The sequence below is a fragment of the Acomys minous genome (genome assembly GCF_964271855.1).
Source record: "Acomys minous genome assembly, chromosome: 11".
NCBI classification, from domain to species: Eukaryota; Metazoa; Chordata; class Mammalia; order Rodentia; family Muridae; genus Acomys; species Acomys minous.
Window position 1 is genome coordinate 85,460,817 of NC_140492.1, and position 72,089 is coordinate 85,532,905.

The 72,089-nt window shown below is 42.2% G+C and overlaps 1 long non-coding RNA gene across 1 annotated transcript; it reads left to right on the forward strand.

The window, feature by feature from the left end:
- Nucleotides 1–9,004: 9,004 nt before the first annotated feature.
- LOC311609509 lies at nucleotides 9,005–29,117 on the forward strand. Its single transcript, XR_014783414.1, has 4 exons — nucleotides 9,005–11,204; nucleotides 22,550–22,677; nucleotides 24,490–24,543; nucleotides 28,061–29,117. It is a non-coding gene; the product is annotated as an uncharacterized lncRNA (long non-coding RNA).
- Nucleotides 29,118–72,089: the final 42,972 nt, after the last annotated feature.

Below are 72,089 nucleotides of genomic sequence, written 5' to 3' on the forward strand. Positions count from 1 at the left end.
TTTATTTTTATTTTTATTTTATTTTATTTTCCTTTCTTTTCTTCTTTTCTTTTCTTTTCTTTTTTTTTTTTTTTTTTAAGCCAGTGAGCATAGCAAAGTATTTGCCTGGATTTCTGTTCTGTTGAGGTGGCTGGGTGGACTCTCACTGTGCGACTCTGGCTGACATAGAACTCCCTGTGTAGCCAAGGCTGAACTCAAATCCCACCTGTTTCTGCATCCTCGGTGCTGGGACTAAAGGTGTGCACTACCTACCCTGCTTGGGTTTCTTCTTAAAGGCATGAAAGCATCAATAATCAGATTTTATTAACAGCATCTCAGGGAATCACTTGGCCCCTGTCAAGCCCTTTGACTTCAGTGCAAATAAAGATGTGTGCCAAGGCTTCTACACTGCTGGTCAGCTTTGTCCAATCTACTCACAGGTTCTGCCCTAGTTAATTAACTGAAGCTTTGTTTTTGTTTTTGTTTTTTTTAAATGGACAGCCATGAGTTTCAGGGTCTACAAGTATCTATCCTCACCAGAGCTTCCACCTAGGGGTGCCAGAAATGTGTTCACTGACTAGCTCTCTCTACTTGTAAGAAATTCCATTTCCTGTGCCTCAGGGTTAAAGTTGACAGGAATGTAGAAATCATGGTAATATACTCCTGTAATCCTACCACTGTGGGGGGCTGGGGGGAGGGAGAGCGGGGGCGGGGGGAGGTGGAAATCAAGAGTTCAAGACTTCCTGTATTATATGGCAGAGAAGGAGCTGCTCTTACATTAGTGTGAAACTTGTGGGGGAAGTGGGAAGCATTGCACTCAATGCCTAGAGCTTAATGGACAAATATATTGCTTAGTTTATGACCCAGACACCTTCCCGATGATTTCTTTAAATGCAATGCAATGAAAATAAAGTCAAAGCAGTTTTTCCTAGCAGCGGGAGTGTAGAAGCAGGGGAACTCTGTGTTATGCACGGTTTTATGGTTCTTTAAAAATAATTCCTAAATGAAAAATTTACAGTGTGTTTTGGAGATTGGGGAGATGATATGTGAGGGAGAAGTCCCCTAGAGTAGATGACCAGCTGGAAATTGTCACTCCCTTAGGCTCACAGGGGTCTCAGATCTGGCCTTTGCTCGAGACTTTCTCTTGGCCCCGGGGGCCATTGGTGGAGAAGAGTGAAAACCCAGGCATTCTAGCTCCTACAGTCTCCTAGAATCTCAACCCAAATCTCAGGTCCCCACCCACTTAGGGCGGGGCATCCTAAGTATGTCGCGGTTCCTCCCTGGGAAGCAACACTCTTAGCTTCTCCTCTGAGCAACCCAGACAAGAGCTGGCAGTCAGAGAAAAGGAGTGCAGCTGGGGGAAGTGGAAAGATCCGCCCGCCTCTGGCTGTCGAGACTTTTCTCGGACATTTCCTCTGCCTATTTTTCTGCCTGTCTCTGTCTCTGTCTGTCTCTCTGTCTCTGTCTCTGTCTCTGTCTCTGTCTCTCTGCCCCCCCCCTCTCTCTCTCTCTCTCTCTCTCTCTCTCTCTCTCTCTCTGCCCCCCTCCCCTCCTCCCCTCTCCTCTCCCCATCCTAGCTCCACCTCTCGCTGCTCCCTCCCTCCCTCTGGTTATGAAAGTCCTGTTCTCAAAGACCATGTGAAGCGCATGACATCCTCTCCCTCAATCAAAATTTTGGGAACAAGAATCTAAGCCAACTGCAGGTTTGGCTCGCAAATCGCGCTAGAAAGCCGGCAAAGAAAGTATTCTGCTCTGCTCGGATTATCCTCCGTTTAAGGTGGAATAAGAGCGAAGGGGAAAACTGAATGCACGTTTTGCTTTCCTCAGGCTTCAGTGAAGGACACTCTCTCCCATCTTGATGCTAAAATTTTGCAGTTTGAGACATTTTGGGAATTCTGGGATGGGCGTGGGGGGTGTGAGTAAAAGTCCTGAGAAAATAGAGTGCGAGGCTTTTCAGGTTCGTTTTTTTTTTCTATATATAGAATAACTTAAATAGTTCAAATGTATTTTCCTGAATCTCCTCGCACGTGAAATCTAACTCAAGCCCCCCAAAAGAAAGGTAAAAAACTAATAGCTGAGAGCCAGAATAAGGCAGTGTGCCACCCTGCAAATCCAGGTACAATTGCCAGCACCTGACTGGGAGTAGCCTACACCCTTTCCTGGCCGCAGTCTCACCAAAGGTTTGGTGGTCCCACAACTACCACAGCTCTCCAGGGAACTTCATCACTTCTATTCACAGATGAAGGACCTCCGAAGAATAGGCTGGATGGACAGACGAGCGGTTGTCTTGTTTTGAGCCTTTTGGGGAGTTAAATATACAAGCATTTCCAAATATTTCTAGGTGGGGGCATTTGGAGTTGGAGGACAACGATTTAAGAAGGCAGCCCCCTTAACCGGCAATGCCGCGTCCCCCACGTGTTGCAGATTGAGAGATAAACGCTGTGACCTTTACTTTGACACAGGCCACCAGCACACGGGATAGTGGTCCGGACCAGAGTGCCACTGCGAACAAATGCTCATAGCTGACTGCTTGGGTCTGGGTCGTTGTGGTAGGTACCACCTAGAGAGCCGGAAGTGCTGTTGGCACTAGTAGTGTGTTCCAGTCTGAAGAAGGGTTCTTTGAGGTCGCCTGAGTTGGGCCTGCTCTTGCCACATTCTACCACATACAGAAAGAAGCACTCACTTAGTCTTGAGTAAAGGGAGTAGAAAAGGCAGCCTGGCAGGCAGGATAAATCCTCAAGGTCTTGAGAGCACAAACCCTACGGACTCCATTTTACAAGCTAGCGAGGAGGACTTGGGCAGAGCTGCCTCTCTCTCTAGCCCGTTCCTCCCCCCAAGTCTTAGGTGTGTTGTCGCCAATCTAGCCAGACCCACCCTATGTGCCCCAACTGGTGCCAAGGGTGACTCAATCTTTTTTCTTCTCTGGGCACAGAGGTTAAAATAGGAGGCAGGGACACACTACAATCTATTCCTGCTTGGGAGCCTTGTGTTTTTTGTTATCATTGATTCTGAAGTCTCCTCTGATGCCACATGGTATTTTTGGGGGTACTGATGGCCCTATTACGGACAGAAAGGTACACGAGTGTATTTTAAAATCGAGTTGTTTATTGGTTAGTTTACTGATGGAATTATTATTTATTTTTTAAGTAATTCAGTTTAATCTGTTAACACTGTGTTTTGTTGTGACATAGATTTAACGGCGGGGTTTTCATGCGGTGTTTCCCTTCAACACTCTCAGTCCTTCTCTGGTTCGCAAAGAAAAGCAGCTCTTCAAATATCCGGTGTCTGTGGGCCCATCTTTTATCCCTCCTTTCTCAGTTTTGCCCTCACTGAGATGCGACACCCAGTCCCTAAAGTAAGCTATAATCTAGACTTTCGCTGACGCTCCCATCCTACCGGCCTAATCTCCGGAGGAGTTCCGGGACCCTTCTCTATCCCTTTTGTTGAAGGTGTTGCAACCTGGTGGGGCCCGAGTTCTGCTCCTCTGGCCTATAGTAGTCAGTCAAAGCAAAAAGAAGTTCGGAGAAAAATCAATGCGGTCCAGCCTCGTCCAGCCCCCGCCTTACTCTCCGTTCTCTAGCAATCAAACTGGCTACTCTCCACCAAGGATTTTTCCCGGGCTCATGGCTGTTCCCAAGAAGGGCCCCAAACAAGAATCGGGCCATAGATTTGAGCGTAGCCGGGACAATTGTGCTGCAGACCCTCTTAGTCCGCGAGGTGTGAAAACGTTCCCAAGCAACGTGAGCCGCCGCCTTCTAGGACGAAGAAAGTCTTTGGACCTTGTTTTATTTAACGTGGACTTAGTTGCCCACAAGACTTCCCAGGCTCCTAGTGTTTTAAAATGACCGCTAACTCAAACTTCAGCCTGAGGAAGGAGAATGTCCCAGAAAGAAAAACTGGAGCTCCGTTGAGGGGAGGGGGGCCTCAACTGCAAGACCTCAGTGAGGTCAGAACATCATTCTTGCTTGGGACCTTTGAGCTCTAGGGCTGGAAGACTTTGGCTTCTCTACCAGGGGCGAGGGGTGGGGGGTGGGAGTGAAAATCACCTCCAGGATCCTACTGCAGTCTGAAGAAAGCCAAAGTGAAAAGTTTTCTTTCTTTTTCTTTTTTCTTTCTTTTTTTTTTTTAAACAAGAATTCGTTCTGAATTATCAAGGTTCATGGTTTGCTTTTAACTTGTGCGGTGCCAAGACAATCATTTTCAAAATAATCAAGGGCACTAATTGTCTAACTGACGAAATACATGGATGGAGAAACAGATCATTGTTGAAGCTATTTTTAAGCTGAGAGTCTGTTTTGTGTTTCATTTGCTCCCATCTCGTCCAGCCTTGCTTGACCGAGGGATGCAAAGTTAGGAAAAAAACAAAGCAAAGCAAAACAAAAAAAACAAACAAACAAACAAACAAACAAAAAAACCCATCGTTTCTTTTGCTCTCCTCTTGGTGCAGTTAAGCTTTCGGGACTACTTGGAGCTTTGAAAGCTGTTTTTTCCTAGGTTCAGAAACCAAAGTTTTTAATAGTCACTTTTCAAACCCTTTCTGCATTACATACTTTCTATCGTTTGCCTTAAAGAACGCTGAAGACTGGTGAGAAGAGAGAGAGAGAGAGAGAGAGAGAGAGAGAGAGAGAGAGAGAGAGAGAGAGAGAGAGAATATGAATGCGCTCACTCTGTATATGTGTGTACTGTATTCAATTGGTTCAGATGCTTCAGAAGAGCTAAGGCCCTTGCTGTACATCTCTTGCCGACACCTCGTTGCCCTTAAATCGTGCATTTGCCTTGCCCGCTGACATTAGATTGGGAGAAATTTCCGAGCAGCAGCTCAGTTTCTCTTTTACCTAGCCTAGCGCGCCTACTCAGTCGTGCTGCATATCCCCTCTTGTCCACTAGAGGTCACTGGCCCCTCGCGGCTCGCCTCTCGACCTGCTGCCTCCTGCTCCTGGAGCTCAAATTAGCCTCGCGTTAATTAACACCCGAGTCCATCAAGGCGGGTTCCTCCGTACAGTACACGCGGCAGGGCTTAAATAGACAAGTCACATCCAGCCAAAGCAAACCTCCCCAAACCCAACACTTCCAGCATGTCCAAACTGGGAGACAGGCGCCAGAGTAACCCGGGCCAAGGTATAGTGCCATCATCCCGCTTTAACTTCTGTTGGGTGGGGCTTGCTAAATTGTTCTTCGTGAACACAGGTTCTGCGGGGCCGCCGCGGGCTTTATTCCTCGTTCTCTCAGGCGGGGCTGCGTGCTTTCTGGCCCTGCCAGAAATTTCTTAGGGAGAATTTCTCCTGCACCCGTCGCTATGCAAGAAGAGGGTTGCTGGTCTGCACTCTTCTAGGCTCACACGAATGGACAGGCAGGGTATTTATTAAAGGACATAGAGCACAAGGGTATCCCCCAGAGGTCTTCGAACTATACACGACAGCGTTTCTCGCGCCTTTTACCACAGAACGGGGAAGGGGGGGTCGAAGAGCGGGTAATGATCAAGGCTATCCACGACGAACAGAGCCTGGTTTCAGTGTGTGCATGAGAGGGCCCGAGGTGTCCTGGGAAGTTCTCTGACTCAAGCCGCAGTCCGCATTGTTACTTTTTTGAGCTGAGCAGGAAATCTGAGGTGTAGCTTTCATTTTACCTTATTTTCAACGAAAGCCCCCCGAAGAATTTCGTCCTGTGAACTGGGGAGACTGAGCCTCAGCGAAACTGGCTCCAGGCCTCAACGAAATTCTTAAGAACCGCAGGAAACGAAACCCTCGGTCCGTATCTGTAAACCGCCATAACAAGCTCCTTTGGCATGGTGCGCTAGTACGTGGGCCACGTCAAGTGTTCTTAATTTCTTTGGGGGAGGATATTGGAAATTTTAATTCAGATCTAAAGATTTACTTCACGTGAGGTCTTTTGCGGGAGGGGGGGTTGGTAGAAGGAGTGGGAAGGCGGGATGTGAACTTCCCAGTAGCTTGGGGTTGGCAGTTCTTTATCTGGTTCCCCAAAGACCTGGACATTCGACTTTGTGGGAGAATGGGATCCTTCGCGTTCACTGAACTACCTTCCCCTCATACGGCTAAGGCACTGGCGAAAGAAGCGAAGCACATTTGTAGTGCTTCACTTGGGCTGGTTAATAATAGTCGGCATGTTAATGAAGCATTGTCTGCCTTCTGGGGAAAGGGGAGCCCCAGTCCGGGCTACTAACTACATCTGTGTGCTAGGCCGCGAGCACCAACAAAGTGCTCATCAATAGTATGGGGTTTGGAAAAGGCTGATTAGGAGTTAAGGAAGAAGTCCCCGGCGCAGAAGAAGAGTCCACTATTCTTGAGGTGGGCGGGGGGGGGGGGCGCGATTCCAAAGCTCCTTGAAGCTGGAACACCAAACACCGAGGCACTTCGGATGCTAAGTGAATTTCAAGGCTTTGAAACACCATTTTGTGTTTCATAATCCTAATGTTGGAGAGAGGGGGGGTCCTTGAAACATCCCTCTCCAGGAACCAGCCCAACCTCAGTCAGAAAAGAGCAAAAGAGAGCACACCTATAGCCCCTTTGACTGAACTTTGTTCAGTCGCCGCTTGCTTTGGGCGGCGGTGCTGCCAAGCCGGGGTCTCAGCACACGCGGTGCAACCCGACCCGACTCCAGTGTGGGCACAGGTGTCAGCCGGAGCTGGAATTATGTAATATATTTAGCGGCCTGGGCTCCTACCAAAGAGAATTAGGGAGGGCGAGGCTTTCTCTTTTCTTTTCCTTTTGACTACATCTGGTGTCAGGTGTGCCGGATCTGTGGCAAGCAGGTGTGATTTGAAGGAAAAGGACAAGCGAAATGGCGACCAGGGTCAAAGGGCTTTGGAAAGCTGCCAGAAAACCTGGCATCTCCTTCGCAGAGGCTCACTCCTGAGGACTGCACAGGTGCCCTGGATTCCAAGCAGATGAGGCAAGGGAGGGAGCTGCACTCGCTCTTGTTAGAAGCTGTAGGGATTTCATCCTGATGTGTTTTGGTAATTTACTGACCCCCTCATGAGCATGACTGAGTGAGTGTGAAGACAGATGCAAAGTCATATATGTGTATATATGTATATATACATATATATATATCATAGTGAGTGACAGGGAACCCCTCCTTTAAGAGTAATGATAACTTTTGATAAGTGGGGTAGAGGGAAGTTTCTAAATTGAAACTCAAGAGTGCATTCAGGACATTTTCTAAGTGATGAGGCCAAGGGAACACTCCCTGAGTGGAATTCATTTCACCAATTTTGGTTACTGTAGTAGAGCATTTCCAACAGCGCCAACCTGCGTTACATTGAGCAGACAGGTAAGACTTGAGGAATAATGTCCTTGTACAACAATTGTCGATGTCCTTGCTAATGCCACACTGTTGCCATTCTGAAATTGGACAGCCACAGATATCTGAAGTCCTTATATCACACAAGGGATTATTTGAGCCTTAAAGAATCACATGCTGAATCTGGGGAGTGGCCTTAATTTTTTTTATGATAAAACAAAGTGGCTTTTAAGTGATGAGTACGGAGGCAAAATTTGAACTTCCCCACTGATTTCTGAAAGGAATAGTCATTCAAGGTGACCAAAGAGTAAGGTTAAAAAAAAAACAAACCTAACACTAATATAACTGTAGCAGAAGATTCATATAGCACCAGGCACAGAGTCGGGTATACAGTGGCCATTCACAGAGGAGCTGTTAGAAAGACTTGTGTCCCCATCACACACATGAAGTCTCATCTCTGTAGCCCAGAGCCCACTTACAGGACTTCTGCCTACAAAACAAACAAACAAAAAACAAAACAAAAAACAAAACAAAAAGGGGGCTCACTCTATATATTGATACTGACATGAACCCATGCCCTTGATCCCTGTGGTAATTCTAGCAAGAACTAACTGCAGTGACTGCCTGCAAACAAAGTGTTTACAGGTCTGTGAGAGATAAGCAGGAAAAAAAAAATGCTAACATTGGTGTGGGGGGTGGTAAGAGTTCAACTGGCCTCATTAATATGCCATAATCAATATTGTTTGGTGATGACTAGTCTACTCTTCCTGGCTGTTTCCAACACCATTGATTTTTACCTGAGTGGTGGAAAGAATCACTCCATGACCACTGTTTGTGCGCCCCCCCCCCAGCACCCCACCCTTGCATGAGCTTCTACATGAATCTCAATGGCAGGTCTTCTAGGCCAGCTAAATATCCTGTAGCGACTTGAGTTGTCTGTTTGATGACAGAAATGAGAGGGAGATCCTCTTCTCCTACCCTTCCTCCTCTTCCTCCTAGAATCAGGTCAGATTTCCAAGTCTCTCAAGGAAGCCACACTTCCTAGTGTCCAGCGGCAAAATGCCAGACATAGTGTCTGCTTTACTGGTTTCCTCAGGAAGATTTCCACACCTTACTGACAAGGCAGGCTGTGTATCTTGGAGATGTCAGTGGCTACCTAGTTTCTAATTTAAGACTTCTGGTCTCATTTTGTAAGCCAAACTCAGAGTGTAGATAAATTAAAAGGAAAAAAAAAAAAAAACCCTGGAGGGCAATTCATGAAGTCGTCTGTCTCAAGTATAAAGCGAAGTTGTGCAGCCTGCTTAAACCCAGCCAAGGAGATCTCTGGGCTTTCTGTGTGTTTCAGACACCTGTGATCCAAAAATTGTGATTGTCACAGTCCTCTGACCATGTCTCATAATTTCAAACAAAGACAGCCATGCAGCCACAATTAGTATCCAACAAGCAAGAGTGCTTAATTATTGCGCAACTGTTAAATGCTGAAAAATAATAAAAGTTCTATTCTACTGTGGTCTGAGTGCTGCCCTCATTAAAAACAAAACAAAACAAAACATTCACTTCCAAATGTGTGAGAGATACCTCGAGGCTGAGAACTTTTACCCGCAAACACTGGGTCCCTACCAGTGCAGTTTTCTGAATCTCTGCTGTAGCTTTGGGCACCAGTGTGGTCAAGATGCTTCTTCTTGGCCCAGTGATACAACTGGTGCAGGCTGGGCTCCAGCTTTGTGCTTTTCATGTGGCTTCTTATTGCTACCCTCCAAAAGAATCTAGAGAATCCCAATCAGGTTGGTGAAATGTGGCTCCCACTTACTATAGTTCATAGCCAGCTCATTCTGCTAAGGGGAAATGTTGCTTTTATTTGCCTTCAACTAACATAATTTCTCAAAGAGCAACTTGGTCTTCCATTATTCTTCCAGCTCACGGGTAGGCATAAGTTCGCCACATTTTATTATTGTTATCCTGAAGTAAGGCTTGGCAGGCAATGGAGTCATTACACCAGATGCTGAACAACCTAACGTCCAGGAAGTTCTTTCTGCATTGGTTCTCTGCATAACCACACAGCAAGGGTAGCCTCCCAACTAAGTACGCAAAAACGCAAACCGGGTAGTGCTCTGAACCATTTGGTAGTCCCGCTGCACTAGGAGAAAGGAGATGGTTACCGTGACACCATTGCTGTTATCGATGTTAAAAAGCTTTGGGAGAATATAATTGCTAATAAAAAGGCTTCTTCTCCACGCCCTTCAAGGGTCCCCCCCCCCCCGCCATGACATTTTATGACGCTCCATTCAGATGAATGTAAGGAGAATTAGGTGGAACCTAGCGGCCTACTGTATAAAGTCGCATCTAGAGATCATCATGCGAATGAAGACGGGGAAACTCACTATATTTAGGCATGGTTGTCTTAGAAAACGCATTCACGTGTTTAGATATCGATGTTTAAACTTTTTCTCCTCATGAATGCGTCACGATTTTTCAAACCGACCATGTGCCCCTCCGTGGTACTCCCGTGTCTGCGCATTAAAGGCGGCCATGAAATCATTGTATGGAGCTGGTTTAATGCGTTTAACAGGGAACTAATGGGTTGTCTGTGTCGGGAAGCATGGTCCCATTTCTAATCCCGTCACGTACGGAAGCGGTTTTGTGCGAATCTGTGGCTTCACCTTATCCATCCTGGACGCTCCCACATGAGAAAATCCTTCCAAATGCTTCCAGCTTCCGACGGTTGCCAAAATGGTCTGCTTTCTGTGCCACTGTTTGTTTTTCATTTCAGCCTAAGTTCCTCATACTTAACAATAATAAATGATTGCTGTAATGTAAAACCTCAGTTGAAATGATCCGGTGAGCTCCTGCCTTGTCTTTGCTTTGAAATGCAATGTCAAATACTTGCTATGTTTAGTTTCTCCAAGCTGCAAAAGACCAAAGCTACTTTTGTGCTGGATTTTACTTTCTTTCTTGTCTAGAACATGCGCGCGCACACACACACGCACACAAACACATACGCTCTGTGTGAGCACAAACACACACTTACGCGCGCACACGAACGCAGAGGGAGAGAGAGAGACAGAGACAGAGACACAGAGAGAGACAGAGAGAGACAGAGACAGAGAAACTCCGTAAGAAAGAAAATGAAGAAGCAGGGATGTCCAGTAAAGAAAAAGAGGCAGGGATGCCTGGCGAGGCATGCTCCGGGAGACTCGCTCGGGGGCTCTGGCTTAACCCGGGTACTGGGAAAGGGGCACTCGGGGTGGAACAGGACCCAATGGACCAAAGCTTCTCTGACCAGGGTGAAAGGGCGAGGATGCCCTGAGGGTCCCCGCACTTCTTTGACACAAAACAGGATGGCTAGGCTCCCATACCGAAGTAAAAGTTCCCGACTGCTTGAAGGCTGTAGATAGCCACCTTGCCCTGAGCGAGGACGCTGGCTGGTGAAGCGGCCTCTAGGGCTGGCTGGACTGAGTGGAAGCCCTCGCAGGGGGTCGTGCTGCGCTAGCTTTTGTACCGCCCCGCCTAGGCCAGTCGGGAGCTGACGCACCAGCTCCCCAGAGACGCTGGGGGCGTCGCACTGCAGCTGGGTGGGGAGCAATTTATTCCTGGCGGTCACATCCCACCCCATCTTCTGTTACTCCACCCTACCCCTCCCATCCCTCCACCTCTTCCGCCTCCTCTTCTACCAACGCCCGCACTATCTTCTGGTTCTTCTCTTCGCCCTCCATTCTCCCTCTCTCCCTTTCTTTTCCTCTCTCCCTTCCCCCTCCTCTGAATAACCGAGCTTTTCAAGCTTTTGCCTCCAAAAGTCGTGAGAGAGAGAGAGAGAGAGAGAGAGAGAGAGAGAGAGAGAGAGAGAGAGAGAGAGAGAGAGAGAGAGAGGCAGGCCTGCTGTGACTGGAAGACAGAAGGGAATCTGGTGAATCTGGGAGTGGAAACTTGATGCATCTGAACCAGGATTTAGCAGGGCCTCGCCTAAGGTGAGTACTCTGGGGGCCCCTGAGGAGTTCCACACTTGGAAGGGTCCAGACCCCGCCCAATTCTAAGAGCTTGGCGGTAGTCAAACAGCGGTTAGCACTGGGATGGAGTGAAGGTCAGGGGAAGGGCTACCCGCCAAAGAGCCCGGAGGCAAAAGGGTGCTGTTCGCCTCGCCTCGAAGCCCCTCGCTTCTAGCTCCGTCTGCTGCCCAGGGCTGCTGCCCAACTTGCGTAGGGAATCCGTGACGGGCGCAGTGTCCAGCGTCCTCTCCCATGCCTACCTTCCCGCAGCTCCCCTCCTTACATCCCCGCGTTCAAGGGACGCTCTGGCGTCAGGAAGTGAGAAAGTATGCTTCTCTTAGACCTTGAAAAGGGGAAGTTGTGCAAGGAAGATGCTCTTCGGTGCTACCACTCCCTCGAACCCAAACTGAGATCCCTAGATTATGCAGAATATTGTTCTTTTCTTTTCTCTTTTCTTTTTTCTTTTTCTTTTTTTTAAAGAATGGCTTTAACGAAAATTCGTATACAGTCAAAAAGATTATTTATTGGATCACCATGACTGATCAGCTGCTGTTGACCTACCAATAAGCGTTTTTTAAATACACACGCACACTCATGCGTGCCCCCCTACACGCAAACACACTGGGGGGCTACATGTAATGAGTAAGACAGCTCTAAGTTACCAAGAATTAAGAGAGGAATCTAAAGGGCTTTTTAAATGTTATGTATGCATCCTCCATTTGTGTGCAGATTGGTTGTGGGGGGGGGCGCTGAAGGAGCCCTCGTTGGCTGGGCATTCTCTCTGTGCCTATGTGTTGCGTGTGTTGTCAGCTGGCTCTGGTTTCTAAGCATCGAGTGTTGCCAAAGGCTGAGGCGAGCATCCTCCATCCACCTCGGCACCCTAGCGGCAGAACAGGACTCATTTGTTTGGTGCGGAGCGGTGAGGACCTTGAAGAGACTGGCGTGTAGTTAGGTCGGGGGCCCCCTGCCATCCATTACACCTGCGGCAGATGGCTCAAGTAGTAGGATGGTTTTGTTTGCCAGGATCAAGAAGGGGAGGGGGGGGGAGGAAATTCAACCTGGCCCCACTCAAAAGAAGTACTGTAATGAACCAGAGGAAGGAAAGAAGCCATGCCCATGCCATCAAAAGCAACAATGCTGCCTCCTCCCCTCCGCTGAGTTATCCTGGGCAGTTAATGACCTTGATGCCTGGTTCCGACAGATAACATGGCAGAATTTTACAACACACACACACACACACACACACACACACACACACACACACCTCCATGTGAAAGCACACAGGTGTTCTTAGCATTCCTCTCCATGAAGCGGGGAGGGAAAGCCACCCAAAATTCAGGAGGGCCCATCTTTTCTCAAGAGCTTTTTCATCCACTCAAACCGCCAACTTACACACAACAAATGCTCCTGGCCCCAGACAACCAACTACCTGGGATTTAAATGGCCTTCAAGGGTATCTATCTCATTTTTTTTTTACACAGAGTTAACTTCCTTTCTGACCAATATTGTCATCCTTGCATCTCTTTCTTCGTGTTACTCAACAACCAGGGAATGAAATAAACATACCCTCCCTGGTGACAGCAGAGCATGGGCAGATGTGACAAAGAACACAGATCCAATCCAGTAGCTCAGTCTGTTTTCATTTGTTCAATCTTATACTAAACAGGAGAGCTCAGAGAGAACTGTCTCACAGGAGACCAAAATACACCAGGACTCCGTCTCCAACCTTCACACAAGTCATGAAAATCACCCACATCTATGTTTTTTTAATAGCAAATAATTTTCAGCATTGTTATGCTGACCTAAGTTTTTGTTCCAAATCAAGTAAGTTTCCTTTGCCCAGGGTAATAGTATGCTAACTCGTTGGGATTGGCTGGTATACAGACACAGAGGGATTCCACCATTTTTGAAGCATCCATTCCATTTTCTATAGTTTTCACATTAAGGCCCAACGATGTTTACAGTTATACAAAAGACAATGAAACAGGAATCCATTCTAGCTATGGCTGGGAGGGTCGGGAGTGAGATGCTTTCTAAAAACCCCAACACAGAAAGGGAAAGAAACACTGACATTTTCCAACATGACTTCAACGCCTAGAGAATGCCTTGAGCTGGGTTTGCTTGGCTAGGGCTCCCATGCCCACTGTAGTTTAATTGTTTAGCAGTCATTTTCTTTTTTTCAAGAAGGAACTTTCCTATATATCAGGATATAAGGCTCATTGAGAAGGAACACCATAAAATAGTGCTGTCTTCCATCCAGTATTAGCAGTGTGAGTTTATTCGCAAATCATACAAATTGCCAAGAATTTTTTTTTAAGGTTTGAGCCCATGTTTTATAAAAACACACTATTGTCCACTTGCAGGAAAATTAGAACAAGAAAATGCCTTTTAAAAAAAACCAACAAGAAGTAGAGACTTCTTGGGCATATGAAAGACTTTGTAATGAAAAAGAAAATAGAGAACTGTTTTTAAAACTTCTGCTTTTAAAACTTCCTGTTTTAGTTAAAGAAAAAAATAAAATTAACAAACTTCTGCAATTATTAAGAATGAGGACAATAATTTGGTCAGAGCAAAGCTTATTCCCCGCCCTCTTTCTATTTTAAACACCTTAGATCCTGATTCCACCCAAATACTCTAAAGCTAAGAATGTTCAGTGTGAAGTCTTGACCTTTGAATTAACAGGTGCAGTTATTGTTTTTTAAAAAAGAGATTTGTTAAGAAGTGACATTTTAAATAGAAACTCAAAGACTCCAACTAGTTCAAATGCTGCAGTGTTCTAAGATGAAGGGTTAATTTAAACAGGGTAGTATTGGAATCCCTGTAAATTTTCAGAGCCTCAGAACCTGGCACATGAAATGGAAACATTTAGACTAGGAGGGGATGCTGGGTCCCCTCCCTCCTCCACCCACTGCTGAGACCACCTACATCACATATTTTCCTATAAAGTGGCTATTGTGGTGTTATGGAAAAGATTCGTAAGAAAAAGCCTAGAATACACAAATTGCATGCAGATATACTTTATATAAAATACATATGCTTTAACATATCTACTTTGATATACATGGTGTGTGTGTGTGTGTGTGCTTTAGATCTCAAAAGCATCACCATCACTCCAAGCTTACCTTAAATTTCTCAATTTAAGGTATATAAAATTTATATTTAAGGTATATAAATATTTAAGGTATATAAGGTATATAAACTTAATGTATTAAAATATTATAATTCATAAAGAAAAGGAGTATCAAATGTCAATTACTGGATGCAGTACAACATGGTAAAGCCATGAAAGCCATCCAGCACACAGAATGGCTTAACCAATTTACAGGCCTATGGTGCCAGGCATTTGCAAAGATAATAGTCTTCATTTGGCGCTGAAATAGGTGTGGTGCTGAAGAGGGATATATTATAAACTCAAGTAAATTAGGATTTGGGCTTTTGCTTGGGTCTCTTAAAACCGAAGGTCACTGCATTAGCAGGTCCTTAGGGTTCCCAGAAGAAAGGACCTTCTACTACAGAGAGGGTATGTGTGCTGCTTGTGTAATCAGCCCCTTTCTGAAGCCCCATAAGGCTCTCTAGAAACTATAGCTTTGTCTTTCATGGTACAGTATTGGCTAGAGAGGTCCTGAGAACCATGAACACAAAGCTCTTGAGGGCCCCCAAGTCCAGAGAATGCACGATCTCCAGGTCAGGGCCGCCTCGACGACCCAAGCGTGATGCTCAGTAAGCCAGTAGGTGTCGCTGTTTCCCTGCTGGCAGGAGCCTGGAGCCCGACGTTGGCCCCTACAACCATCCTTTTTTTGGGGGGCCCTGGTGCTTTCCCAGACTCCTCTGAGCTCTAGGGATGCGCTCGCTCCCTTGTCTTGCTCCCCGAACGCCAGCCAAGGTGACACCTGGCCGCGACCACAACAACACTGGTCGGACTAAGTAAAGGAACATCTATGGAAAGCGAAAGGAGACGCCCAAAGGCCGCCCCGACGGAATAAGCTAAAAGCCCTCTTCATCCGTTCCTATGCTCCCCTTTTTTTTCTTCAGAAGCCAAGAGTGGCGGAGAGGGGGGCAGGCTATCGGAAGCACCCTGGTAAAACCCTAAATTGAGAAATTCAGACACGGTTGTACTTTGGCTTTGAAAATAAAAATAAACAAGAGGTTCAAAATCTCCCTTCACGGAAACTATTCACAGAAAGAGTTGTAATATCTTTGTCTCAAAAGACAAGGAAGGAAGGACGAAGGAGGAGGAAGGAGAGAAAGAGAGAGAGGGAGGAGAAGGGAAGAGAGGGATAGAGGGAGAGGGAGGGAGAGAGACAGAGGGAGGGAGGGAGAGGGAAAGGGAGAGGGAGAGAGGGAGGGAGGGAGGGAGGGAGGGAGGGAGGGAGGGAAGACAACTCTAGGCCTGGCCCTGGAGCTACTTGTGGTCTTGCCAGCACGCCAGTACACGGAATGTGATGGCGTTGGCCAGCCTCTGCTCTGCCTCAGAAAGGGAAAATTTGAAATACATTAGTGTCCCCGCCGTTCTCACCAAAGCATTACTAACTAAGTATTAATCTCCATTGGATAGGGTTAGGTCGTCTTTGGAATATGTATTAAAATTCTAAGTATTGAGAATTCTGTTCCTTTCTCTGGCATCCTGCGGCCCCCTGGCTTTGGCTCAGTATGCCGCGTAAGCGATTATTAATCAGAGGCGTTCTTTTTGTGTGTTTCAAAAGAGGGGCATTTGGCTTGCAGATTCCAAGAGAGACATTTACAATGGTTGCATCCTATAGATGGCTGGAGACTTTATGAAGATCGGGGTCTCTTTGCATAGGGAACTCACGTCTCTGATTAAAAGGTGACAAGGGAGGAGGGCATGAAGCACCCTAAATTCTTAGGCTTGTGCAGTCGCATGAGGTATCGTGGAAATGGAACTAGCTATGTATTTAATTTGATTTTAAAGTAATATCTTCAGTTAAGAGTTTGCTCTTTTTTTAAGTATACTGATGTTTTGTGTAAAAGTAAAACATTCGTAAAAAGAAAAACCACAAGAAATATAAAACTGACAGACAAAACAATTCTCACTTAAAGTCCCAAGTATATTGGAATAATTTTTGTTGTCATGTCTGGGCCTAGGCCTCATCATCTCAGGACCCTCGGAGCAAGAGGGCTCCTATTAAGAGAGGCTGAATTTTTAGCCAGAGTTGGCAAGTGGCTTCATTAAATGTCACGCCCTTTGCTATGTTCTTAAAATTGGCTCCTTTCTTTAAAGTCTCATGTCTGTTATACAATCTTAAAGAATCATTTCTGATCCAGACGGTAGATTTATCTCTGGGAGGGGTGGGGGTAGGACGGGCACGTGTTTAATTGGAGGTTGTGAAGTTCGGTGAGATGATATTTTTAGGTTGGGATTCTCAAATTCATATATTTGGATATTTCTTCCGGTCTCACTCAACCTGTTTCCCCTGGCTCACTCAACCCTGCCTCTCTTTTTCCGCTCTTTCTAGCCTCTCTCTTCCTTCTTCCCTCTACAGCGCCTCTTTCCCTTTCCTCCCGCTTCTGTTTTTCGCCTCTTTCTTTCTTCCCAGCTCCCTTTCTTGTATAATTTATTGTCTGATTCTATCAGTCAAGTTCATATGAAACTAGCAAGTGGGAGGCCCAGCACCCTAATCTGGTCCTCTCCCCGACGCGCATAAGAGACTTTAGGGAGGTGTTGGTAGCTACCAGATCACGGACCAGCGCGGTGGCCCTAGGTGCAGAGCGCGCTGCTTGTGGAGGAGTTGGGGTCCGCCTAGGGTTGCGGGGCTTATTCAAATGCCGCCCGCTGCTGCTGTGATTCGCGGGGACCCGGCCTCCATATGGTAATGCGGGCGCGGGGAGGGGGGGTTGGGTGGGGTGGAGGGAGGCGCAAAAGGGAGGGGAGGAGAGGATGGGGTTGAGGGCGGGAGGGAGGGGGCTCCGACACCGCGCGCTCTGCTGCCGTGCTGGGACAGAGCACCCGGACCCGCGGCAGCGGAGGCAGCGGCTCTACCCACCCTCTACCGCAACACTGTTCGAGCCAGGAAGCCACCAAGCCAAGGGCCCTCGGGGTAAGCCACAGCGCGCTCACCGTAGCGATGGTGACGCCAATGAGGGAAATTAGAAACAGAAAAGATTACAGAGAGATCAGAGATAAGAGGTGTACCTCTCTCTGTCCCTTGTCACACAGCGCGCGTGCACATGCATCTGTACAAACATGCATGCTCAGACAGCAATGCATTCCACAGTCCTTGCTACTTCCATTTAAATACATGCACCGACACTCTATGCCCCGCAACGTGGCCAGTGTGTTTGTCCTGACCCTGCATAAAAGCGGGCAGGTATGTGCCAGAGCCCAGTCAAGAATAAACAGCCATGCATAATTGAATCGTAGCCAAACTCAGACATTCCGCCTGCTGAATTGATTCATTCGGCCAGGTTCTCCCCACCCTAAGCGGAATTCTGTAACCAGTTGAGGAATTCTGCAATTATTCATAAAATGTGCTGAATTTTTTTTACCTCTGGTAACGTAATTTTGCTATATATGGCAAGGTAAGGGTGAACCTGAAGGATGGATGTGTTTCCATTTTTTAATGTTTTACGCATAGCCATCTGACCACTTTTTATTGGGTGACATATCATATGAGCACTTTCATGTAGGCTTGGAAAAACTATAGCCAGAGGAAAGGCTGGAAAATGCCATAAGAATTAAGGGTGCTGAAAATGGATGCTAGAGAATCCAACATGAAAGATGGCATACAGCTGTGGGTTTGAAATGAAAGGAAATACATGTGAATATTTATACACAAAAGCCATTGGGGAGGGCTGAGCCTTGCCTTGAGTAGCTGTGCAGGTAAGTCATTCATAAGAAAACTAATTACCTGTGCATGTACTCGGACTTGTTTAATTGAAAAAGCTGCATGTGTGCACATTTTCTGTTCTTTGTGGTTATGCAATTATGGATTAAGTCTCTATCTCTCTCTTTTTTTTACATTATAGCTTTGGGGAATGTTAATATGTGATTTACATATACATATATCCAATAGCCTTTGTGCTGAATAGCTATATTGCCAAGAAGGAAAAATTCTATAAACAAGATTACTATTGCTTGAAATCCAACTCAAGGCCTGTGTATTTTAAGGCACATCAGCTGGTTTAATACAGTTGGCTGTTTTGTTTGTGTGTTTTCACTTCAAAGTCTGGAATTAAGGATGCTTTGCAATCGAGATAATGTCCTCTCATCCATACTGGGATACAATTAAACTCAGTACATTTTATATGCTGCAGACATTTTAAATGCTACAACATGGTTGAAAATGTCTTCCTTGCAGAAGAAGGCTGTCCACCGCTGTGTCTAGACAATTTAAAATAGTTTTTCTTTTTTAAAAGAAATGTTAGAAAGCAATAGTTGGTGAGTATGGCATTCCCTCAGTTAATCAGCACAATCCTTTAGTAATCTTTGGAATCCCTTTGCTCACACGTACTTTTTTTTTCACATATATTGGCTCCAACCTATGTTTCTACTAATATGAAGTTAATCAGACAATCAAACTTTGAGCCCCAAAACCCTCACCCTCAGCATTATAGTCAATGGGGGGGGGGGGAAGCGGCTATGTAAAGAAAGACAAAAAGGAATGTGTTTCTTTTATGATCAAACTAGGATGTTCTCCCGTTGGCATTGCATACATAGTAGCACATATGCATATTTGTAATCTTAAGTAAACAGAAGGGAGGCAACTGTGTATATAATCTAGCTAGATATAGCAGCAGACACTAGCAAAAAAAAGACGGATAGATAGGACAACAGAGACAGACATAATAAAACAGGAAGAAAAAAGAAGGGGGAGGGGAAGCAACAAAACTGTAGAACCAGAAATTTTCAAGGAATTTTTTTAAAAATGCAAATATAGCTTTACATATGCATCAGTATTAAAATAATACACGCCGGACCCAAGGGGAGTTGCAGGAGGAGGAGGAGGAGGAGGAGGAGGAGGAGGAGGAGGAGGAGGAGGAGGAGGAGGAGGAGGAGGAGGAAAGAATGGAGGCGCCGCGGAGCCCTGATTATGCATGGGCTGGAGCTGCCTCCTCTAACCTGTTCTCGGAGCAGGGCAGCCGGCGGTCCTCAGCCGCCCACAGAACAGGAGCCGAAACAACCGTTCCCGAAGGCTACAGCGTTTATTTTTCTCTTTTGGGGGATTTTGGCGGTTGTTTCAGGGGCTAGCCAACAGGCCCCTTTAATTAAAAGCTTCAATAAAAGGCGATCGCTCCAGGAATGCACCGCTCCTCTTCACGCAGGATTTGCATATTTTTTTAATGCCCTAATTTCCTTGATGTATGTAAATGTAGCCGGACGTAGAGGGAGACAGGGAGCTGACGTCAATGGACGTGACCTCGCTGCTAAACCTTGAACGTGAAGCCGGGATGGGGGAAAACACGGAGCGGCAACCGGTGGAGCCCGAAAGCCTGTGTGGCTACCGAAAGGTAGCCAAGCCGGAGCAGGAGCTGCCAAGGGCGCCCTTACCAGCCCCAGGGGAGGACAAGCCGCTGCCTGGTTACTGCCCCGCGGCAGTTGCCAGCCTCGCCAGCCTTCCCGCCACTTAGGCAGCCTTGGGTCCTGCCTCACCAAATAGACGTTTTCTTACCCCTAGCGGGGGAGTGGGGGGGCGGACGGGAGATAGAGAGAAAGAAAGGGAGACAGACGGACAGACAGACAGACACACACACACACACACACCTAAAAGAACAAACCGAAAGCAACACATAACAAACTAAAGGATCCCAAGTGTTTTAGAACAACACTCGGTAGCTTGTCAGAAAGATTGACAATGGAACATTTTTTTCCCTCTCCACAAGAAGAGGAGAGGGAGACGACAGACACCAGCAAAGCATTCCTAAAACACGATATGCTACACACGTTCCCAGTAGGGAGAGGTAAATTACTCAACCAAATGGTGAGGGTTTCTCTTTCGGCTACCTGTTTACCTGTGAACAAATTATGCGTGTCAGCTTCATTAACAACAGTGCCAGGGACGCGAATTTTACTGTAGTGGGAGTGGTGTGTGTGTGTGTGTGTGTGTGTGTGTGTGTGTGTGTGTGTGTGTGTGTGTGTGTGTTTGAAGATGCTTAGACTGGTGAGGACCGAAGGAGGCGACTTGAAACACACCAGTCTTTGCATGGCCAAGTCTGGGGACTTCTCAGGCCAAGACAGCAGGGCTAAGGCTCGAGTTTCCCCCTTTGGAGAGATAAACCTAAAAAGGCTTCCCTTGAACAGCTAGGCCCATCCGATCGCATTGTCTGAAGAGCGGGGAATTGAGGTGGGAACCATCCTCTTAGCTGCAGCTTGGATTAGGCCTGATGTATTCTTCTTGTAAGAGCTCAGCTACCTCTCAGTGGCGGCGGCGCTGGGAGACTCAGCAGGGAAGCCTGCAGGCTCCCCTGTCCCCGCGCGCAGGCTAGCGTGTGCCCGCGCACCAGGCGGGGGCCGCTGGCACCTCCCAGAGCATCCTCGCCCCCGCCTGAGATCGCCACGGGCTGCGAGCCGCGAGGGTTTGGTCTTCGGCGGCCACTGAGTTAGGGGCACCAAACGGCCAGTAGGCTAGGATGGGGCGCTAGAGGCCGCGGTGTCAGCTTCCCAAGGCTGCCGTTTCTGATTCCACCCCTCGGTCCCAGCTTTGTTTTCCTGACCTGTTCTCGGAGACTGGGCCGCATGCCCGAGAGGGGAGCGTGTGCTTGTGCGTGTGAGTGTGCATGTGCGTGTTCGCGTGCGTGTGCGTGGAGGTCGCGGGCGCGCGCAGCGGGCGGGGACCCTCCAGCCAAGGACAGGCTTGGCTGGCTGTCCTCCGGCTGCACTTGGCGGGAAAGCTGGGGGCCCGCAGCGGGGCCGCGCGCTGGCAGCTCTCAGGACTGCCTCCGTATTCCTGCGCGGGTCGCATTTACATACTGGCGGGCGTCGAATTTTCACAGAGCACCACCCCCCTCCTCGCCCTAGGTCGCACGCGCGCGCAGGCTCCCACTACCGCCCCAGGCTCCTAGGTATCTAGCGGAGGCTGCCTCCAGCTCCAGGCGCGCAAATAGGCCCAAGGGAGCAGACAGCTCTCCTCGGGACAGATTCCTGCACCACCTCCCCCTCCTCCTACGCGCCGGCACCCCTGACAGCCTCCTGCTGGTGTTGCAGGACACCCACCTTCCCTGAAAGCCCCCACCTTTCCCTCTACACGCTTTCAGCCCCTCCTCCCATATCTCAGCCTCTCTGGCACACACACACACACACACACACACACACACACACACACACGCTTTTTCTTCCTTTTCAACCTTTATCATGCGTGCCTGGTACCTTTTGAATAAAACCAGAGCTTAGAAAAGAAAATATCCTTATAATGTATTCCTTGTCTTTAGCCAAACACATTAACAATCAGAAGGGGGAGGGGACTTGAACCAAAAGACCTTTCTTTAAAAAAAAAAAAGTCTTCAAGTCAAAAGGTCATTCTCCAAGTTTGTAAATAAAATTGCAAAGGGAACCCCTAAAGAAAGGAAAGGAGGAAGGGAGGGAGGGAGGGAGGGAGGGAGGGAGAGAAGGAGGAAGGGAGGGAGGAAAGAAGGAAGGAAAACCCACAAGTTAATAAAATGGTGCACTGGGAAAACAGGACAGGGGAATGCTTTGAAAAATGCTTTTAAGACACCAAGAGGAGAAAAGCTAGGGTAAGAGAGAAAAAAGAAAAGAGAGAGACAGAGAGAGAAAGAAAAGAAAAGGTGGAAAAGGCAAAAATAAGTTTCCAAAGAAATGTGTGCTTTGCATCCTACAATAGAAAAATGTAGGCATCGCCCTCCTTCAGACGAGACATTTCTAATTTGTTCCGTCTGTCAGGAGGGGACTATGAGAGGTTTGGGTGCAAATTCATTATCTCTGGCAACGCAGAACGGAGTGTGGGGACTGAAAAAGACCGTGGCAATGGATGAACAATGGGCCTTCAGTTCATCAGTAACAAAAGCAGTGGGGAAATTGGTTGAGTTTCAGAGCACGTCCTCCTCGGCAGAGGGGGCTGGACTAGACCTTGGACAGCCCCCCCAAAAACTTGCCGAGCCTCACACACACCACTTCACTCTGCACTCCGAGGCTCAGGGAGCAAGTGCTTGGAGTGGGGGGGGGGGCGGGGAAAGTTGGCTTTTTCCCCCTCCTTGGTCTTTTGCATCCTTCTCTCTCCCTCAGAAAGACGAGCTGCATAAACTATCTTAGACGCAGTCAAGGAAGAATCTCCCACCATGTGGAATTGAGCGGCAGTTTTAAATGTACTAAGAGAAGACTGATCTAAAAAAAATTTTTTTCCCCTTCTTTTTTGGAGACGCCTAAAGGAGCCTGTTTGTGTGCTGTGGCCACGTTCTGCTGGGACTGGATCTTGCCTTCCGCCTGGCTCTTCGATTTTGATCCGACTTGATTTGGGAACAACACTGCCTGGCGCAGAGAGATCAAGTGAGTATCTCGGCGGCTTGAAGGTTGCAAGCTCCCGGGGCAGTGTCAGGCCCAAGCTGCCAGTAGTTGACCCGGCACTCACACTAAGAGCCGGGCGAGGGCCGCTCCAAGGGCCAGTCCGGGGCTTTGCTTTAGCTAATTGATTGTACGTCTCCAATGCCAAACCTGTTGATCCCGTGAGTTGTCCGAGCCAGGACTGTTAATTATCCTTCGTGTTGACCCCCTAATCTCAGAGATATGCCAGGAAAAATTCGCGCAGAGAAAAGAAATTTTGTATGTAAATTTGTGGTGTTGGTGGCGGGACCTTCTTCCCTTAGATGCCGCGCTAAATACAGCTGGGTTTGTGTCCTTGAATTCTGGATTCTCATTTAAAATAATTTGTCTATTTTTGGATCGCCCCAAAGTTTCAGTTACCTGGCACTGAAGCCACCGTCTGATTAGGTACTGGTGAAAAACTTGTGTACAGTGCATTTTCTCTGCTTTTTGGGTTTGGAGGTGAGAGACCACTTTATAGAGCCACTCTGAGTTTAGCTTTAACCGAGATGCTACCTTCAGGGTTAGTGGCTAGGACTTGGAGCTATTCACTCTCCGAAGCCTTTGGAATCGGAGCGAAGCCTGTTCTTGGTTTGGTTAGAGGCCAAAACCAAATGAAGGCAAAACCTTCTTTTCGGTGGTTAGGAACTATCTGTAGAAAATCCTGAGCGAGGAGTACTATAGCCGTGGTTTTATTTTGCATTAGGATCTGCGGCGTTTTTCTCTTGCAAATGTGCCGGCGGTGCTTGAATAGAGCACTGTCTAAAGGGGTCAGGGCAATTCAGTGGAACTGATCAGAAGTTAGACCCCAGGCCCTGTCATGTCACGGCCACGGCCGTGGGGTGGGGGTGGGGATTTAGAACTGTGGCTGCCTTGGGCCCACAAGGATCGTGTCAAATCGTTTTCTCACTCTCTTGGCGCCCACACCTGCCCACAACCCTCCATTTCCACCTTGGCATCAGTAACTAGGGCGCTGGCACGAAGGAGCCACTGTAGTCAGCATAATTGAACCGGTGCAGCACTTTCATTTTGCAAAAAAACAACAGCTCCACCCCTCCAGTCCAAGATAATAGTAAGCATTAAAAAAATCATTTTTAAAAACCAACCTATATTCGGGAGTATATAAGACTTCCTAATATTGGTTCGTGGGGGTGGGGGTGGGGGAAGGGTATAAAAATCCACCACTTTACAGCAATCAGGTTTTACATTATTCATTGATTTACTGAAGGAAAGAGCCAATCAGGAGCCATAGATATGAATGCACATCTCACTGTGCTGTGGCTTTACAGTAAACTATTTGCATCTTTCTAATGGATTAGACATTTATCCTGGGATTCCCATTGTTTGAAAGGCCAGGAAATTCAGTCCCTTAAACATTTAGAAAATCAGACTTTGTTCCAGACTTAAAATCCTTGCGTGGTGGGGCGCTCTCTTCTCTTTTGTATGGCAGGTTACAAGGTTCAAATCCCTAATGTTTCTTAAGTCTCTCTTCTTTCCGAGCTAAAAATAAAGGGAGAAAGAAAAATTAATTTCCCAAACCCCTCTAGATCCTGCATATTTTGCATTCCCATTATCATGCATGTCTCCATTTAAATGCAAATTAGCATATTTAACCCTGTAGGTGCTAAGGCCCAAGATACACAGTACTGGTATTTTATATAATCTTTTGGCATTTTAAGGAATCACAGTAATTGTAATGCTTTAAATTAAACCAAATTTATATATGATCTACATTATTTATATAAACCATGATCATTTGTTTTATTGCCTTTTTTTCAGATGAGACAGACTTCAAAGAAGCATAAAATGCATAGACTATTCAATCAAACAAAGGTAATTTAAATTTTTTTATTTGATAGAATCTAACTGATGTACAAGACCAAAATAGAATATGGTTTACTGGCAGACAGGTTTGCAGTGTCTTTTCTATCTCCCCTTGCAGAAGACAGAATCCCAGAAACATCTCAGTCTCAGTGTGTTTAGTCTTTTTTTTCTTCTGTAGGAACCTTTGTGAATATGTATGTAACATATACATATATACATAAAGCACAATATAAACATAGCCTGAAATAGCCTAGAAGAAAGAAGCTCATATTCAGAAAAAAATTAAGATACCTTTATTACAATGAAAGCCAGTTAGGTTCATTACTGGCACCATGGACATTGATGTAAGTGAAATGACTTTTTATAAAGACAATAGCAGGATTGATTATAGACTACAGTTTGCACACCTGTAATTCTTACAGACCAAATATTTAAAACAAGTTGATGTTAGGCCAGTTTGTTAGGTATTCTACATTAATGTGAATAGGATTTAGACATAATCTAAATATTGTTCACAAACCAAGTATATTTGAATTAATTAAATAGCATACCCTGACTCAAATAGGAGAAAATCCATAACTTTTTGCTTTAAAGCAGCAGAGACTATTTTATAACCAAGTAAACCAGGATGTTTCAAACCATGTTTCAGCAATCTGGAAACTTATGAAAAGATCACAAAGTAAGCATGACAATCACACTGTAATCTACCAGCTACTAACTGGAGAATAAGCAGTCAGGGTGTTTGAACTCAATACATCATCTCCTTCAAGTGCAAAAATATCTGAGTTTAAAGTCTAGTTGCTGAGGCCTGCTCTTCATGTGTAACATCGCTAGGACTCCTTGGAGCTATATAAATGTAACATATCGTAGGGTGTACATGTAATAATGCATATGATAAACTACGGTATAAACCTTGGCAATATTATGAATAAGGAGACACTCAAAGTTAAATACTAGTGTGCTTAATTTTCTCCTGTGTGCATGAGAGGTTGATAGAGAAATAAAATATTTAATTGGCTACATGGCTAATAAACAGACTGCCCATAATCCTGATCTTGGCTCATTTCACTCACTGGGGTTCCCATGATGAGCACCAAACCTGCAGCCCAGTCTTGTAGTCAGTTGGCATGACTGTATCATGTTGCCCTAAGTATGTGCTATTTTAACACAGTCTCTTCTTAGTGCTAGAAGCATTCAAACATTCAGTGTGTTAACTCCCATGGTAGATACCATTTCTAAAAGCACATTTTATTGTTGAGTATGGGAATATAGTCATAATAATTTTCAAACCCAGAAAATGTCAGAATAACAGACATACACACTGATGTACACGGACCTTGTCCTCACTCACTTAGACATGAAGCAAAGAGAAATTTTTAAAATATTTTGAGTTCTTGGGCTTTGACTTACAGAGTTGAGGATATTTGAGCTCATGATTGCTTTATGTAATACATGCCAAATCACTAATTATTCTGCTGCTAGTTCTTGGAAAGCAAGGCCACTGTGCTCTTTAATCTTCCAACCTTCAAAGCCCATTAGCATTTTTACACTATGTCAGAAGTAGCATGGGCCTCATTGAGCTGTTTATGTTGTGACCATAGGGTATAAAAAGGAACGAAAATTTCATGAATGAGCTTTTAGGACTGGATTGTAGTGTTCATGTGCGTTTTATACCTGACTCCTTGTTCACAATTTGATAAGAAATATAGGTGAGTTTTTTTTCCCACATCTTAGTCTTTTCTAAATAAGCAATAAAAGAATGCTTACCATAAAAGTAAACAAATTAGTATAAGGATAAATTGGCATCTTTGTTACTATGCCATATCTTACCTAGTGTGATATTATGTTTAAACTCTTCTTTGAAGATTTTTTTTCCTAGCATAAAAACAACACAGAACAAACAAAACAAAACAAAACTTGCCAGTCTCTCCTTTACGGGGTGTTTATTTGTAGGCTCTGTATGTGATTGCCTAAGCAGATTCCTCATTCATCTCCTAAATGCATAAGTTAGTGAATTACTGAGAAAAATATACGTTCCAAAAAATAGCAATCTAAAAGTGTTTTAGAAATGTGTACATTAGAAACTATTGTTGCAATGTTTACCTGTGCTGCATTCTAATGCATATGCTCTTTATATGCAATTATTAAAAAGAAGAAGAAGCTCATCTGCCATTGGGGAAAATGACACATTATGGAATATAGAGTGCTGTGATGCATTGGTGATGTGTGCAAGGGAGTCTAAGAATTATTAATTCTCTTTTAGCATGTAACTTGAAGAAAATCAACACTACTAAAAATTAGTCATTTTGAATAATAATCCATAATGTTTACCCACAGGAAAAAAATGTCTCTTATGGAGATTACCATGAATGTTTTGTTGAGAGGCATTTGGATGTTAGCTATTATAAATGTATTAGACACAGCATCTGTTATAAAGGATGGAAAAGAAAAAGACTCCTTTAAGTGATTTTAAAGTAACACTTTAAAAACTTCTAAGACAATGAATAAAGTTAATTTATTAAATGAGACCTTCTGCTTCTAGACAGACAAAAATAGGAGTGGTTGGGGCAAGAGAAGTGTGGTGACACCAGCTCTTCATTTCCAGGTGTTTTTGTCTGTATTTTCAGGAGACAGTACTTTTGACGTAATTTTATAAGCAAGCCTAGTGCATTTTGTCCAGTGTAAAAATTGATGTTTAAGACAGTAGACAAAGGTTCAGTATTTTAACTACAGCAGAGTTGTGAACAACATTAGAAAGTATTGCTGCAATGTTCACCTGTGCTGCATTCTAACGCACACACCCTTTATATGCAATCATTTTTTTTTCTAAAGAGAGAGAGAAGCTCATCTGCTTAGATCGTTCAGTTTGAACTTACAGAACAAAATATGCTGCCCTATCGCCACGGTACACAGATACAAAACATCACTGAGCTGTGGAGCCATTAAAAACACAACACCAAAGCAAATTGTCAATGTAATCACACATCGACTCACTGCGTAATACAGATCTGATTCCCAGCCCCAGAAAGCGAGGCCCCGCTTTAAGCAATAGCAAAGTGCCTTCCATCTGCCTGCATATGCAATCTGCCAGAAGAGAAATGCAGGCAGAGACGTTCCCCAGACCTGAAATGCTTTTATCTGTCCTTAGAGAGAGATTTCCTCCAGTCTTTGGATATTAGAGCGATCTACACTAGCGCCGAAGAGGTAAAAGGCCGCGGGTTGCTTTTCCAGGAGCAGTCTGTAGTGCTAGTGGATGAAATGTTGATTCAGAAAATAGGTCTTGTTGCAAAGCTGCTGCTGCCGTCGCCACCACCGCTGCCGCCTCCGCGGCCTCCGCTACTGCTGGCAGCAGGCGTGGGGCAGTTGGCTGATCACTGATGCATATCAATAACCATGTACTTGAGATTTCTCATGACATCATCATTACCTTGGTCTCCCGCGGTCTCAAACCTTTGACCTTGCCGGGCTGGTCCACAATTTGGCAGTGAAAGCCCCTCCAATGACGGCCCTTTTCTTCTTCTTTCAGACCGGGGCAGCAGTACGCCAGCAAGACGGCATCTTCTCCCCACCCTAGAAGTCCTGAGAAATCGAGGATCTTCCCCTAAAACATTTACATACAAGATCTGTGCGATCAAGCTGCCAGCACTTGGTACAAAGCTTATGATGCCTAACCCAATGATCCGGAGCAGATCTTTGAATCAGCTGTCACCTCTATAGAATGGGATTTTCCCTTTCTTCCTCCTTAACCAGCGCTGGAAACTGCCGATGGCTTTATACATCTCGGTAGAGGAAGGCTAAAGAATCTTAACGTGAGAACCAAGCAATTTACAATGCAAATAGAGGCCTGTGAAGGGATGGACGCTGCTGCTCACTCCGAACAGCTTGCTGCACCTTAGTCGCTGGTCTTATTTTTCTGATATTGATAGATGAATTGTTGGCTAACGCTGCTGGAGATTACTTGCTGGAAGGGGAAAAAAAGTTTGGAATAAACTCTGAATGCAACAGATCTCATTTGGATGTTCTAGCCGCACACACGCAGACAGAAACCAGGTCATGTTTACTTGAAAAGGAGGAATCTTAAACCACCGCGGCAGCTATCCCGGAGGACTACGCTTCTACAAAGGCAGAGAGGATCCGAGGCTCTGGAGTCCAGCCAGAGGAAGACAAGCCTGTGAGGGAAGCGAGTTGTTATCTTTGGTTATCTAGCTGTATGAGTGTATTGGTCTTCATAAAGCTAGATAACCGAAAGTAAAAACTCCTTCAAGATCACCGAGGAGCGTTCCAGAAAGAAAGACTGCCACCAAGAGACAGTAAAAACCAGAAAGGTCAGGAATGCTTATTGAATCTAACTTTTTTTTTCTTTCTCTTATGATTGAAAGTGGGATGCAAGGAAACTAAGTGACACCCATATTGAAATCTGAAGGGGCCAGGTTTTGAAGGGGCTGTACAACTGAAAAGGAGAATTGCATAGTGTGTTGACCGGTTCTATTTTGAAGTCAACGTTCACACATGAGATTGTTTTTCCTTAGAAAGCTGTTAGAGAGATGCCTGGTACCTGGTTTGAAAACAAACAAACAAACAAACAAACAAAAAACCCCGATTTCATAATTATGCAGATTTGGGCGGTTCTCTTCTGAGGCCCCTCCCCCCCCAAGTTTGAAGCTTGTGCTTGGAAAGTTTCTATTTTGTGCTGTACACTAAATTCTATGAAGTTAGGCTTTCAGTAAAACTTATACTGGAAGGTTAATAATTTTTATCTACCGAGTACTTAGAGCTGGCAGGGAAAGCGAGGTGCGGGGGGGGGGGGCGCTGCAAAGGCTGATTTTTATTCTTCTATTCAAAATACAAGGACAGATGCTTCTCTGTTCACAGAGGGTTTCCTTGAGGAAGCTACTGAAGCAGAAAGACATGATGGAGACGAGATCGCCTCCCCTCTTGTCAAAGTGTTGAAAAAATGTTCTGTCTTACTCTGCGCCTAGCATTGGAAATGAAAGTGACATTTACGCCACAACCCACGTGTGCGCCTCCTCTCTTTTTGTTTAAGGATGATCAGGTCTATCCAGGAAACAGCTCTGGCATCCCAAACTGAAATAATTAGGACGTATATAGACCTGACAAAAATGGAAAGGGGGTGGGGAATCCGAGGGTCTGTCTTGCCTAATTGATTCCGCTAAACGGAAAGCGGGACATGTGAACGGCAGGACGCTCCGATTCCCACGCTCGCTCGGGGGCAAGTGGTAAAGCCTGGCCCGCAGCCTATGACAGACAGCCCTGTTGGGGGGTAGGGGGTATGAAAAAAACATCAAGCACACACACCATACTCATCTCCATCGCTTAAGAAAGTAAAGGCATTTCCCACCCACAGCCATCTGCAGCCTCCCAAATGGCCACACCAACTGGTTGGTAGTTGCTGCTACCTACTGTCGCTGGTAATTTTTAAACCACTGTCTAATCTGGCCAGGATTAAATCTGGCTTCCTCCTGTGGTTGGATTTTTTCATTATTTAAGGAAAGCAAGTGCAGGGAGATACCAAGAACGGCCCCACCACTGCATGCCTTACCCCCCCCCCCCCCGCCCCTCTGAGAAATCCTCAGCCTGTGCTTTGGGCCTGTGATCTGTCATCTTTTGGGCTTTTGTTTTGGCTGTGTTATATTTTAAAGTCACGTCTCATAACACTCATCATTGCCACTTCATCGGGTTGTTTACTTCTTTATGTGACACACAGAAACTTGGCATACTTCTCCTAATCTACACTCTTGAAATAAAGCTATAAAAACCATCAGTCTATAGAAAGTTGATTACAATCACGGTGTGTTCAAGAACTTGTTTTTATCATAGTCCTAGCAACATGCGTTCTACCCTTCCTTCCTTCCTTCCTTCCTTCCTTCCTTTTTTTTTTTTTTTCTTCTTTTTAAACCCAGAAGTATAAACTTTGAGGTTTGGGAGAAACCCATTGCAGTCCTTTTTGAGATTTCTTGTATTTTGTTATATGTCACCAGGCAAACATTTGTAAAGGCATTTGCACATAAATACCGCCATTGCAATGGGGAAAAAAAAAAATCCAAAGTTGCCTGTTATCTTCCACATGGCCTAAGCTACTGACACTCCCAAATACATAGTTTTTCTTCAGGGACAATACATTTTTTTTTCTTTCTGTCTAGCTTCACTTCTTATAAGACTGAGACTGGAAAGGCCTGTTAAGCCAATGTTGGTTTCATTCAGAAAAGCCAAGAGACTTTACTAACGTCAATTCTCAGTTTGGCTGCAGACCACGTGCCAGAGTTTTACGGTTCCTGTGGCTGTTGGGAAGACCCTTGTTTATTTACCGTTGAAGCACTGTTTGTGCAAACAAGCTTTCATTGTTAAGTGCCTGTATTCCTTTCATTTGCTTCGTGTCCAGGGGTGCTTTTTACCTAGAACCACTGTCTACTACAATTAACATTTACATTACAAAGTGTGTGGTTTTCTTTCTCAAGGAGCTTCAATTAAGGCAATAAGATGTTTGCTGGGGAAACCTATTGTTTACTCAAAGCACTCAATGGGGTCAAATTACTGAAGTTTTTTTTTTGCCTACATCTTGGTCATTTATGTAAATATGTTAACTATAACATCTAAGGAAAATAAACAATATTAAAATTATGTGTTTGCCATTGTCATATCAAACTTGCTTTGTATCATACTAATGTTACATAACTTATCGATCAATAAAAATACATTTCAATGTTATTTTCATTTTATTTTTTGCTGTTCCACTGCTCTTGCTGAAACATGTCCCAAATTTTCTTTTTTTCTATTACACATCAAACTTCTGACATTTTGTTTTATTTGTGTGTGTGTTGAAGGAGGTACCATATGTGAGCATGAGTCCGAGATAATCTCCACAATGACCTTATCATAAGGTGATATTTCTTTTGAGATCTGAAATATTCCGAAGGCCTGCACATTTAAGTCAAAAGCAGTGTAAATATCAGTTAAGTAGTTCTTTGAAAGCTAGTTTTAACCTTGGCAGAAACCGGATCACGTTTATTTAGCATACCACTGCATTGTAAAACAGGTGGAGTGAAGTTGCAGGTTGCGTGAGTATGCATGTTAACTAGTGGGAACCAAGGCAGCCTTTGTGAGAGGGGAGCAGCAGATTGCTGTGCAAGGCCAATGTTAAAAAGGCAGCTGAATTTAACACCATCTGGAAGAAAAGATCCCTTCACGACTTTCTCACACCGTCAGACAAAACTAGTGTCTCTTGTTCCGAGCCCTTGTCTATGCAACCATACAATACTGAGTCATTATACTTTTGCTGAGAGAAAATTTGAGAACACAATATGGGTAACCAGTGAATGACCAAGTTTCATTGTGCCCCGTCTAAGTCGATTGAAATCTACGTCTAGAGCTATGAATGGTTGTATTGTTTTCCTCACCAGGGCTGTACTAAATGTCAGCACAGTGTAAAGGAAAACTTGAAGTCTGCAAATAACTTACCAGATCTCAATTATAATATTTTCCCACACTAGAACTAATATCATTGCAAGGGGCTACATTGCAGAAAATACAAAAAGAAATTAGAAGAAATGAAAGAGTTGATTGCAAAGTTATTTTTGTCTAGACCAACACTTAACGTTTTCTGATGGGAAGTTCAGGATGCAGTTCTCCTTAAGAGTGGAGTTCATTACTCGGCTGCTAAAGTTACAAAATTGCTTCTTGTGCAATTAAAATAGATTAAAACCAATACTCACTCTAACCTGAAACTCTAATTAAGCATAAATGGGAGCCACTTGGGTTTTATTGCTGTAGTTCTACTTAAAATTGTTAGTGTCACTGCAACTTACATTTTGATTTGAGTTTCAGTGTAGCACTCTCTCAAAGTTTGCCACTATGATTTACATTATGATGAACACCATAGAGGTATATTTCCCAAAATACACGAGAGCACACTGGCATATTCTAGTGCCCTATAGCCTTCCTCTTTGTAGTTTCTAAATTGTTTTTACACATGTGCATCAATCAGTTATCTTTAAGATTAATGCTCATATGTTCTGTTTGACTGTAAACAATTAGAAAAGGGGACCAAAACAGTTCAGAAAGAGTGAAAGAAGTTGACTGTGTATGCTGTATTAAGAAGTGTATTTTAAATATAATTGACTTTGCAATTTTGTTATTGTGTCACTAAGTGTCACATAGTTCTTAATGTGTAGGTGCAAAACAATGACTAATTGATGTTTTGCTGAATAATACATCTGTGTTGCCAACGTCAAAGGTATTATTTTGTGTATTCCTAATAGGAAGATTAGCTGCAATTTTTTACACTTAGAATATTTTTATGAAATACTTACAAAGAGGAGGATAAAATATACCTTTAAAGATAGATATAAAGCTATAAGCAACTTATTTTCCTTGTCATAATTTGTAATATGAGAAATTAATAATGAAAAGTCACTCAGTAATCAAATTAAACACAAATAAAAATCCAACCCAGCAACAAAAATGGCTATTAAGTAGAAACTAAGACACAGATGCATAGGAAGACTTCTATAATATCTGGGCAAAATATGCATGAGTGTGTTTTTCAGTGTCTTTCTCTCTCTGAAGTTACTATGAATATGCAGAATAATGAGATAACTGCACTATTTACACTTAAAATGGAATTTTTTTAAAAATAGATTTTCTTTGTGTCTTCTTAGGGCATTTCACTTCTTGTGTGTCTTAAAAATTAAGATGATTTTCTAAAATTTTAATTTGATTTTGGGTAGTTTAGTAAAAATTTAAAAATCATTTAAATAATGGCACGAGGATGGGTACATTTCAAATTTAAAGCAACTTCGTCACAGGCTACAGAACCATTTCAGGGTAGCTCATCATTTTAAGAATTTTTATTTTTCAAAAGGTTTTATTTTTTAAAGTGCATAGACTGTGGGATGGAGAGACAACTCACTGGTTAAGAGCACTTCTTGCTCTTCCAGAGGACCCAGGTTCAATTCCTAGCACCCACATGGCTGCTCACAACCGTCTGTAGCTCCAGTCCCAGGAAATTTTATGTTCTCTTCTGACTTCCTTGGGCACCAGGCGCAGATGTGGTGCATGGACAAGAATACAATCAAAACAGCCATACAAATAAGATAAAATAAAAATAAATGAAATGCCTAGATAATGAACAACAACAACAACAAAAAGATATATGTATATATGTATATATGTATATATATATCAAAGTATATATCAAACTGGGTAATTTGTGGAAATATCCTTGTGGCCTCAGAATGTTGATACCCATGCTATATCGTGTGTGTGTGTGTGTGTGTGTGTGTGTGTGTGTGTGTGTGTGTGTGAGAGAGAGAGAGAGAGAGAGAGAGAGAGAGAGAGAGAGAGAGAGAGAGAGAGAGAGAGGTGTTTCTCTATGTAGCCCTGGCTGCCCTGTAACTAGCTCCATAGACCACGCTGGCTTCGAATTCAAGAGATCTGACTGCCTCTGCCTCCTGAGTGCTGGGATTAAAGGCGGAGGCTACTGTGCCCAGAGGTCATTTTATATCCTTTTTATGACATATTTTCCTAAATTTGTTAACATAAAACACAGCATGTTATTTTGCACTGTGGTAGATGGATTCTGGGGTGGTTGGTAGTGGTGGTGAGAACGACGACAAAGGATGGGTGTCCCTTGTGATTACAAGCTAGAATTAAAGTTGTTGAGTAGAGGATATTTGTAATACTAGGTCAATTGTCTTACTGGAACTTGCGACTGTTTAATAGATCTTACAGCAGGGAAGCATGTGAGGCAGTTCTTCAGTGTCTTCGGATTAGTGGATGGCTTTGTTATCCTGTTATTCCGTTCACCCTCCCCCCATCCCACCTCCCCCCCACCAACTCTCCTCCAAGTTAAACAAGCTACTGTAGAAACATCCTTTCCCATTTGCCTAGAGAACATATTTCACCTCTGCTGCAGATTGTGGGACTTTTCCTGTGGAATTAATCCTAAAACGGTAAATGGGAATGAAAAGTATATAGTTGTGATTGCTATTAAGGATTATTTGCCTGCTCTCAAACAGGGCTGCCAGCCAGTCAGTACACTTCCTTAGAAAGGTGATGGCCATCGTTTGAGCTAGAAGCATGTGGCTTTCTACTTTGCAGCCAACTGCCAGACCACAGGGGGTAGAGTCTAAAAAGTGCAGATAATCGACTTTATTCAGAGACATAGGGACTTCTGAACCATGTCGGTTCAAAGAGAAGCACATCGCTGTGCTTGGTGGTTTGACTCGGTTTTACCTCAGAGTCTGCACAACGCAGCCTAGAGGTCTAAAAATAGCCAAGCTTCTCCTCTCAGGGTGCTTGGTGTGGGCGTTGTGCAGAACACACATCGGGCTGTGACTGGCTGCAGAAGTGGCTGGGTCAGGCAGTGGCAGTGGCTGATGCTGCGGGTCCGCCGCTGGGCATCACAAGGCCCGCCAGCCCTGGCCAACAGCCGGAGTCCTCCCTCAGCTGCCGCCGCTCCCGGCGGGCGACAGAAAGCGAGCGTCTGATTGGTGTTTCCCGGGAGACCAGCTGCCCGAGCTGCAGGAGCTGGTGCGCCGGCGCGCGCGCTCCCGACTGGAGCGCGGGAGAAAGGCGAGGGGAGCGCACGCGCGCGCGCGGTGGCGCGGGTGGCAGGGTGGGAGGGTGGCGGGGGGGTGGGGGGAAGGCTTCCCTGGCTCGTGGAGCTCACGTGCTCGAGCCCGCCACCGCGAGGCTGAGGACCCCTCGGGGCTGTGTCGCCCTGGCCACCCCTCCTTTGCCAGGCGCGCTGAGTGCACCCAGAGCGGCTGTTGAATGTGATTTGCTTGTCCCTTGGCTGGGGTACCAGGGACCAGGCCCTGTCTGTGCTTCTTCAGTCTGCACTTGCATAGGAATCCCGAAGTTGAATTTGCGGATGGTGTGGTGGTGGGGCTTAGTCTCGTTTGGACATGGGTTTCTCAGGTGTTTAATGCCTCGGAGCTCCTTCCTTGTCTGGTCTGCTCTCTGGTTTAGGGGCTTCTCCATTGGACTTTTCTAGTTCTGCCTAGTTCCTGCCCCTCCCTTACCGCCTCCCCCCCCCCGCCCCGCCTCCGCCCCAATAGTTCAGGTTTAATGATGATGTCTCCACCACCTCCTCTTACTTTTTTTTTTTAAGCTAGTGAGTTGCTGCTAACAGAAAAGGACCTCCCCCGCCCTAACACACCCACCGCTCCCCACCCTCCCAGCTGGAAAAGTGGTTCAGGGGTGTTCCTGGACTTGGGTTCAGGGAGCACCCACTTGAGTTCTCTCCAGGAGTCGCATCCACCTCCGCTATCGCCAGTGGGAACTCCAGGCGTCTTCACTCTATTAGATTTGCTGCAACTATTAATCTCCTTGTTGGGTGGATACAGTAGAACTTGTTCAGAGATTACTTTAAAAAAAAAAATCTGGGTCTTAAGCACTTACTAAAGCCAGTTAATAACATCATGCATGGACATTTAAACTTGTTGTAAGTTGCAGACCGGATTAAGGGGAAGTCACGCTGTGCGCAGCTAATGATACCATCTTAAGTCTAACTGGCCTAAATCCACCTCCCCTGGCTCAGGTCCGGGTCTTAGACCCTTCAATGAGTCTAGAAAAGGGGGGGGGGCTTGGATGAGTGAACTGGGCAGAAATAGAGAGCATCTTTAGTTGTTGCTTTGGGTGAGTCATTTATCCTGGGAGGCTATGCTGAGTCTCACTGCTGCGATGGGCACGGCCACCAAGAGGAAGTTCAAGCCATCCTGGTGTGCCCATGCATGTGATGGTAGTGACACTCACTGAAAGGTGTTGGCCAACATGTAGAACAATTTTTGTTTTATTAACCACAGGTGTGAAAGATTGTTGGCTGTTCAAGCAAGGGTCTTTCAGGTTCCGAAAGTGGTGGCTTCTAGGCGCTGGTCTATTTGTATGGCCAAGGCCAGTTACTTTCCCCGTCTACTTTGAAAAAGTACTACAGTGCAGTATCTCGTAGGTAAATGTCTCAGAGTATTACTAACAACCTCTTGTCATAAGTTTCAAACCGATTACTGTTTGTGACTATTTTATGACAGGGCCAATTAGAAATAACCTTGGGAAAATGCTTCAAAAAATGCTGTGTTATTAAGACAGCTGATACTATCCATCTGGTTATGTTACTAAGTCGCTATCTGGCAGATTTCTGGTGCTTCTGAGTTTCTTTTAATAGTCATTTGGGAAAACAAGTTATCAGGATAATTTTAACTGCAGATTACTTCTGGGCATTTAAAAAAAACTTAAACCCATATCTGACAAGGTTAAACTGTTTATGCCTCTTATCATTAATAGTGTGAGACTGAAAATAACTATAGTTTCTGATCACTGTAAAAACTGGTGAAAACCTGAAAATTGGTGGCTAAGAAATCTCTTGAAATGAAGGTTGTGTGGAAAAGTAACAAAACAACAAACTAACAATATTTTTTACTAATTAGGTTACAAGAAACAAATTGCAGAATAGTAACCATAATGTCTTTTAAATATTTGTCTTTTAGAGAAAAAATCCCATCAACATGTGTGTGAACAAAATTTATTAGAATATACAAATTACTGACATATATGATAAAAATATTTTTACTGAATAAATATTTCAAACAATTTATATATTTATCAAGCTCATTCTAATGAAAAAAAAACCCTTCCATAATATATTTGGACTTAATGCCTTCATGAGGACAATAACAGATTTAATATCATTGAAATTCAGATTCTACCAACTAGCTTCCAGTGAAGGCTAAATTTCTTGTACAGTAATAATAAAAGTGTACTTAGTTCTTATTTTTAATTCAGCGAATATTATGAAGGAACCTGGAGCAGTTGCACAAATGTCAGAGTACTGAGGAAGAACCCACACAATAGATTTTAGGCTTTATATTTTCAAAGGCAGATATTTTATAGACATTATTTTAAATTAGTACATTATCCTTAAAACGCATGCTGTACTCCAGTGTTAAATCATCACTGGATTGCGCTAGGCATCTGAAGTTGTCAGTGTAGAACAGTATGTGGTACAGCTTGAAAACTGCTTAGGAGCTCTAAATACGAAACTGTGGCCGTGACTAATGATGGCAAGTGGGTTTGAAAATAATAGGAAAAAAAAGTATTTGTGAGCCAAGACCTCATTCTGTAATCCATGATGGCCTGGAATTCAATATGGACCCTAGATTGGCGTTGAACAGAAATTCTCCTGTCTCATCCTCTGAAGTGATGGGATTACATGTGTAAAAGCCACCATTCCAACTCAAAAACAAAACAACAACAACAACAACAAAATCCCAGAGTTTATATTAGATGCTCCTTGAATGGTTTTCATGGTGAAAATACCAACACAGGCAGGAAGTAGGAATTAGCAAATGAACACTTGTGTTGCTTTATAAGATGACTCTTGACAGTTTGTATACACTTAAGTTAATACAAGACATAAAAAGCTTAGTTACTCCAGAATCATACCAGAAACTGCCCGTGTAGCTGAAGTTTTCCTCCTGAAGACTCATGCTCAGTTATAGCCTGAAGTCTCAGTTTGCAGACATGACAAAGGATTCTAGTGACTCAAGCAGCAGGGGACAAATACTTTACCTATTTCTACCAATTTGTCTCAGATGAGCTAGCTGCTAAGGAGAAATGTATAGTAGGACTGAGTTGGCTGAACTCGGGCTCTCTCTCCAGTGGGTAACCCTGTCTCCATTAGTATGCCATGGACAGGAAAGAGGACTTGAATTTCTACCCTTCTAGACTTTAGTCTTATGGTCTATCTTGTCCCATTAGGATATATGAAGTGAAAAATATTCCTGTAAGCCAATTATTATTGACTAAATGATTTTCTTACCCCTGGAAATAGAAATTTGGCTTTGTTTCTTGTAAGTTCATACTCAACTAGCTCTATTTCATTACAGATTGTCTAATTCAATTTTGAGTTTTCAGATTGCGGTTTTATACGATAAAAAGCTCTTCTGCAGAAAATGCAACTTGAAACGGGAAAATATTTATGCCTTTGTTGTTACAAGTGATCAAATGCTGCAGTGCTACATATTGGACTATCCTGAGCACCACTACATTATTAACCTAATGCAATGCTCAGAGTCATTACCACATTCATGGGTGTCTTTCTGATATCTCTCCAGTCCACTGGATTTTGAAGTGTGATTATGTAAATTTTCTACTGATAAATAAATGACTATAATTGTACTTGAAATACCACTCAAATTCTTAAGACCATGGATTCTAAATAATATATTATGCATTCCTTAATTATTTATCAAGACTAATTCAAAATAACTGTAGGGCAAAGCATACATTTATTTTTAAATAGCCATCCCCATCCCCAATTTTTTCAGATTAAAAAGTATTCCAGATGGTGAAAACATGGGGCATGAGAGAAAGGTTGATGACTGGAGTAAGTAGGAAGTTTATTCTTCAAGGACATGTGTTTACCTTGTCCAGTAATACTCCTATCTTGATGCTATGCTTATAGCATGTGACCTTAATGCTGTTTTAGTAAAGCATATTTTGCTGATAAAAAGAAAAGAAACATTTTTAAGTGGAAATGCCAAAATTCCTCATCATTGTATGACAAAGGAAATGTGGAAGTTATGGAATATATATATATATATTTAATCCATGGCTATTTTTGAAAGTACTTTTATAGTCATAAATGAAGAAATTATAAAACTTGAGTATGAGTTCTATCAATCAATGGTACTAAATTTCAAGTATGGCCTTTTTTTTCTTTTCCATTTAATTTTGGATACAGAAAAGCACAGTAATTGAATGGTGTCTTTTCATTGTTCAACCTTGCGAGGCTGCTTTCAGCACTCTGGGTGTACTGCGCCTTTAAAGGAAGCATGTGTGTTTTACCTACATAAATCCTAATTGCAGAGTCTACTCTAATCACCGTGTAGAAATCATCTGGAGCCTCAAGTTCATGAGCTACACACATCCCCTCTTTATTCTGCAGACCACACCTTATCTGGTTGCTAATGAAATACAGGAGATTGATTGCAGAAAATCTTCAAGGGAATATTTGCTGTGGCACATATAGTAAGCTCCACTTGGTGCATTAGCATTTAGCCATTTTATGCAAATTTAGAGAAAATGACTCATGTATATGATTTAATATGCATCAGCGATAACTCATACCAACCACCCTTATAAGAAAAAAAAAAAGAAATTAAAAATTCATTAGAAAACTAGACTAGTGTCACTACATGGTTAAAACGTTATTAAAGCATATTTCAATGTTTTGCTTACACTAGTGTTCTCATCATGGTTCCTCCATTTCATGACAAAGGCCGTAGAGGAGAAAACATTCAACTTAAAATGTCTGCTGGCACACATCGCTGGATTTGTGTGTCACTAAACAATGAGCGAGCGTAGCCTTGAATACCAACTATTTAATTAGCACTTTTGGAAGCCATGCATAGAAAATAGCTCATTTACATGCATCTGCTTAGCGATTAGTCCCATAAAAAGCCACCATTTTTTTTTCATGTTGTTGTTGTTGTTTAATATTCTGAGCATTTTACCATTCGGCCATGAAAAAAAAAATCAAAACATATGTCCTTATTTTCAAATTCTGAAATTCAGATATTTAATTAAAAAAAAGGCAAACGTGTTCATATTTCTTTTCAAGATATATTTAAATTACTTACCCTTAAGTGTACCATAAAAGGCTGGATACAAGTAATAATTAAGAACTTCAAAGGGCAACAGAAACCCTCCAACAGTCAGTCCTTGGTTTAATTAAAGGCTATTATTGGAAAGCTCTCAAATATACAGTTACGTTTAATGACAAATAATGACCACTAAAAGCAGTATTTGAAAGTTATGAGCGTCTTATTTTAAATATTACTGATCTACTTTAGAAAGTATTTTTTTTATCATTGCATTTGGAAATCAGTGACGTACATTTCCTGCAAAATCAAACTGATAACACTAAAAGCCTGTTTGCTTAAGATGCTTTTGCTTTTCATTATTTCTCGATTCTACATGTACCTGTCATTATCACAAATTAATTGTATGAGTCTTTAAAATCATTTCGCCAAACTTAAATGCCTTTAATAGGACATGTTTTTCTAATGCAGTGGAGTACTTATGAAGACACATATACAAATGTGCAAGGGGCATTAATAACAAGACGGGCATTCTTCAGCCGTTTTGGAAGACAGCACTCTTTTTTTTTTGGATGCAAATTGATATTTAATATTATCATAATAAATTATTTGCTTTAGATTTTTATATTATTTATCACATTTTGTCAGACACCTAGAAAATTAGCCAGGAAAAGAAAAACCCAGATGATACTAAATAAACTATATATAAAATAGGAATGCACATTTATGCCCATTTTAAAATTTATTGTTAAGTATTTGTACTTATACTTATTGGAGTACTTAGCTTTATGAATATTTATTTGTATGAGAAATTCAGTTGAATTTGCATAGATACAATTCAGGGATGATAAATAAGTGGTGTAAATATACGATTTTTGGGTTTGTTTTTTGTTTTTTTGGTTTTTTTTTTAAGATAGGATTTCAGTATGTAGCCTTGCCTGGATGTCACTATGTATAGCAGGCTGGCCTTGAACTCACAGAGATCCACCTTCCTTTGCCTTCTTAGTTCTAGAGTTGAGGGCTTATACCACTATACCTGGCCTTATGTATGCATTCTGTTTTTGGTTTGTTTGTTTGTTTGAGATAGGGTTTCCCTGTGTAGCCCTGACTGTCCTGGAACTTGCTCTGTAGACCAGGCTGGTATTAAAGTCAGAGATCCACCTGCCTCATGCTGAGATCAAAGGTGTGCGTCATAGATTCTTAAGTGAACTTTTAATGTATGTTTCACTGATCCTGTTTGTTAATTATCTTTCATAATTGGCTCATAAGCACATCTATAATTTAAAAATAATCTATTTATTATGCATGTAAAAATTTACTTTTATGGGTAATTTGCTATTTTGCAGATGTGACATTATTTCCTTTGTTTGCTCAATGGGCCAATGAATATCATGCAATGTATGAAGTTACAAATATTGTTTAGATTAATTATGGATATGCATTTATCTAGCTTATCTTGCTAGCTAGATGGATTATATAAATATGTATATATGCACTTTCCACAATGGAATATATACAGTTTCCACAATGGAATATATATGTATATATGTTTTTATGTATACATATATATTTCTTGGTTGAAAATGTTCCTCATTGTCATTTATATAGCATGCTCATTATTTGTTTTTTGTTTACTTTGTGTTTTTTTTTATGGTTTCAAGATAGGGTTTCTCTGTGCATCCTTGGTTGTCCTGGAACTCTTTCTGTAAACCAGGCTGGCCTTGAACTTAGAGATTTGTCTGTCTCTGCCTCCCAAGTGCTAGGATTAAAGCTGTATGCCACCACCACCTGGCTTATAGCATGCTGTGTAATTTGATTTCAATTCTGTTACCTATTATAGTTCCTTTAAAACAGTACTCCCCCCCTTTTTTTCTCTGAGAAAAGATCTCCCAAGCTAGCTTGGGATTCACTGTGTATTCCGAGTGATGGTAAGCTTGCGCTTATCCACCGTTGTCTCTCCAGTGCCGATATCCCAGGTGTGTGCAACCACACCCAGCTAAAAAAACAGCCTTGTATCTTCCTGATCACTCTCTCCACATTCCCTCCCCAAACACAAGCGCTCAGGAGAAATGGAAGCTTTTTAAGGGCGTAGAAACCTACTTGACTTTCACATTGCTGAATATTTCGTATCTGGGACAGCCATGACACATAGTACGGTCTCATTTGTTGATGAAATGAATGAATGTGATTTTAATACGAGACTACTGTTTCTGAAATAGCTCTTGCCCTATTGGCTAAGTGATTGTTTGGAGAAAGCAGGGTTCTTCCAACAGGAGCGTTCTCTTGAGGCTGCCCAGCTGTTGAGATTGAATTTTCCTAAGAGAAAATAGTTCGTTGGGAGCGAGTGACTGAAAATGACCTCTAAGCTGGGTTTCAAATATGTTAGAGGGCATGTTTTGAGAGGCAGGATTGAAAATGAAGGGAAATGAGTAGACACTGGATGGGGTCAGCCAAGTTAGCTGAACACCTTGGGACTGAATCCTCAAAATCCTAAAACAACCGCGTAAGCTCATTTCAAGCAAAATATTTGGAGGTAGCTTTTTTTTTTGTATCATTTAATTATTTTGTATTATTTTGAAATAATATATGCATGAAAATGGCTGAGATGCTTATAATTTTAATTTCTCAGTGAAGAAATAAATGAAGGTCAGTATCTTTCAGATCTAACCTCCTTGATTAAATTAGCATTTTTGTTAAGTGGTGCTGGCATCAAACTCAAGGACTTTAGTGTGCTTGGCAAGGGCCATTGTGTGTGAGTGTTTGTGCATGGGTATGTGCATACATGTATGTTTGTGTATGGTATGTGTTCTTATGTGTGGGTACAGGTGTGTGAGGTTGCATGTGTGTGGCACATGTATGTGTTATGTTCTTATGTGGAGGTACAGGTGTGTGTGCTAGTGTGTGCATGCATGTGTGTGGATGTGTGTTCTCATGTGTGAGTGGAGGTATTGGTGGGTGCAGGTGCGTGAGGGTGCATGTGTGTAGTGTGTGCGGTATGTTTTCACGTGTACATGCATTTGTATGTGTTCTCATGTGTGGGTACAGGTATGTGAGGTGCATATAAACCTGGCATTGGGTTTCTTCCTCTGTCGATGTTCACTTTATACTGAGGCCAAGTTTCTACTCACTTTAACACAGATCCTGCAAATTCAGCTGGTGTGTCTAAGCAGTTTGCTTGGAGAGTCTCTGAGATAACAGGCAGGCCTTCATGCCTGCCCAGCTTTTATATTGGCTCAGGAGATCTGACGTGAACCTCAGTCCCCACAGTTGTGTGACAAATGCTTTGTTCACTGAGCCCCTAGGACCAGTTTTGAAAGCTTCGTTGGTTACCTTAGAATACTAGAAATTATGATTAAAGTTACACTAGGAAATGGTACCCCTGTGGTTTAACAATTAGTCTTTCCAAGTGCCTAACCTGCAGTCAAAGAGCTACATGGAGAGTTTAAGTCATTGACGGTATTTCATGCAGAAATATTTCATGCAGAAATATTTCATATACAGATAGCAAAGGAGAGACTTCTCACATTTTTACAGAACACAAGTTCAAAATAACAAGAGAGGGGCTGGAGAGATGGCTCAGTAGTTTAGAGATCTGGCTGCTCTTCCTGAGGACCTGGATTCAATTCCCAGCACCCACATGGTGGCTCAAAACCATCTCTAACTCCAGTTCCAAGGGTTCCTGTGGTCCTCTTCTGGTCTCCATAGCAACCAGGCATATATGATGTAGGGTGCAGGCATAGCCAACAAAACACTCATACAATAAAATATTTTTCAAAAACTGAGACAAAGATGAAAGAGTACGATGGTAAACTCAGCCCAGTGAAACGGGTGTTAAGTATATGTTCCACCAACAAGGGTCTATGTCTCTTAGAAAAAAAACAAACAATGAATTGTTGGGTTAGGAAGGAGCAGTCAGGGGGCTGGAGAGATGGCTCAGCTGTTAAGAGCATGGCTGCTTTTCCAGAGGACCAGCCTTCAGTTCCCAGCATGCAGATGGCAGCTCACAACCCCAGTTCCAGGGCATCTGGCACTTACACAGACATCCGTGCAAGCAAAACACCAGCCATATAAACTAAATAAGTAATTAACAGAGCTTAAGAGTGAAGCCACACTCATTTATGTTCACAAGACTGAGTAAGAGACAGTATCAAGTGGAAGACGCTCCCACTTCTGCACCATTTAAGACAGACTGTTCTGGATCGGGATTAAATAGTTGTTAATCAATCTCTCGGTGTTATTAACCTATTGTGTTAGCCTATGAATGACATTTTAAATGCAATCATTTCTGCTTTCGTGCTAAAAGAGAAATGTTCTGTCTGCACCAATGTCATGATTTTGGTTTTTGTATAAATTATTTATTTATTTTTTTTTTTAGACAGCTTCTCACCATATAAGCCCTTGCTAGCCCGAAACTCACTACATGGTAGATTAGGCTGCAACTCAGAGAGATCTGCCACTCTCTGCCTCCCGATGCTTCTGGCTTTTAACGACAAAAGAAATTCAACGCACATGTGGACATACTGTTCCTTCCTACGTTAACATAAAGCTAAGTCTATTAACTGGCAAGTATTTATGGGGTGACTTATAAGCATAGAGAATACTAGAGGATGTTTGTGTGGTTGTGAATGTAGGGTTCGGAGAGGGAAAGCTTTGATGAGAGCCACCGAAAAAGCACAAGAAGTGAATAGAACAAATCAACTGTAAACATTTAGGCTCTGTTTGAAGAAAGTAGATTAATAAACATGAAAAAAACGGTAAGCACATGCTTATAATTAGTAAGGACTTATTACCAATATCATAGAAACTCATAGTAAATAGAAATCAACATAGAAATGTAATATCAGCAGCTTTGGATTAGAGTTATGAAGGAGTTATGGAATTAAGAGAGATAGAAATAGGAGCATTATGGGCCAGGAAAAAAAATGATTGATGATGACCCAGATGCATGAATAAGCAAGGCTTATTTTTGAGAGTGAGAAGAGAGAATGGCTTTATATTTGGTAATGGTGATTAATATTTGTAGGCAGGTGGGATAAGCAAAATTATTTAAATTCTTGAAACGTCTCACTGGAGATAGATATGATAGAAATTATGTATTGTTATTTTGAATTATTTTTTGTTTTATTTGCTGCTATGGGCTGAACCCATGGCCTCATTTACGTTACATAATTATTCTCTTTTTCTCCATTCTTACTCCTAGTGTTGTTTTGCTTAAAATAGTAAACAAATATTTATTGAGGATATGCTATATGTAAAACACTTGGCTACCACTGGCAATCCAGTGAGACCAAATTAATCCATGGTTAACATTATGAAATGTGTATTACAGTAGGGAAGTTAAAGTTAAAACAGATAATTACAGCCAGGAGTTGATGCTGCATGCCATTAATCCCAGCACTTGGTAGGCAGAGACAGGCAGATCTCCATGAGTTCGAAGCCAGCCTGGTCTACAAGAGGGAGTTCCAGGACAGCCAAGGCTACACAGAGAAACTCTGTCTTAAAACAAACAAACAAACAAATGTCCAAATAATTATATAACTGACTAACTGTATAAGTAAGTTCTAGAATGGGGAAGTAGAGAAACACATCTGGGATTAGAGGTGTGATCAGAAAGCTCCCCTTTAGAAATCATGCTTGGCAAGTTAAATGTAAGAAGTACTAGTGAAACAGAGGAGGGCGGGCAGAAGTTATAGATAGGGAAACAGCAAATGTCAAGGTCCTCAGGCAGGAGGAACACTACTGTGTCTGAGAAAATTCAGGGTTAGTGTGATTAATGTAAAGAAACAGAAATCAAGGTATGATGCTCAAGAAAGATTTCATATCCAAGATGGATACTGCTGGTAGTTTTCGTCTTTGACACGGGTGTGGTAGAGCCGCACCAAATGGTTTTAAACGAAGACCAGTATATTTGAATTTATATTTCCAAGAAATTCTGTCTTCATGACTGGGTGAGTTAAAACCTCATGAAGCTGCAATTAAGAGGGGATTAGAGTTTGAGACCGAGTAGGTTGTGTGAGAAAAAAAGAAAGGCAGATACAGCCAAGAGGAGTTCAAGGAAGCAAAACAAAACCCACTACACAAAGTAAGAAAAGAGCATTTTTTTTAAAAATGAAAGCTTCTCTTGTCAGTTTTCAAGTGTCAAAGTGAGCCACGAGTTGGATGTTGAGAACATTCTGGAAAGGTATGGAACCTGAAGTTGGGAAGAAAGAAGACACATTCTATGTTAAATACATTAAAAGAACAGCAACACAGTTTCTTTCTTTCTCCCCCCTAAACATTTTACTGCAAATGCAGCGTGTTTGTATCTTTGGAAGAATTTAGATTTTAGTGTGTATGTGTATGTATTTATATGGTTTCATTTATAATGAGACTAGAATGGAGTCTGTAAGAGGGCAAAGAGAAGCTAAAAGAGAAGGCCAGGAAGGGGGGGGGGAAGAGGCAAATAGAAAACATACAGCAAGGCACAAAGGGAAGCTACGGGAGGAGTGAAGGGGACCAGCAGGAGGGAATGAGGGACAGAAGGGAGAGTGGAAGAAGAGGCTCAACAAAACCAAAATGCACATGCTGCCATAACGAGAGCCGTTGCTTTATGTGCCAACGTGACAACCCACTAACACTGCTGTGCTGTAGTGCATTAGCATTCCAGCCCTGTAACAGGCACTTGAGATTCATGAACCCAGAAACCAGGAAGGTTAGTTGGCTCACAGTTTTGGAGGGCTCAGTCTGTGCTCAGGAGGATTTGCTCCTTTGGGCGTCTGTGGCGGCAAGGCAGCATTTGAGATTGGGCAGCAGAGCCACACTCTTACCTCTTGGTGGTTCAGACTTTAAAGTGGGAGGGACCGGGTGTCTCACAAGCCTCTTTGGGGGCATTCTCCTCAAGGCCTAAAGCCTCTCCGTATCTCACAGTTACTAAGGCTTCCACATTGTAAGGTGTCCACTGCCTTACAACGGCACCACGCTGGACACCAGATCCGCCTCCAACACGTGGGCCTTGGGAGGACGTGTGGAATGTAAATCACACACTCAGTTACTTTAGTCGCTTTAGTGGCTATAAGAAGTAACTAGACTAGAGAGGAAAACAAACTCATCTCAGAAGTCTTGAGTTCGCAGTGTTAAGAAAACCAGTAAGAAAAATGTAGGGATATAGCTCTGTGGGTCACGTGCTTGCTGCACCATGAAGACCTGAGTTCAGATCCCCATAACATACATGATTTTAATTACAATACAGAAGAGGCAAGAGAGGCCAGGTGTGGTGGTGAATGCCTTTAATCCCAGCACTTGGGAGGCAGAGGCACGTGGATCCCTGTGAGTTCCAGGCAAGTCTGGTCTACAAAGTGAGTCCAGGATAGCTAAGGCTACACAGAGAAACCCTGTCTCATAAGAAGAAGAAGAAAAAGAGGAGGAGGAGGAAGAAGAAGAAGATGAGGAGGAGGAGGAGGAAGAAGAGGAGAAGGAGGAAGAAGAGGAGGAGGAGGAAGAAGAAGAAGAGGAAGAAGAAGAAGAAGAAGAAGAAGAAGAAGAAGAAGAAGAAGAAGAAGAAGAAGAAGAAGAGGAAAAAGAGGCAAGAGACAGGAAGAGCCCTAGTACTTAGAGGCCAGACAGTCTAGCTAACTTTGTTATTTCTGTCTTGCTGGAAGACTTTGTCATGAGGCAATCAGCTAGATCTGATGCCCTTCTCTGGCTTCTGCAGGGGGGACACACATGCACTCCCATACTCACATGTATGCACCTCACATGTGTACTCCCATACTAACATGATGTGCCATACACATATACTCCCCCACATACAAATTAGGTGGAGAAACAACTGTGGAAGATACCTAAGGTAGCCCCCGACTTCCACACACATGTATACACACATGAATGTGCACACATGAATCTGTGTACACACATTACATACATAAACCACATGAAACACATACACAAGACAAAAAGATAATAAGAAAGTGGTTGTTTGGGTGGGCATAAATAGAGATAAGTGTTTGGTTTCATGTAAGTGTGCAGATCTTGCCAAGGAAGCAGTGTAGGTGGAATCAACAGCAAAGGCCCGATTATGAAGTTATTAGAAGGAATAGCAGCTGTCACTCCTGGGTTAGCTTACACATGGAAACCCAGTCACTCTTGGGAACACCCTCTTGAAGGCAGGATGAATTTTAGCAGTTTTATTTCACTTACTAGAACAAGTGAAGGCCTCAGAAACTGGCTATGGTTTCCCACGATTCGAAAGTGAATGAGGCGAACACCATGCAGCCATCCAAGGAGCCTAGAGCTCACCGCCAAGGCAGGAAGATCGCAAGTGTGAGGACATCCTAGACTTCATGGTGAGATGATGACTCCAAAGACAGAAGGAGAGACAAGATTAGACGCATGCTCATATAATTCTAAAAGCAATTAGGAGTTAAACAATGCTCCATGGATACTATTAAAGTGATTGTCAGCTTACCCTGATACGCTCAAGTGCATGGGCGTTTTTTTTCTCAGAAAAAAAAAAAAAAGAAAGAAAGAAAAGAAACTAATTTTTGCATCCAGTGAACATTCAAAGTATCTTTCAAGGACATACACACTTGGCCCTGGTTGGTGTCCATAAATTTTAGTCCTGATTAGGATTTCATATTGTAAAGAGGAAAAATTGTCATTAGAAAAAGAGATAAAAGAAAGCATTAAGATTTTTAGGAAAACAGAGCACAAAGTGAACTTATGAGAATGCCCAGACAAGATGCTTTAATACACGGTGAAACCAACGAAAACAGCAGCAAAAGCAGTTCTTCCGGCTTCCTGTATACTTACGTAAGTGTAACGAACACATTGGGTTTAATAGGAACATATTTAGCCATGCAGAATATGTGACCAGACCAGAGCATGTGTTGGAAGATTTTGGTGATCATCAACTACCCTGAAGTGATGGACTACAAGTTGTAATGTGTGTTATCTACACTTCAACCAATAATATTAGCAAGTCTCCACATGTCAGCGACAGTTCATTTCCCTTGTACATTCTATATTCATGATACTAAAATGCTGTAACTGGGCGGTCCTTTTTTAAACTAAACATTATTTGCAAAACAGAGGGTATTATTTGTTTTTAAAGCTTTTGTAAATAAAGGCTTCAGAAGTGAAAAAAAAATAGGAACAATTTCTCCTACATTCATTTCTCTAATAAGGGTCATATGAGACAGAAGGATGCTCAGGAAAACACTACCTACTTACATGCTTCACTTTATTAATTGTGCGTTCAAGCCCCCCAATCCTTACCTGCCTTCAACTTGTGGTTCAAATATAAGCTCTTAGCTGTTGGCTGAGAGCCAGTCCTTCTTGCCTGCTCCCACACTCCCCACCAGCCCCCACCCCGCCCCCGTTGCCTTGGTCACAGTGTTTCTTCACAGCAATGGACAGGAGCTAAGACACTCCTGAAGACTTTCCAAAGGATGATTAAAACACTGTGATATTTTGGTGAATGCTTCTGTGTTGTAACATGACACACTATTTAGGAAAACAATAGTATCACTAGTGTTACGTACCTATTTAGAGATTAATACTTACACATTTGAAACATTTTTAAATGATTGTGTGTGCATGAGATGTGTGGATGGGTGTGCACATGCCATTGTGTAAATCTGTGTCAAGTCTCTTCTCTCCTTCCCCCCCCCGCCCCCAACCTCTGTGTTCTGCATAGTAAACCCTTACCATTAGGCCTGTGGAGCAAGTACTTTTCCCGGCGAGCCATCTTGTTGACCCCACATGTTTAATTTTTGAAACACTAGTGTAAATATTGAAAGGAAGAGAGCTGTTTACAAGCAATGAGTGATATCAGAAATAAAGACTTTTAGGCAACTTAAATATTAGTAGTTTTCTTTCACTTATTAAAGCAAGTAAAGTCCTCAAAAAAATGGTTATGGTTTTACCCGGAACACGAATGAGCTGGTCATGGTTTTACCCCCGAACACAAATGAGTTGGGCACCACACAGCAAGCCAATAAACCTAGAGCTTGCAGACAGGTTGGGAAGGTAATAAACCAGAGAGCAAAAGATTAGGATTATTATTATTAGTGACAACAGTTTATATTTAGTTACAGAAGTTGATGATTGTTCTTTTCTACACCTATTAATGTGGATGCTTGTATGTCAATATGATAGGAAAATTTTATTCTATCAAGCACAGTTTGCTTTTCTAGACTTTCTTAACTGGCTATAGCATAGTGTTCAGAAACATTGACTTCTTTCTGATCATGAGTTCTTGGTGTAGTTTTTAGAATTCACATTCAGATAAAACTGTTGTTTAACAATGTTAATTTATCAATTAGAAATGAGCAGAGAAGCCCCACCCAAGATTTCCCTTCTCTCTCTCTCTCTCTCTCTCTCTCTCTCTCTCTCTCTCTCTCTGCCATCCCCCTCTCCAGGTCTGCTTTCCATCCTCATTTCTCTCCTCCCCTGCTCCCTCTCTTCAACTCCTTCTGCTGTTTATTCTGTTTCCTCTTCTGAGTGAGATTTAAGCATCTTCCCTTGGTTCCTCCTTGTTGCTTCTCTTCTTTGGGTCTGTGCATTGTAGTGTGCTTTTCCTGCACTCCATGGCTAAAATCTGCTTATAAGTAAATACATACCATGTGTGTCTTTCTGGGTCTGGGTTACATCACTCAGGATGATCTTTTCTAGTTCCACCCATTTGCCTTCAAATTTCATGGTTTCCTTGTTTTTGATAGCCTGGTAGTATTCTACTGTGTAAATGTATCACAGTTTCTTTATGCATTCTTCAGTTGAGGGACATCTGGGTTGTTTCTAGTTTCTGGCTATTACAAATAAAGCTGATATGAACATAGTTGAGCAAATGCCCTTGTTGTTTGATAGAACATCTTTTAGGTGTTATATGCCCAGGAGTAGTATAGCTGGGTCTTGAGGTAGAGCTATTACCAATTTTCTGAGAAAGTGCCACAGGTTGATTTCTAAAATGATTGTACAAGTTTGCACTCCCACCAGCAATGGAGGAGTGTGCCTCTTCCTCCACATCCTCACCAACATGTGCTGTCACTTGTGTTTTTTGATCTTAGTCATTCTGATGGGTGTAAGATGAAATCTCAGAGTTGTTTTTATTTGCATTACCCTGATGACTAACAAGGTTGAGCATTTCTTTAAGGGCTTCTCAGCCATTTGATATGCTTCTGTTGAGAATTCTTCTCTGTGATAAACTAGAGACCAGGACAGGGGAGGCTGGGACGATATGAGGGTGAATCTAGCAGAGACTCCTCGTAGCAGGGGTTATGGCTACTAAAGAGGCCACCCTCTAACTAGACCTGACTCCTAGTGGAAGGAGGGGAGCACGAAAACACCCACAAAACTTCGTCCTAAAATTTACCCTGCCTACAAGATGTTCGGGGACAAAAATAAAGGAGAGATTGAGGAAATGTCTAACCAATGCCTGGCCCTAACCTGAAACTCACCCTGTGGGAGAGAGCCAACCCTGGACACTGTTAATGATACTCTGCTATGCTTCCAGATAGGAGCCTAGCATAGCTGTCCTCTGAGTGACTCCACCTAGAAGCCGAAGGAAACAGATGCACAGACCCACAGCCAGACATTCGGTGAAGCGTAGGGAGTTTTGTGGCAGAACAGGGGGGAAGGATAGAAAGGCTCAGAGGGGGCAAGAGCTCCACAAGAAAGTGTTTAACTGGAAGCTTGCTTACAGTTTCAGAGGCTGGGCCTATGGTCATCATGGTGAGGAGCACAGAAGCAGGCGGGAAGGCCTGGCCCTCTGCCAAGAGCTAAGAGCTCACTTGTGAAGCACAGATTGAAGGCAGAGAGGGAGGGAGGGAGGGAGGGAGGGAGGGAGGGAGAGAGGGAGGGAGGGAGGGAAAAAGGGAGGGAGGGAAGGAGTGAGAGGTCATGAGAGAGGAAATAAGGAAGGAAAGGAGGGAGGGAAGATAGGGCCTTGCTTGTGCTTTAGAAACCATAAAGTCTACCCCTCGGTGTCAGACCTTTACTAAGAAGGCCAAACCTGCTAATCCTTTCACAAACAGTCTGCCACCTGGGGACCAAACATTCAAATCTGCGACCCTCTGGGGCTCATTCTCATTCAAACCACAACAAGGGCTAACTGCATTTTCTCACAAGCTTCTCAGTTTCCCTCTTCAGGGGTAACTGCATTTTCTTGAACGTTGGAAACTGTTTTAATGTTGAAGCAGAAATCACTTTGCTCCTGTGAGAAAGGCTCTCAATTTATAGCTATATTGGGCTTTGAAACATTTTCCTGCTATTTCACATCTTTATGTAAAACATGATGTCAAAGGTATGCCAAGACTGAATCCAAACATAAATCCTGTATACCTCAGAATAGAAGGAGCTATCCTTGGTGAAAAGTAGGAACACATTAATATTGTTAATTTGTGAGAGTTCATACTAGAAGAATTAAAGAAAAGTTATGAATGGGTTCTCTCACGGATAATTCATAATTATAGGTTAGGTCATAAGGCTCCCCCTGCCCTTCCCCCCAAAAACCTCATGTGCTTCACCAAGTTTCAAAATGTCAAGATAAGTCATTGTTTTCCATTCTAAATTAGATACCATCCAAATCTTAAGTTCCTCTATGGTCAACAGCCCTAAGAAAACAAAATAAAATAAAACAACAACATCAACAAAACCAAACTTCTAAATACTATGACCAGTTAAGGAGCTGAAGACAGCCAGCTGCACTCAGGAAGCAGAGGCAGGCGGGGTCTCTGAGTTCAAGGCTAGCTTAGTGTATGTGATGAGTTCCAGGACAGCCAAGGCTACACAGAGAGACCCTGTACGACACATTTTTGAAGTATAACACAGCAAAATGGAGGTAGAGCACTTTGTAGTTTGAAAAATGTCTTGAGTTTTCACAAAGAAACCATTATTTTAAAAATCAAATATAGTGTTGATCAATGCTGAGTCTGGGTGATGAGCTGCAGATATGACCGGGTAAACATTTTTTTTTCTCAAAGATAAAAATTTCTATGCATGTTCTAGAGCTGACAAGAGTAAGAGAGGTAAGAAGGAAGAAAAACTACTCAAAATTTCATTTAATCCTAGTGAAAATTGTGTGTCTTATTTTGGCCTCATTTCTCAGAGGTAGACACTGAGGCAAGAACAGGCAAAATATGCAGCATAGAAGCAGAGAAAAGAGAGGAGAGTGGAGTAATATTTAGATATTAGAGTCTCCAGTTCAGAATAGGCTTAGTTTAAGTCAACAAACAAAAAAATCCCCTTCAAGAATATTACGGCTTATTTGGCTACTCCAATAATTAGGAAAACCTTCAAACCAGTAAAATCCCAGCTCTATTAAATCATGCATTTTCAAATTAGCAGATTATTTATGAAAAATAGATTATCATTGAATGGCAAGGTATAGTGAGAAATTAATGTCTATAAAAAGCAGACTATTTCCTTCTAGGATCACATGCTGTGGTATATTTAGGTATAACTTATACGCACACATTTGATATTTCCAATTTACATATTTAGAAATTATATCTGCGTTTAAACCATTTCAATGCTCACTTAAATTTTTTAACAAAAAGAATCATTTGTATATGTCAAATTTTATCTTCGACTGCCTGGAAAGGAAAAAACGCACTGAAATAATGTTTACTGCCTGCTATTATGGCTATCTAAACATATTAATTCTAGCGTAAATAAGCGACAATTTTCTTTACCTTATGTTTAAGTGTGTTTGTGGCAAAGTGTCTTTGATGATAAAAAGAAAGTTAAAATTAACATAACCCATATTTGGCATGCAAGCATTACTTCAATCAAGTATACATTACCATTTTTTTTTCCCTTTAAGCCTCTGGATTTAAGCACACAAATAAATTATTGCTTCTGCATGCTTCTGCAAAACAACTGAGCAGGCTGTGTGGCTGCAGTTTGACATTGCCTAATTGCATGGAAGGCAAATTGACTCTGGGAAGAACTGTTGAGTGGAGGGATGTTTCTATCTTCTGTTTAGGCGATAAATCCTTTGCCCTCTGGAGCTTTCTACCTTCACAGTTGTTTCTCTTTCCAAATCCATTCTTTCCTGAACAATTTCGTCTTGTCCTCTCCTCCTTAGCTTTGTTGATCCTAGTTCTGGGGACAGAATTGAAAGTAACCAATTTCCAAGGGTGAAAATGGCTCTATGGTTTAGTGTCTGTTTCGGTTTGTTTCCACTGTTGCTACTAAGTACTCTCTATTTAGATATTAAAAGTGCTGTTTTCTTTCCTCTTAGTTATGGAGGGTGAAAAGTCCAAGGCCAAGGGGTCATCAGATACCCTGTGTGTTGAAGGTCTATTCTTGCTCTGGTGTTGCCTATGGTGTTCTGTGGAGTGCAGCGCATGGAAAGGCAGACTGCAGGGTAGGGCTTTGCTCTCATTCCCTCAAAAGTAAATTCCAACTGGAACTTTTGAGGGATGCACAGTTTAACCAGTACCTTATTTCTTAAAGCATAATGCTTCCAAGAATGAAACTGTTTCATTTAATAAGTACTCAGTCAGTGTTAGGTATATCTTGGAGACATGAACTTGTTTTTTAATCCTCAGTGATCTTTGAGGTAGGCTCATAATTGTGGAATTTCAGGTGATCAATAGGGGAGAGCTTAAAAAAAGCGTTTGATAAACTTCTTCTTTGGAGTCATGTCACAAAAACAAAACTAGTCACGTGGCCATCTCTCTGTTACTTCAGTGATGGTGATCATGAGCCCTGGCCAGCCCAACTCATAGTTTCCATTCAGCTTAGTTCCAGCACAGGCGGTGGTGACAGCCACTGGCAAGATTCCATTAGAGCCTCATGCCAGGGGTTTGGCTGACATGTAGAAATGTTTATATCTAAGTATGAAAAATTTGACAATGACATGTGAAATTCTTGAGGATTTTTTTTAAAATAAGTGTTGCTATGGTTGAGATACCCATCATTTTTGTTATTAGTAACATCAAATATTTTGCATGTGGTATTTTAATATATTCAAAGTAGGTTTTCTTACTTTTGAAATAACATGGTGCGATTTCACTTTTAAAATTTCCTTTACTGAGTGCTCCTTTCCATTTTAAAGAATTCTTTTCAGAGAAGTGCTTCTTTCTAAAAATAAAAATGATTTCTGTTAATTCTTTTTAATGGTGTTATACAGCAGTGAGAAAGTATTTCCAGGATGTCATGACTTGTTTTTATTTTATATTTATTTAATTTTAAAATGTATGACAATATTAGATGTGAAATCTATTATCTTTATGACTGCTGAGTAGTACTCTATCAGATCCTTAAGAACACCTGTAAATATATAAAATAATAGAGGATGATCATTTCCATAGCATATAACTTAATACAACTTCTAACAAAGTTTCTTACAGCATGTAGGAGAATTACCAAGAATGAGATGCAAATAGTGGAAGCAACAATGAGAGGAAGTGCTAACAAGAGTAGGCTAATTTTAATTAGGAAATGTCAAATTTGAATGTAAATTGCAACAACTGTTTATGTTTCTCGAATCTCACATGACAAATTGAGTGACAGGAAATGTGGCAATTCTGAAGCTTATTATTGTACAAGAACTCCAACTGTCAGTTGATTTCTTCAAAAGAAGCCCAGGCAAACGGTACCACTGTTTTTCATAAGTCATGAACAATAGAGAAAGGCCTAAAATAGTAATTCTCAACCCTGGCTGTGCATTAGAATCAGTTAAGGAACTTCTAGAGATAATCATCGGTGTTTCAATTCATCCCCACAGTTTCAGATTTAGACAGGCTAAGCTGTGAAGCACACATGTAATGCAGGCAGAGTTCACCCAAATAGCTGAGGCAACTCAACTGGTCACAGAGGAAATGTCCGTACTACTATTCCCATCACATAATTCTGTTTCCTAAATGTTTTTTTTTTCTGACCTTAGACACCAAAAGTTTAATGTTTCCTTAAGACTAAATTTGGCTGCTGTAGTCAATCTGGGCTTGATTCAACATACGGAGATTTAAAACGTTTCGTAAAATGTATATTACACTAAGCTTGTTAAAGCATATAACTTTACACAATAGAAAGTGAATTTATAAGTTAGAGGTTGGCCATTGCTTTCTATTTCAGCAATGACTGAAGTAAGTCATATTTTAAAAATTGTGCAACTCAACTTGTCATGATTCCTTTAAATAGCTGAATCATATTCAAGGAGGCATAGTGTTAATTTGTTAATATTTTGACATTAAAAAGTGAACTGTTCCTACACCTGTTCTAGATTCTAGAACAAATTCTGCACACTGATGACGAACATGGCCAAAATCCTTCTCCTGTCTTGCTCCCTCACTTTGCCTTTCATAGGTCTAGATTTAGCCCCTAATCTCACTACTCTGATGATTGCCAACTTAAATTTAATAAAAGTTGAGCTCTATTTATCCCCCCCCCCCCATTTTAGCCCTATTTACCACAAAACATTGTGAATAAGGAAAACAAAAATAGAGACCGGTTACTGTAAGTTGGTAGTTAGGAAAAGCCTATAGGGCCGTTTATTTTATTTAAAGGTGCCCCAAACTGTAGGCCAACGAGAAGCCTCAGAGATGAAAGCGCCCACTGCCCAACCATGAAGACTTGATTTCAGGCCCCCAGAACTTCTGTAGATATTGGGCACAGTGGCAGGCATCTTCCATCCCAGTGCTGGGAGGTGGGTGATGGAAAGTAGTGCACCCCTGAAACTCATGGACCACTTAGTCTAATCACGATGCTGATCAGGCTCTAGGCTCAATGAAAGACCTTGTCTCAAAATCTGCAGTGGAGACTGATAGAAGAAAATACCCATTGTATACTTCTGGACTCCATGTGTGCACACTGGCGCATCCCACCCCTCAATACACACACCACACACATGCATATGCTGCACACATGTATGTGCCACTCATGCATATGTCACACACATGCATACGTCACAGTCACACACATGCATATACAACACATATGCATATGTCACACACATGCATATGCTGCACACATGTATGCATGCTACACATTTAGAGCATTTAAATAATTTACACAAAATCACTCTTGAAATGTCCTCTTTTTCCAAAGGAATTATAAAATAAATCTGAAAGTTACCTTTCATGCATTTAAAATTCAAAACAAGCAAGTCTGGAGCTTTGCTACATGAAAATTTCTTGGCAGCATTCTTGATTTTATTGTTACCCTAAAGGTCAGTTCTCAGTTGTTGAAGACAGGTCAAAGAATGGTTTTGTGTGAGAATTCTGAGCGCTTGGGAGAAAACTCCAGGAAAAAAAAGAGTCTTGTGGCCTCAGTTTCCTCAAAACACAGAGCTGTTCTTGGGCTGTGCTTTCCTGCTCCCGGCAGGTGTGGCGGATAGCCGCGCCTCTGAGGAAAGACCTGTTTTTGCCACGTGTGGCTTGTCCTTGTGATCGAGCACCCTGCTCAGGAGATTCTTCTTAACATTTAGAGTATGAGTTGTCTGGTGATGGGGAGAAAGTTGGCTATGGCATGAGACATTAGTCCACCGCATTTTCAAGCCCCATTTTCTCAGGTTCACCCTGGCAACTTGAGCAGCAAACACCTGCTCCCTGTGACAGATTTACTACAGCGCCATGATGTCACTTTTCGAGCGATTGCTTGAAGAGCTTATCATATTTCAAAAATGTTTTTGTGATGTATATTATCAGTTTATCTTTCCCTATACACTTATAGGTACCGATCACACTTTAAAGATCATAGAATAATTTGGATACAAAACAAATAAAATCTAGAAAGAATGGAGTGATAACTGATAAGTTTGACGAAGGTGCGATTTTAGGTGTTGATTTGAGCTTGTTCTTGAACTTAAATGGAAGGCTGAGCTCTGTGCCAAGAGAACAGGAGACGGAGTAGCCCACAGCAGGAAGTAGCACTGGAAGTAAAGTATCTACGTTATCACTTCACAAGTGGCTTCTGAAATACTGGCCTTAAGAATCTGAGCACAGCCAGATGTAACGCACTTGCCTTCAATCTCAGTACTCAGGCAGGGACAGAGGCAGAGGCAGGGGCAGAGGCAGAGGCAGAGGCAGAGGCAGAGACAGAGGCAGCGGCAGAGGCAGGGGCAGGGGCAGGGGCAGGGGCAGGGGCAGGGGCAGCAGGGCCAGGGGCAGAGGCAGAGGCAGGGGCAGAGGCAGGGGCAGAGGCAGAGGCAGAGGCAGAGGAAGCAGAGGCAGGGGCAGGGGCAGGGGCAGGGGCAGGGGCAGGGGCAGGGGCAGGGGCAGAGGCAGAGGCGGCAGAGGAGGCAGAGGCAGAGCCAGAGCCAGAGGCAGGCCGTTGAGTTCAAGGCCAGACAAGTCTCCATACTAGCTAGCTAGCTCCAGGACAGCCAGGACTACATAGAGAAGCCATGTTTCAAACAAACAAACACACAAGCAAATGAACCTGAGCATGCCTATATTTGACCATCTCAGCTCACAGCTGTGTTGGTGACTTTAAAGGCTTTGCCGTGGGAGTGAATTCCTCCCCCCACCGCCCCCAACAAACCAGAGCATGTGCAGAAAGCAAATACGAAGCACAGGTTTTTAGCTTTCAATTCAAAAGATGGCCAAGGAAGCCGAGATCATCTATAGTAGCCTTAAAATAATTTCTTGTTTCTCGTAGTGATGATATTAGCACTGTGGAGATTAAACATCACATTGAACTGTGCAGACTATGGAATTCAAGCAGGAGTTTCATTCCCAGGCTAGCCAAGCCTGTCCCATGTAAATGAGTGTCACTTGGAAGGCGCAGGGCTGTGAAGACTGTAATGTAGGCATTGTTGACAGAAATTATTATTATTTTTTCACGTTCCGGGGTACTCCCCCTCCAAGTACTTGAAAACCCTCTGATACCTTTACTAAGTCTGTAAGTCTTTGCAGAGGAAGAGTTGTCCTCCCTAAGCTGTACCCCAACCACTGCTTTTTGTAATTAGACCCAATAGTAGGGCGCTATCTTTGTGTCACAAAAGTTCAAAGTCTCACTCGGAATAAACAGTTTGTGTGTGCCAAACACCACACCCAAATCCTGACAGTGCATGGCAGAATGAATTCTAAGGCAGTGGACCATAAGGAGTGTCCGTGTAACATCAGCTCAGGCCGCACGGATATTGGAGCATTTACCAGAGAGTCTGACTGAGTGCATTTGCTGTGCAGCTGGAAGGGGCGGCAATGGTTTTCTTGTGTGGTTCCCACCCTCCCTTGCTCTTCTGATCTATTCCCCTCCTCTAGACCTCTGGCAAATGGGGTCCTCCTCCTCCTGCACTGTCTGACCACAGCCCAGCAGGTCTCAGCTGGATTGCCTGCATCCCTTTCCTCTGTGTTCCCACAGGGCCTCTCCCCTAAGGGGAAGTTGATCCAATCACAGGGACCAGAGTTCCTGTCAGAGTCAGTCCCCGGCTCTCCGGCCCCCTTCTCCATGTCCATCGGTTACATCTGAACAAGGGAGTCGAGGTTCTCTGCTTGCAGTGGTCTTGGTTGGTGCTTCGATTTGTGCCCCCCCCCAGTCAGATCCATCTGCCTTGATGGTCTCTTTGTGGAAAAGCTCTGGGCTGACAGCGCTGTTTGGGTCAAAGCAGGGCGGGGCACACTTACACATACAACAGAGACGTAGCGTTAGCTGAAATTTTGACCTACAAGGATATTTGTTTGTTTGTTTGTCTGTTTGTTTCGAGGACAGGGTTTCTCTATGTAACAGAGCCCTGGCTGTCCTGGACTCTCTTTGTAGAGCAGGCTGGTCTCAAACTCACAGAGATCCGCCTGCCTCTGCCTCCCAAGTGCTGGGATTAAAGGCGTGCGCCACCACCGCCCGGGGCCTATAGGGATATTTGACGATAGGCAGCCCATTCATCTCACGCACACAGCTTAAATCCGTTTATGTATTCGAGCAATATATTTTAACTGTTCTTTTTTTCTTCTTCTAATTCTGTTGTCCTAGATCATTAGGGCTACCATAATAAAGTACTACTGACTGGATTAAAAAATAACATTTTGTTTCTTCCCAGTTCTGGGAATTAGGAGTTCAAAACCAAAGTGTAGGAGGGTTGGTTTCCTCAGAGGTTCCTCTCTTTAGCTTATAAAGGCCCATATCTCCATCTTCCTTCATCTCTGTGTGACTGTTTTATTCTCATTTGACAAGGATTGATTATATTGGGTTAAGTCCCATGTGTGGTCCTAGCCACCATTCTGAAGAACCCCTATCTTAAAATACAGTCCTAGGACTTCACATATGAGTTTGAGGTGGCACAAACCTGTAGTATTTATGCTGATTTACGAGAAGTTGATAATGATGTTATCAAATGATGAAAAGCTTGGGATAAATTAGAATCAGAAGACAAGAAAGAGGAATATGCACGCCCACTTCAGAATAGTCACAAGGTATAAAGATAAGTCTGTTCCTCAGAAATACTCTTGGAAAATCAACTGGTTCAAGGAACATTGCATAATTAGGTGGGTAAGTGGATGTCAGAATGCCTCATCCCCTAGTTAGTGCAGTTTTTGCAATAACTAATAAAATAATAATAATAAATATCTGTTGAAAGAGGCCATGGTAGCTGAGAAGCAAGCTTTTAATGAACTTAAGAGCTTCCTTATTCAGAGGCTGAGCTGGTGATCACCACTATCCCTTGCTTCCTGGGACACATCAGATAACACTGGGACCCTATGGAGAACCAGCAAACCTGTTCTATCGGCAAATGGCTGAATCCTTCTACCACGGATAGGGTAGAGTTTAGTACCCAGAAACGTGTTCTAGAAATAAATGTAGTTCCCCTGCCAATACCAGTATTCCTCATTTCATTGGCTGCCTTCATGGTATTCATGGTCATAATACTCTGTTCATTTCACTCTTCTGGATTTATTTATTTTACGTGTGTGTGTGTTTTGCCTGCATGTGTGTGTACCATGTGCATGCTAGTACTTGAGGAGGTAGGAAGAGGTCACCAGAGTCTCTGGAACTGGAGTAATGGATGGTTAAGAGCTACCACGTGGGTGCCTGGAATTGAACCCAGGTCCTTTGCAAGAGCAACAAGTATTTTTTAACCAACTGAGCCATCTCTCCAGCTCCTATACATTTCACTTTGTGCATAAAACTTTCAGAGAGATGGGCTTATGTCCAGGGATTCAACGGTCTTACCATGTACGCTATCATGTAGAAATAATTAGCCTCCTAAAGACTCACTTCAGGCCGGGCCAGGGGGGCACACGCCTTTCACCACACACTTGGGAGGCAGAGGCAAGTGGATCTCCATGAGTTCGAGGCCAGACTTGTCTACATAGTGACTATCAGGCCAGCTGAGGTTACATAGTAAGACTTCCATCTCAAAAACAAAAAGAAAACTAAACAACAAACAACAAAACCAAAACAACAACAAAAAACAACTCAGCCCAGACCTCAGTGAGAACAACACCCGGAAGGGATGATGCTTTACTTTGAAGGATGCAGGACACATTTTCACTCAGAGATTTAAAAAAAAAAAAAAGAGCCTTGATGTTGTGTAACAAAATTATATCTATATAGGGATCCAGAGGTGGAGAAGTGGTTTATGAATGCAATATGGCCCATCATTTTCAGTCACTCTGGTAAGTGCATGGTCATATCTCATTGTGGTTTTCACTCGCATTTTTTAATGATTAATGAGACCACAGCCACAATCAAGCTAATGACACATTTATCACTTTCAAAGATTTCCTTTGTGTACGCTTCTTTTCCATTCATATATTTCGTTCCGGAAAAATGGTTACTGAAACCTTTTGCTTATTCTTTTAAAAATCAGATTGTTTTTATTTTCAAAGAATTTTGAATTATGTATTCTGAATTCAAGTTCCTGACTGTGAGTGTAATTTTAAAGATTGTCTCCTTGCTTGTGGCTTTTATTTTCATTATTTCAACTGGAGCTTAACATTCTTTACATTTATTTGTTTTTTATCTTATGTGTATGGGTGTTTTCCCTGCCTGTATGTCTGTGTATCATTCATGCACAGGGCTTGTGGGGCCAGAAGAGGCTGTTCCATCTGCTGGAACAGGAGTTACAGAAGATTGTAAGCCTCCATGTGGGTACTGAAATCCAAACCTGGGTCCTCTGCAAGAGCAGCAAGTGCTCCTGATGTCTGCGCCATCTCTCCAGGCCCTCAATAATAAATATCCTTTGAAGGATGAAATCCAACCATGGATATATTCAAATCATCAATTTTTTTTTGTATATGAGACATCTTGTTTGACTCAATGCATTAGTATATTTCTTAACATTTTTATAGCTTTAATCTTATTTTAGGTCTGTCTGTGTTCTAGTTTCTATTAGGCTTTGTATGTGGTATAAGGTATGACTCAAAGCTTAAAAGTAATTCTTTTCTTTGCATTAAAGAATCAACATTCCAAGCCCTGTTTGCTAATATTTAACACTTCTCCATACTGAACTTTAACTTTGTTTGTTGATGGAATAACCTCATTGGCTCTTTAATTATGATCTGGATACCAAAAATTTGTTAATATTTATGCCCAGAAAGCCACAGTTTATTCCATAAATAATGTCCAAATGGAGTGACAGATAAGTTAGATTGGGTAAAACCAACCAAGGATATAACAAATGCATCCATGCAGAAACCCAAGTTCAAACAATGGAACGAGTGAAAAAAAGCCTGTGATATGATGTTCTATTCATTCACGAGGAGGACTTATTCATTTTATTGTTTTTCAACTATTCTCAGTCTATGACACAGATGGAATAAGTGATAAAAGTGAAACCTGAAAGGTGTGGAGTCCCCTGATGGCCTGTACATTTTTTATTATGATTATTAATTTGGTTTTTACAGGTGTTTTGCTTGCATATATGAGATGTCTGTGCATCTCATGTGTGCAGTATCCTTAGAGGCCGGGGAGTGGGGATGGTGTAGGGCTCCTTGGGACTGGAGTTACACGGTTCTGAGCCTGCATGGGCCTGTGGGAAACAGAAACTGGGTCCTCTAGAAGAATAGCTCACGCTTTTCACCATCTCCCCAGCTCCAGTCTGCAATTTCTTGTCTTGTGTTCCTACCTTAAAATGAGATCTTGTCTTGATATTTTGAATGCAGCGATAATAAAGTGTGGAGTCTGTCGCTTCTGAACAACCATGGTCTTTTCATGATCTCTTTGAGTAATCCCATGTTCAGAATATGTGAATTAATAATTACTCACAAGCTGGAGAGATGGCTCAGCAGTTAAGAGTACCATCTGCTCTTCCAGAGGTCCTGAGTTTGGTTCCCAGCAACCGCATGATGGCTCACAACCATCTCTACTGGGATCTGATGCCCTCTTCCGGCATTCAGATGTACATGCAGATACAGCACTCATGTTAAGTAAATCTCACAAATAATAATAACTCACTGAGTTGTGAGGAACAAAAAGCCAGTAGTTCAAAAATGCAAACACACTCAAAGCTATTCTAAGTTTCGAATAAATATTAAATGGACAATTGAGCCATTTCTTTTGTTAATGTACTTACCTAATGTACACTTGCAGTCTTATATCAAGGGGAGAAAAGGTTACGAGTGCTGACTTTTTAGTGATGCTTGAAAAAGCCAGGACACAAGTGCTTCGAGTGAGTCCCAGACCACATTTTAGACTCAACACTAAAGAAGGGGTTGGCTAATAGACTACACAGAAATAGAAATCATGCCAAAGGTGATGTTTTGGCTGCTAGTCTTTCTCCAGGCTGTAATATATAAAACTAACGTTTTTGTATTGCTTCTGCCCAAAGAAGGTCTTAAAGACAGAATGTTGCCATTAACCTTGCTCTGTGTGCCACAGAGCATTGTTAAAGACAGGAAAAATATCACAAGGCAAAAATGATTGGGGCTCTGAACAGATCAGAAGAAAGCTATTGTTATTTCTTTTTGGAAATAAGCAGATAGTGAAAACTTCATCCACAATGCTATTCTAAATTCAATGTTGTACTATAGATACATCTATAGTAAATAAGTAAGACTGGCCTACAGCTCATTGTATTTGTGGATCTGAGTGTTTCTTTCTCTTTTATAGTATGGCTTGAAATTTTATCGACTTTTCTATAATTTAACATCTTAATTTTAAGTAAAACACTTCATTCTAGAATGATTTTAATTTAGACAGCTGAATTATTCAATATATTTATTTATATATTCTTTCATAACATCTGGAACATACTGTGAATTATATGAGGATATTTTTTCAAAATTATAAAATAACCACATTTTATTACTTTTCTCATTAACTTTGCTTATATAATGATGAAAAAAAATGAATTAACAGCTCTTTAATGAAATGACAGGAATCAAAACATTACCTCCAAAAACTATTAGAAAGTGCATTTCCAAATCTTTTTTAATCTTTCTAAGGAGCAGAAAAACATGCACTGAGAAAACAGTTTATTTTCGATATAGATGCACCTTGGATTATGCCACTTAAGCAGGGCCATAGGATCCTGTCCTAAAAAAAAACCCTTGTCACTTCCATAGTCACCAGCTGTGCTGGCCAGTAGTCAGTGTGGAAAATTGCAGTAAGTATCCATATTGCACAAAGCGAATTGCAAAAGGGAAAAAGCTGAGCTCTTGTTGACCCAAATATTTTTCATGTACAGCCTCATTTAATTCTCGTGATTATCTCAAAGCAATGAAACAATTTATCCATTGCCACGGAGCTGAAAAGTGTTCGCAAGTGACAGGGATGTGTTTGCTATCAAAACCACATCCGAATCGAATCCTAGTACCATGGAGTGCATTGAGCACTCAGGAGAAGCTACAAATCTTTTAAAATATGCTTAAATTATTTTGTTAGTTGAAGGAGAGATAAACCTGTTTTTTTAGGATCCCGAGTGCGGGATTGGAACGGTCTTGTGAAAGAACAGGTGAGATTAATCCACCAGAAGACCAACCACCTCGTGAGAGAGCTTGATTGTTGTCAGCTGAAAAGATCCGGTGAACAGACTGTGGGAGCAGATATATAAATGAGCCCAGAGCTGGAGGCGGGGTTTTTTGGAGACTTGGGATAGTTTTGGCTGTTCATCGCTGCATTTCGAGACGCTCCTAGAGAGAACCACTCGAGGGAAGGCTTCGGGGTTCCGAGTTCTGGTTACTCTAGGTTCCAGCAGAAGAAATCCTGCTGATTGTGCCAGGAGAATCGTTCCTTGGAACTGATATCCTTACGGTTTTGTTATTGCGTCTGTTAATCCTCATTTCCTATTGTTTTGGTTAGTTGGTTTATAATTGAAGTATGCTCAATCACTAAGTTGTTAATAAAATATATTGGTTAAGAAAATTGAGCCTACAGTTAATTAGCATAGGTAGCATATAGAGAAATGGATTTCATTATGGCATTTTCACATAGAAGTGGCATTATACTTTGTTGTCATTTGTTCAACGTCTACTGCCCTACTCCCCACTCTGCCTGGGTCTCTTCTTTTCCCCAGAAAGTTACTGTTTCTGTTTTCTTTGCACATATAGCCTATCATCGTCTTCTCCTCCCCGTTAAGACCTTTATCTCCTTTCTTAAAACCCCTTTCTAGTCTCATAACACTCTCTCACACATACTTTCTTTCAAGCACACACACATGTCTATAGTTTAAAATTATGTTCTATTTTTAACAGAAAATGTGGTATTCGTCCTTCGGAATCTGGCTTTTTTTACTTAACACAATAATATGCAGACACCTCTGTTTTTCTGTGAGCACGATGATGTCAATTCATTATGGTTGTGTCAATCTCCACGGCGTCTGTGAGTCACTTGGGCTCAAGGGTTACAGACACATGTGGCCATGTCCAGCCATGGGTGTAGGGGATTTGAACTCAGATCCTCGTATTTGTGTAGTAGGCCCTTGGACAGATGAAGCCATTCCTCAAGCCTCTGTGGTTATTTTTTAACATATTCCATGAAGCAGTTTTCACTAATTCTTATATATGTCAACATTAGTTTAAATTTAACATTTTTTTTTTTTTTTTTAGAAAGGGGATTTCACTGTGTAATACTAGCCTGGCTTGGAACTTGCTATATGGTCCAGCTAGACTTAGAATTCATAGAAATGCCAAGTGCTGGGGTTAAAAGGCATTCACCATCACACCTAGTTAAAAATTCACATTTCTGCATTACTGGGTTCTCGGTTTTGTTTTTGTGGCTTTCATTTTCTTCCATAAAATCTATAATCTTGAATTTGACATTGTTTTTAGACACAGATGAATTAATGGGGCCAAATGACTAGTACTACAGGGAGTTTTTACAAAGCAAAATCATTCAGCAGCTGAATCATCTGTAACTCACATACATGGGTGGCAATTATAGTCTCTTGTTAGTTCATTTTTTATTTGGTTTAGTGAAGGTGTCTGAAATGCAAGAGAAGTTGGGATTTTTTTTTACTTGATTCAGTAATAAAAATACATTAAGTCATGTTAGATAGACTTAAATTCAAGTAACATTTCAAAATGAGTTGTGACAGGATTTTGTAACTCGTGTGTGTGTGTGTGTGTGTGTGTGTGTGTGTGTGTGTAATAATTCCTGAAGAATACCTGTACAAATTCAGAGGCAAAATCTCAACATAGTTTTTTCCTCACATTGACGAGGGATAGTGACTTAGCAGTGCACTGTTCACATGAGGTGTTGGTGACTGGTGATGGAAAAAGTTAGCAGATGTTGCCAACTATTTTCTATTTGTACTTCAAGCACTCCTACTTTAGTCTAGTCATGGTATGCTACTGGAAACTTGTCTGTAAAATCCCTTTGTTCTATCAACATCCTAGAGACTAGATCAGTCTTTCAATTATAGGGGACAACAAGGCGGAGAACTGTTTTTATTTCTTGTGAAGTTTCCTGAGCAGGTGAGTTCAATAATCAATGGATCTTGATACCTTTGGGGATACCAAATCCATAGTTCACATCTTTTCCATAAAATGGAGTACTATTTTAAAGCTATGCACATCCTGCTGACATACATTCATCATCTCTATACTATATATACTACACAATATAATGTAGATGACCTATAGAGAGTTGTTACTCTGTATTATTAACATGTGACTGTTTTCAATGTTTAAGGTTAGTGTTGTCATAAATTACATTCATTCCGGTCAGTTCAGTGCAAACAATACTGGAAGAGTCTGCAACAGTGTAACCTCTTTAGAGTCATGGCAATGTCACTGTGGTTACAGTCAGGTCAGGGTTAATAGCATGTACTGTAGTGGTGTTGTTTGGTTTGTTGCATTTTGGAGAACAAACTAAAATTTCTTTTGGCGTATGGGGAATTTTACAATATCCGCTCAGTTTGGCATATTTTGAAAAGTTCAAAACAAGAGATGACAATAGACAAGTTAGGTTTCCAGTGGCACAATTAGAAGAAATTGCTTCTTGATGGCAAGTTCTGGATACGGCAATCCTGACCTTTCTGCTTGTGCGACCACGAGACTGTGACCGCTAGCATCATTGTGGAGATAGTTTCATGAATACCTTTTCAAAGTCTTCAAAGTATGTGAAGGCGGAGGCCTCAGCATTTTCAGAAGAAGACAAACATACTTGTCAGTATCCACAAATAATTCTTTTACTAGATGCTTCTTTGAAATGCTTGTATTGAATTTACAATTAATTCTACAAAATTAGGCTCTTCCCAGATCCAGTCACGCCATTGATTACTGATAATTTTTAACTAACTTGGTAAAGCAAAGAAAATACAATATATGATAAAGACAACCTATCATGTCTGATTTATTTTCAAGACAATTTGTTTTCTTTCCTTAGGACGATTTCAGGTCACAATTTTTATATTGATACTGAAGAATTAGCTGAGAAATATAGATCATTCAGGTCAATTACATTATTTTCTAAGTTAATCTCACAATTTGGTCCAAATTGAAGTGCTAATTTTTCAACCTATACTTTAGAGTATTTTTAAATTTCTTTCCTTGGAGAAATAACTTTAGACCTTTATACTTGGTACTGATGTTTTTCTTGCATTTATTTAAAAAAGTGATTTCTCATTTCTTCATGCCACTGAAGTAAATAAGATCTGTAATTAAAATCAAAGTCAAAGATGTCTTTGGAAAAAGGAGTTATTGTCCCAAAAACAAACAGTACTGGGATAACTGACAAATACCTGGTCCCTAAGGTAGGGCTCCAAGTCTTCCAACCTGATCTTCAATGACCCAGGAGGAGATTGGTGCAAGTGCAGGTAATGGTATGTGAAGGGCGTATTAGCAAGGCCTACCCAGAGAGCAGTGCTCAGAGGCCAGGGCTTTTGCATGATGAAGCAGCAAGGAAAATACAAAACGCACAAAACTCCGCATGGCAGCATTAGAGCTTTGATAAAATATAAAACGTCTTTAACCCTTTTGCTGTTGTTCTTGCAAACGCGTGCAATTCAAGAGTTTTATTATTCTGGCGATAACGCATTTTAAACCTCAATAACTGAATGTTTCCTTTGGGACACCTTCAGGCAAACTATATATTGATTTTTCTCAGAATGCACCATGTTTTTCATTAGTACCAAGGTTTGGTGGATATCTAGTCATTTGTTCACCAAATTCCTCTGAAAATTAAAATGGACCACCCTTTTTTTGGCTGTGGACCCTTCGGAGCATGGGTGGGTGTGTGTGTGTGTGTGTGTGTGTGTGTGTGTGTGTGTGTGTGTGTGTTTTTCTCTCTCTATGGAACACTACCAGAACCTGTGGTTGGTCATTCATCTTGCCCAGAGTACGTGATACCAAATTGTGACTTTTACCTGGTCTGCCATTTTCCCTCTACACACCATTTTTTTTTCCTCTTTAGGTTTCATGATTTATTGGACATAGTCAAGACTGCTGATGACCTTTCTCTGACCTCTGAGCCATAAAGTTACGCATTAGCTATATATAATAAACAAAAGTAAGATCATCTCTAATCCAGCCTGCCTTTGAATTATCTAGAAAAGTTAGGTTATTAAAAAAGCAAAACAAAACAAAACAAAACAACAACAACAACAAAGAACTCACACCATATCTGTTCCACATCCACTGCTTCATGTGTTAGAAGATGATAAGTTCTTACAGTTGGAAGTAAAATTCCTCAAGTGACTGTGTTCAGATTCGAATCTCCTCGTCCATGAACCACCTCTAGTTGAGGATAACTCCACTTGCCCTGCCGTCAGTCAATGATCACTGACCCGAGGGCCAGCCCTTTATGCAAGAGGCCACGTAGTCCAGGAATCTTACTTATTTTCTTCTTCATCTCTTGATACAGAGACTTTTTTTAAAATTTTAATCCCATCAGTCACCTTCCTCCTCCCCCAATGAAGAAACAATTTGATTTTTAAACCGTTCACCATCATGGGCTTGCTACTCATATTTTATTCTCACAACCTCCCACAGTAAGAATATGGCAGTGTATCCGTGTTATAAACAAGTTGCTGAAGTTTCACGCAGTGATTTAATTGTTCGTTCAATGGTTTCAGAGGAGTCTGGGGAAATTCCCTGGAAATGTCAAGCTTCTGCTATGATGGTGTGGTGGTTTGCATAGGAATTGCCCCCATGAGCTCATATGTTTGAATGTTTAGTCATTAGGGAGTAGTGCTACGTAACAGGGATTAGGAGGCATGACCTTGTTGGGGTGGGTGTGGCCTTGTTGGAGTGGGTGTGGCCTTGTTGGAGTGGGTGTGGCCTTATTGGAGGAAGCATGTCATGGAGGGTAGGCTTTGGGAGTTTTCAAGTGCTTAAGCCAGGCCTACTGGTTGATTTCTTCCCATTGCCTGCCAGTGTGGATATAGAACACTCAACTACCTCACCATGTCTGCCTGTATGCTGCTGTGCTTCCCACCATGATGATAATGGACTCACCCTCTGGAACTGTAAGCCAGCCCCAATTAAATATTTTCTTTGATAAGAGTTACTATGGTCATGCTGTCTCTTCATAGCAATAGAATGTTGACTAAGACAGATGGAATACTAATCTGAAAGACTGAGGAAGGGGTCATTGCAAATACACACTGGGGACTGACTTTCACAGGATCTCTGATGCCCCATATTTGGCCATGTCCCTTTGTTGGGGAGGCCCAATGGCACTCAGAGGAAGGATAGCGGACTACCAAGAAAAGACTTGATACCCTAACACCATGTTCAGGGGGAGGAGGTCCCCCACAGCCACAGTCATAGGGAAGGGGGATTGGGGTGAAAGTGGGAGGGAGGGAGGAATGGGAGGATGCATGGGATGGGATAGAAAATGAGATGTAATAGGAATTATTTTTAATTTTCAATAAAAATGTGTTATTAAAAAAAATACACACTGGGCCATACTTTCTGTAGCACCCTCAGACGTTTCAATTTTTTTCTTTGAATAGAGTATTTTTCTAGGCACAGAAGAGACAAAAGTGAATGATACCAGAAGCACACTTCCAGTTACAGAATATGAAAGGAAGAAGGTGAGAGTAATCAACACAGATGGAACCAACAAAAGGAATGTGAATTTAGGTAACTGACAAAAGATTAAAAGACCAAGCAGTGAGATATAAAAGGAGGGATCCAACCCTGACGTAGGACCACAGAGAACTGCCTACAATCAGTGGATGCTTTCACCAAAGAAGTGAGAGTTGAAATGGTCCTTTAGGCATCATTGGTGTGCACAGAGGATGAGAAGAATGCAATTTAGAAGAAGAGAAGAGAGAGCAAGGCATCGGCATCACTGTAACACAAGAGCCTTTTCTTTGACTAAGCAGATTTGTAGGATAAATGTATAATTTCATGGTTTCCAGTGTAAAACATTGGGTCAGGATGAGTACTAACTCAGAGTATTATATGATTGGGATAAAATATTATTCAAAAATCCATATGTGAAGGATATAGCAGAAAAAAATAATTTAATGAAGGATTGAGCACTTTTTGTCTTCCGAGTTAGGTAGATGAATAAAGCATGCTCCCACAAGATTGTACCATATAATATGTTTCTGTCAGGCAAACTGTGGGTTAAGATTACTTTCTATAAGATGTGTGAAAAATGAACTAATTTCAAAAGTTATCCTCCAGTCTGAAACTGTACTTCCATGCATTTTTTTTTTCAGCTACAGCTGAAATTTCTTTTCCTAGTATGTTTACTGTGATTGAAATCAAGTTTACACTGAAAGAAGTTAAGTTTTGCATAATGGGGACTTATCAAAAATTGATTTATTAGTTTTGTTAGTACTATATTTCCCCCCTTTTATTGAAACTAGATTCAGCTTCCCCTCCTCTGCTCCTTCCAGTTCTTCCCCAAATCCTCTCCAATTTGAGCCCATCCACGTTCTGTCTCTCATTAGAGAATAAACAAAAAGGCCTTTAAGGAATAATAATATCATAAAATAAAACAAACACACTGGAACAGAACAAAACAAACAGAAAGAAAAGAGCCCAAGAAAAGGCACAAGAAACAGATACAGACTCAGAGATTCACTTGTCCGCACACTCACGAATTTCATAAAAACACTAAGCTGGAAGCTATTAAGGATCAAAGGTAAAAAGAGAGGAAAAAACCATAAAAATATATAAATAAAATAAAGCAAAAGTAAAATAAAATTAAGCAGAGAGAGAAATAAACAAAATACCCTGACACAACAAGAAACTTGCAAAGATACTCTCTAGTTCATTTTTCGTTGGCCATCTACTGCTGGGCGTTGGGCCTACCTTCAAGAGCAATTGGTTTTTTGTTTGTTTTTGTTTTGTTTTGTTTTGTTTTTTCTTCTCCTCTAGCTCATCCTTCTCTGATGGGTCACCAGGACAGCAGAGGGATCACCACATCTCCCCAACAGGCTCTCTAATACATGTTGCCAGTGGCAACCAGCCAGGCATTTCTTTTTTTTTTTAAATATATTTTATTAATTTATTCATAATACATCTCAATAGTTACCCATCCCTTGTATCCTCCCATTCCTCCCCCCTCCCATTTTCGCCTTACTCCCCTCCCCTATGACTGTGACTGAGGGGGACTTCCTCCCCCTGTATATTAAAGAGCAATTGTTTATCCACAAGACTCTACTGCAGAAGACCAAATTTT